Below are 71,408 nucleotides of genomic sequence, written 5' to 3'. Positions count from 1 at the left end.
TTATATTTGTTGTATATTCTCAATCATTCGGACTAATTCTCTTCCCGGAGTGTATCCTACATTAACCTTTCCACATGGTTGAAGAAGCAACCCTTTGGGTATGAACATCTTTTAATTGAAACTTGTGTTTCTGCTTTAGGCGATTTCAAGGGAGGCAAAGACTTACGAACTGGGAGAAGTAACATTCTACGTGGTGCTAGTTTGGACTGCCATAAGTTGGCAATGCTTTTTCTTAGGAGCTATTGGACTCATCTTCTCTGCATCATCTTTGCTATCCGGAATTATAATTGCAGTTATGCTTCCTCTGACAGAAATCTTGGCTGTTATTTTCTACCACGAAAGTTTTAAGGTAGAAAAGGCTTTAGCTCTTGTCCTCTCTCTTTGGGGCTTTGTTTCCTATTTCTATGGTGAGATCAAACACAACAAGAAGAAGAGCTCAGCTAAAGATCAAACAGATATTGCTGAATTTGTTGCTCCATAAATTCTGATCAGATCGCTTGAGTTCAGCAACAGACATTCATGCTGCAATATCAGTCCCAAGGGATGTAAAATGCGCAGTATAATGAGGTTGGATCGGCTGAATTGCTAGCATATGGTGCTTAATTGTGTGTCTGTTCTACATTTTTGTAAAGGACTAAAGGAGGATTTGCATGTCTTAGTTGTATAACCTTTCAGAAGATGTTTTCTTCAAAGAAGCATCAGAAGTTTTAGTTTCGTGTCTGTATACAAGTTATTATATGGATTTCTATCTTGTTTTTTGAAGAGAAAATTTTCCCAACTTGATTAAGTGATCAAATGGTGTATAATGAGAACTCTGTAAGACAGATTTGCCATCATTGTGTGATCATATAGTATAGTTTCTAGTTTCCAACTATGATTACAAGTTTAGTTTTCTAGCCTATTCCTGCTTTTCATTTGGCTGTTAAAACACGGCCTTCCAAATTGTCTTTCTTTCTTTTTTTTCTTATTAATATTATTATCATGGTACTTTTTCACTATTTTTTTTTTCTTTCGGTTAAGTTATCTTAACATTTTCCTGGTAATCATTTGGAAAAGATTAAGAACATTGTTCAGTAACCACCTTTGCAATTTTTTCAGAAACTTTTATTCCAAATGTTTCTACGGAAAAAAATTTATCAACAGGATCCCTTCATTTTCTTCCACAAATATGATTAATTAGTTTTGGTAAATCAAAAGGAATTGTAAGTAGGAGATTTGGGTTCAAGACCTTCCACTTATCCAGAAAAAAAAAAAAAAAAACTACTCACTTTAAAGTGTCAAGTTCGACTACTTTAAACGACATCCATTTCCCCTTGTATGAATGCAATACCTTAGGAAAATCAATTATATGTATGACAAACAACAATCAAGAGTTACTTAGTTTCTTCTTAAAAATAGTTCTCGTACACAAAGTAATTAGTAGTTGTATTATACTACATAACAATTAAGTGTAATTAGATCAATAATAGGAAATAGGAATGTCCGTAGTAATTTTGTGACCCCTAAATCCTACTTGGATGATTGGTAGTCAGAGAGTTCGACGATCGACTTTCTGGTGAATCGGCTCTATCGTAAAGAGCGGGGAAAAAAATTGGAGGTAAGGAATTTACAACTTCACCTTAAAAAAGAAGACGAATTACAAGTTGGCTTGTAGAACAGCCAATTACAAGTGACGAAAATCAACAAACTCTTTGTTTGGATTGTAATTTATCTGCCAATATTTATTTACTTGTATCTTCAACACATTTTTTAATCATTTTCTTTATCTTACGTTCATCATACTAAAAAAGTGTTACAGTATTTTTTTCAAAAAATTATTCTAAATAATTTGCTATCTAATTTATTCCAAACAAACCCTATATTCGCATCTAAGTTTGATTCCATCATTAACTTTTATATAATGTCAAACAAGAAAACTAAACAGCAACCTTTGAATTTTCTTGAAATCTTTGTTGGAATGGCTAGCTGGTAGGTGTCCCTGTCAAACAACCGAAGCCCAATGGCCATCTCAGATTAGTATGGATTTATGCGGAAGAGGACGGGTGGAAAAGTCTGAAATCAGAATCATATATTGATGGAGAAAATAATAGGTTCCTGTTTCAATCATTTGTTCGTAATACAGGAGTTCTTTTTTATAGGATTAATTTTTTTCCCAATCCCTTTTTTTAATATAAATTTAACTCAAAAAATAGGCAAAAACAACCAGTATAATACTTAATTTTCCGACTAAGCACGACCAATAGGGTCCTCAACTGCTGTTTTAAAATAGTTTCCACTTCCACTGACTTAACCGTTTTGGGATACATTTCATCTTATAGGCCCTCACCTCATATGGACACAGGACACAGGAATGAGGTCGAACTATTGAGGACTCCAAAACTGATGAGGCTTACATGTTAAGTACGCTGCTATAATAAGTAATCTTTTGTTAACATTAATTAACTAATTGAAGATTTTATGGGTCCCCTCTAAAGAAGTCTTGGGCTACATATCAAATGAGTTATGAGTCTGATGCTTAGAATAAGAACAGTTTTCTAGTAATAAATTTGGAAGAACACGAAGCAAGATACCAAAGAAGGTTAAGCCAAGTGCAAACTGACAAATGAAAGATTTTGTGCAGATATTATCGTAACAAAAGCAAAAGTCGAAGTTGATATAGCTGATAACTATGTGACAATATGATTCAAGTTTTTGAAAATTTACTGCACTGCCTAATGTGCATTATTATGCACTTTATTTACATCCCCAGGTTTCATTTTATGTTAAGATGGAAGTGGATGAAGTTTTGCAACGCACTATTCTATTTTTTTTTTTTTGAAATTATGAAGTTGTCCTTGCAGGACCATAAGGGCAAAACATAGAACGATGATAGATATCGCCTTTATATATATATATATATATATAAGCAATCCTTTTCAAATCACAATTATAATGATAATAATAAACTGAAAAGAAGAAATTCAATGCAGACCCTGATTTTTATTGGTTTTGCAGTAACATACTAGCTAATTAAGTATACAAACTTGTATTATTCTAAATCTAGAGTCTAAGAAATTAACCCTGAATACGCATTTCACAAATTTATCTTTAATTAGAATGGCCTAGATCAATCGGCTTATAAAGGTTGAGATTGCACATTTAGTTGGCACAGTTTATTTAAGATTAATCTGGTATATATTGATAGTGTATATACTATTATCAACATATGTATAATAACTAATATGAATCTGAAGTTGAAATTCAAATTTTGTAGATATATATCATATATCACTATAACATATACACCGTTAATATGTATAAAATTAACTTTTGAAATGGGCTGACGGTGTTGTAATCAGCAATATAAAACAAGCTAACCGTGTGATAGTTAGTCCTATGAACCAAATTAATTGATCAACTTAACAACTAGACCTCCAAAATTTATGGTTAATTTTATATCTTGAGTTCGTTTATGATTATAGATATTGAGATGCACTGTCTGTATTTGTATTTTATATGATGACCACATCTTTGTAAATTTATACATATGTATGAATAAAAGTTTGAAATGTGTTCTGTATATATAAATTGAGTAAATTTTATATACACTGTCAGTGTATACATTATCACGGTTGGATGAATGACACATGAGCAAATTTTGAATTTCAAATTCAAATTTTGCACATGTGTTTTATATCTAATGGTGATAGTATATACACTGACAGTGTATATAAAATTAATCTATATACATTACCGACGTACTCATACTAAATTATCGAATACAAGTATTTTACAGAGTTTGGCTTAATTTCTAGCTTGTCGAGACTTGATGTTGAATTCCGAATTCGTGGATCCATGTTTAAAATGATATCTTAACCAAATGGTGTGGATACAAAATTGCGCATTTATTTGTAGCTTATCATCTCGCAAAATATTTCCTTTGTCTCACTAATCATGTGCTTTTCAAGTTACTAAAATTTGCATGTCCAAGACAATTTTATAACGTAGCTGGCTCAGAGTTGTGTCTTACAAAAACAGTTGGACCATGTATGTTTGCAAGTTGATCAACGAATTTGATCGAAGAAAAAAAAATGTAAGAGATTTGATTTCATGAATTCATTAATCGTAGAAATTTCCTCGAATTTGAATTGTAAAATTGGCCGGAGAAGATTCTATGATCCCCTAGAGAGCAACGATAGTATTAGCAACCGTCCATGGCCTACCATATGACTTCATTTAGATGCCATTAATTGTTGATATGCCAATTTCCTAAAATAAATGAAGGATAACTAATGTCGTTTTTGTTATAGCTGAGCGCATATGCCAATCGTCCTTAGATTTGTTGGTACTCCATTTTTATACTACAAGCCAAGCCTCATCTCCTCCCCCAAAGGTAAATTTAGAAAACCATACCTAAGACGCAAAGATAACACCATCCATTTTTATTGCATGATTTTAATAATGCAGAATCGCAGACGGACATCTTGATTGCTTGTTGGTGTCATGAATAGGACGGATTCAATCAAACAGTTGCGTGTAGTAAAAAGTAAAAACAGATACTATCTCAATTATTTATGTAGCATACGTTTTTGTTTGTTGTTTAATGTCCAAAGTTTCGATTTTTCTTCCCAGGGATATCATTTCCAAACTTATTAGAAGAATTTACTTTTAAAAAATGCATAGACAAATTTTAGTATGACTTTCATGCATTTACCGTGTAAATTATTTGTTACAAATAGGTATAAATGCATTCAAGTGACATGTACATATTAAAAAAAAAAAAATTAAGCTTGTCAAATCATAATACCTTGTACTATGTTGCAAGAATCTGGGGCACTTACATAAAGCTTTTTCATTACTCATGCATGAAAGATTCATAAACGAAAAACTTTCGTGGCTATTTCCCATTCGATCAACTTCACCAGTTCAGTTATTTTACATGCAAACGACTGACTCTCATGGAGAGTTAACCGTTGTACCTTGAAATTTTTGAGCATTTTCTTGAGATAAACATGAAATTAAAAGGTAGTTGGATGAATAATTGAAATGGAAGAAATCTCCAAAGAGAGTAGGCCGCATTCTGTCATGCATGTACTTTGTCAATTTAACCAAAAAAAAAAAGAAGCTTGTTGTCAATTAACCAATTGACTTGGACGAATGTCATCATAATTGGTGACTGATCTCGTTGCTGCATAAATTATTGTGCAGGCAATGGCAAGGGACGCAAGAGCATATGAACTAGGAGAAGCTAAGTACTACCGTGTCATAACTTGGAGTGCCACAATTTGGCAGTTCTTCTTCTTGGGAGCAATTGGGGTCATCTTCTGTGCTTCATCTTTTTCTGATGGCCGTCTTGCTCCCAGTCACCCAAGTGTTAGCACTTATTGTCTTCGATGAGAAATTTCAAGCAGAAAAGGGGGTTGCTCTTGTCCTCTCTCTTTGGGGATTTGTTTCATACTTTTATGGCGAAATTAAGAATAAAAAGTCCGAGGAGGAGATAGAGGATCAGAAAAATGATTCCGGATCAAGAGAGATGACTCCAATTGCTGCCCCATGAATTAAGAATTCCTTCCTTTTGTTTACAAAAATTAGCCAAGTTGTAGCTGAAAAAATTGAGCACAATACACAAGTTACTTAACTCCTAGCTAGTGGTATGAACCTATGCAACCACCCAGACTCCCCCCCCCCCCTCCTCCTCCTCCTCCTCCTCCTCCCCCTCCTCTTTCTCCCAGGCCTCATTTCAAGGTATAGGAGTAATAAATTTCAATGTTTCCATTTTATCATTACTACAATTTGCTATGTCAAGAAACTATAAAATCGACCTTATTTAGCCCAGTAAAATGGTGTTTCATAAGCTTTTATATGAACTTGGATAGGTTTGCTTACTTGTAAATTGAATTCTCATTACTCCTGAAGAGTAAACTTTCGTAGAGCATACTTCTGATGAAAATAAAATTACAAAAAATTTATTAAAATTTGTTACTGCAGAAAAAGGTTGAAATAAAAAAGAAATAATTATTGATAATATTGTTGCATTGATATGTATTATGAAAGAAGATTTAGATCATGAACTTAGATCAGTTGGTGAATATCAATGCAGAAATGATTGGCTAAAATTGAAAGAAGCGATTAAATTTGAATTGGAATCACTAGCAAAATGAAAAGTTTTGGAACCTGTGATCCAAACACCAGAAGGTGTAAAACCAATAGGATATAAATAGATATTCATGTAGTGAAAAATGAGAAAATTAAAATTGTGAGATATAAAGTAGGCTTTGTAACCCAAGATTTTTCACAAAAACTTTTATTTGATTATGAAGAGATGTATTGACTTATATTAGATGCAATCACATTTAGATATCTTATGAGTTTTAATTGAATGAAAAACTAAATATGCGTCTTATGGATGTATTTGCTACTTATTTATACGGGAATCTTAATAATGATATTCATATAAACATCCCTGAAAAATTTAGAAGCAAATAAATCAAATTTTTGAGAAATTTATTCTATTAACTTATAAAAGTCTTTATATGAGTTCAAACAATCTAGATGTATGTCGTATAACCACTTTAATGAATCTAGATGTATGTGGTGTATATATATACACACACATACTTGTAATCGTCCGAAGCTAGCGTTGAGAAAACGGAAACCTATATATATTGTTCCATCGACTTCTTTTCTTTTATATTATGGAAAGATTGTATTTATGGGTCAAACATTTGGCGTATTTCCGTTTTCCTCAGCACAGCTTGATTTTAGCTTATGTTGGAGTTTCAACTCATAACTGACCTCATCGAGAGGTCCACCTAATCAAGCAAAAACTTCTCCTCCCAAAAATTGCTTGAAGACTATAGTATAAAAAGAATATAGAGCATCAAACAACTTGTTTAAAAAGATTATTTTTATTAAAGTTATACAGTTAAAGGCTGTATTTCTTAATCAAGTTTCAGAAACAGAAAAAAAAAAAAAAAATTTTTGCCTCAACCAATCATTCAAATTCAAGCATACATATATGTTTTCATTTGTAATGAGATTTCATTGCAAGATTCTAAAGCAATTAAGACCGGTATAAGTACTAGGGAGTTCTTGTATGAGTTTGCTAGATTGTGCGTAGTATTTTGCATTTCCAGTTTCCTCATGGGCTACTAAGCGGTGCGGAAGCAATCAAAAAGGAAAAAAGAAGAACAATCTTCTTTAATAGCTTTCAAAGAAACTGAAAAAAACTTCAGCGCACTTAAGTCGAAATTTTTATCGATAAAAGTCGGAATAAGATTTTCGTACTAACATGCGGCCAACAACACTTTTAATTTGGATATTCTTGGATTGTATAGCTGGCGGAAATATATATAACACAAAGTAATTTTTTTCCAAATTTCCAATATTTGTAGGAGTTAAAATATTTAAAGTAAGAATCTTGTTAAAAAAAAGAAAAAGAAAATTTTATGGAACAAAAAAAAATCTTGTTTAATATGCAAGGTTCGTCTCGCTAAGCATATACGCAATTTGCCAAGATTGAAGCTTGATGAAATGACCCAGTTATGATATGATATGAAAATTTTAGTACAGTAATAACGCTAACGCTAAACGAAGATAAATTTCCCCTGCACTCACGAAAACTACGAGCTTGCATATGTGTTTTACTTGTGTTAACAAGCGTTGGATGCCTAATTATGGTAGTACAAATAGTTTATCAATGTTAAATGATCTGAAGATCCAGTTTAATTGATAGATACATTAGTTAAATGAAATGACTGAGATCTTAGTTGCATTTTTAAGCCCTCTCCTTTCCCTTGTAAGGTTTGGAATATTTTCCTTGAACCAACTTAAAAAAAAAAAAAACAGATACAATACTTGTTTGCAGAAATTTCAATCTGTGACCAAAAAAATGTTGACCCACTTCACTTCAATGGTCAATAATCCACACAACATATAATGCCTGGACCCAATGTGTGTGTTGTTAAGACACAACAAGAATTTTTCTTGAATACCGCCATTTTTCTAGTTATTGTGAAATTAGATTGAAACACAATTTGTAATGTTTATCAAGCCTAAATTTTCGAGTATAGAGAGATGTGTACAGGTATTTTTCTTACTAATTTCTTTATTTTGCTTGAGGTATGGAGCTTGCTTTTTTTATTTGTTATAGAATAAAATTCACTGTTTTCAATTATAAAAGTGAGAATTTTTCTTTTGAAAGGTCAGAAAAGTAGTTAGCTTATTCTCAAGGAAATTTTGTTTCATATTATTGTTTAATTTCTAAAGTTTGTAGCAAGAAATTACCTTTTATAGTTGTTTTGTTTTCAAAAGCAATTGCATTTGAAATTTATTCCAAATCAATTTTTTCTATGAAAAATGTTTTATTGAAATTATATTTCTGAAATGTATCTCAAAGTATTTTTTTCAGCAAAATGTATCTCAAACTTGGTGTTACCTTACGTGGATAGATGAAGAAATCATTCCAAATATGCTCCCTCTTTGTGTATCTCAAGGAAGTTAACTTATACCCTTTTCTTTCCTATTCATCTTATATTTTGAGAGCAATTCAAAGGAATCTAGTGGTTTACAACAAACTATTTTACCTTACAAATAAGACAAAGACTGCAAATTTTGTCTTATCCTTATTGGATAAGGTTATGGATTCCATTGAAAAAGAAAATATCATACAACTTGTCATTGATAGCGAATCTAGTATGAAAGCAGTCGGGGAGCAACTGATGAAGAAAAGGAAGCATTTGTTTTGGTCACCATATGCTGTGCATTGCATTGATTTGATGCTGGAAGACATTGGTTAGATAAAATCAACAAAGGATGCCATTAAACAAGGTAGGAGAATTACTAATTTTATATATAGTGACAAAGTGGTTAATCTAATGAAGACATATACAAATAATAGAGAGTTACTGAGACCTGGCATAACAAGATTTGCTACCGAATTCATTGCAATAGAAAGTCTTCTTTGTTATGCTACCAAATTGAAATGAATGTGTACTTCAAATGAGTGGCAGGAGTATAATAGTAGTTCTAAAAGAAGGGAAGAAGCTGCTGAAGTGCCTGACTTGATTTTGTTAGGAAGATATCGGAAAAGGGTACGCCAGGTATGTGCAATCATGGAGCCGCTAGTGAAAGTTTTAAAAGTGATCGATTAGGATAAAAAACCCACACTATCCATTATATATGAGGCAATATATAGGGCTAAAATGGCAATAGAAATTGCAGTAAAAGACTATCAAAAGTACTAGGATATTATTAATGACGGATGGTATAAGCAATTACACCAAAACTTGCATGCAGCAAGTAATTATGTTTGACACTTATAAATAAATATTTTTTAAATAAATATTTTGTGTTAAAGATTTTCTCATTTGATTATTTTTTATGTCATTGGTCCAGCCTATTTCTTAAATCCCACTCTTTAATATTTCGGTACGTATGAATTTAATACATCTGAAGTTAGAAAAAGATTGAAATAAGTAATTAAAAGGCTTAAACTAGATTTAGAAGTGCAAGCAAAAGCAATGAATGAGGTAGACAAAATTACCATTATTTATTCACTTAAATTATATTATGTATTTTTTTAAATTACTAATATTCTAATTTTGTGATATCTTTAGATAAACACATTCGTGAACAAAATTGGAGAGTTTGAAAGTGCACTTGCAATAAAGGCAGTAGCTACATTTTTACCAGATTTATAACTATGATTTTGTCTTTAAATTATATTATTCATTATTACATTATTTTAATGATAATCATTACATATGCATCATTAAAATTACAATTTTTTTGCATTATCTGTTTTTAATAACTGAATGATAGAACATGTATGGTGAAAAAGCTCCTAATCTAAGAAAAATTGCAATTAAAGTTTTAAGTCAAACTTGTTCATCATCTGGCTGTGAAAGAAATTGGAGTACGTGGTTTTTGATACATACAAAACTTTGAAACCAATTGGCAATTGAAAATTTGCACAAGTTGGTATTTATGCACTACAACATACGACTCAGAGTGAAAAATTTGATGTACAAAAATGACACCGATGATTTTTATGACCTAATTGATTTAAATCACATTTTTTATGAAAATGATATATTAGATGAGTAGGTTCGAGAAAATGAGCCATCATTGATTCATGAAGACGATTTAAGTTAGTCGGATAAAACTATCAATGAAAGTGAAGAAAGAGAGCGGTCATCACAATGATCATGATAGTGATATGTCTTTGTCCCAATTCATAACTGGTATGGAAAAAAAAAACATAAAGAGCAAGTATCTACAAGCAAAGGCAAGAGTACTGGGAAGAAAAAGGTTATATCAAAACCTATTCCATTTTCTAGAACCAGCACCACTAGCAGTGGAAAAGATGACGGCAGTAATGATGATGATAATGGAGGGGCAAACATGAGACAATCTAAACAAAAGAAATGTCAATGATAGTCATGGTAACTATCATGATAGCCAATATACTGGTGGTATGTCATGGATTCAAGAAGATAATAACTATTATACTACTCAAGACACTGATCATGGATATCGTCCAGGCATAGAAGCATAGTAGCAACGTTTGAGTAGAATAACTGAATTTTCGAGTAAATGTGACTCTTTTTACCACTCAAATTCTAGGAGATATTTTGGATTTCATGAGCACATACAAGATTTGAATATAGGTCATTCATATGGAGCCTATGATTCTAGTAATGGTTTGGGTACTAGGTGGTTAAGACATGAGTTTGAATGATCACTTGCAAGTTCTACTTCTTATGAGTCCGAATATGGATTATATGGTGAATCTAACCATCTTCAAAGGTCCACTAGTGTTTTTACCAGTGGATATTATAATCGGTCAACTAGAATATTTCATGAGAGATCTGCATTTGATTCAAGTAGTATTAGTTATTATGGACACAATTATGATTCATCCAGAAGCACCATTGATATTTTACACTACTAAGGGTCTAGCTACTATCATAGAGATGAGGAATTTAGATCAAATCTACCACTTTTACCACATTTTATTCATGGTTCATCTAGTGTGTCATCAAGTTTAAGAGATAAACAATATGGTTCATATATTTCTCCCCATTCACATGAAGAAAATCAAGTGTAAATGTCATATTCTTACTATAATAGGTCAGAAGATGAACATGATTTTGAACCTCCTTATCATTCTACATAGTATTAATAGGCATGTAAACAAAGTAAAAATATGTTTTTACTATATTTGATAGAATTCAAGAGTTGTACATAATTCATTAATTTTAATATTTCATTGATATTGATTTTTTTTATTTTAGGAAATTGGGATCAATCACCTGGGCACTGCAGTTGATCAATGATGAAAATGCTTATTTCTTTATGTCTTTGTATTTCATAATATTATTTGATAGGTATTTGTTTGTTTTATTGTATTGAACTAAATACTGCTACTTCTTTTATGTAAGTATCATGATTTTATTCTTATATATAATTTCTGATCTCTTATAAAATAGAATTAGAAAGCACACTTGCTAAAATCATTTATTGCTAATGCCATAAGTTTATGGTAACAGTAGTATTATTTATTTAAATAATTAGTAATTATATATGATAATGTAGGTATTTAGTAAATATAGTTTGATAATTGTGCCTTTTATGGTATTCTCTATTTTAGTAATTTTTTCAAATTTTTAAAAAATTTTATGTGCTATAATATGCGTATCACCGGATATCCAATCAATATGCCGCGATGGATGATAGAGTGTTAATTGTTAGTAATTTCATTGATAATTTCTCTCTTTGTTCTTGCTAAATATTGCTTAATTGTTAACATATACTTATATTTGGTATTTGGATCTATCTACAGGAGGTGGAACTAAAAAAGGCTAAAAAGGAGGGACCTTCTAGAGAAAATTCCTCCACGCGTGGGGGACTTCAAATAATCCTCAAACCTGGCCCACATGGTGATACAGACGGATTGCATTTCCTTTTTGCTGATTAGGAGTGTCTTGAGTACTAGGAGTCCTAGGAGCAATCAAAGACGAAAAAGGAGGAAATTTGGCAGAGCCTCACCTTTTGTACTTCTTCTTCTCAATTCGGCAGGGACCACGTAGGAGGGCATTAGTCATTGTTTAGATACAGTTTAGTTTTCTTTTCTTCTCCTGTTCATGCGTACCGACTGTTGAGCTTTATTCCCCACTGGAGAAACATCGTTCACTTCTTGATTATTTAGTGAAAAATGTGATGCCTTGCGAATCAATTAAATTGCGTGAAGATTTTCTCATGAGTCGTGGCTAAACTTTTCACCTAGTCAAGAATCAACGCGACGGCGTAGTCTTGAATATCTGTGAGATCTAATTAGTTTTCATGCGTTTCTAATTTGTTAATATTTGCTAGTTTTCTATTTGAATTTCCATGGGATTGTTTTGTTAATTGGATGTCAAGGGCCCGATGTTCAATGTGACTTATTAATTTCCTGCCAAATTAGTCAATTAAATCCGTAATTATTTAATCGATTAATATTAGTGGCAACTAGCGTTTTTACACATTAGGGGAACGTGCAATCCAATCTAAATAACCATCGTAGCGTGTTATTGGTTGGGGTTAGGTTTTTCTAGTTTTTTATGCAATTGGGGAATTAATTCTAACGGTCGTATCTAGGAGTATTCTTTGGTTAGGGATAATCAGTGGTCGTACCTTGGTTATCAATAAATTAAGGAAAAATTGGTCGTCAGAGCCCGTTGGCGACTATAACTAACCTATTAATAAATTAAGTGAACCTCCCTTACATTAATGATCGGATGAATTGATTGTGTTTGAGTAGTTGTATTCTTGGTTAGAATTTACCTATTCTTGATTTAATTTCTATCTACATTCGTGCTAGTTAATTATTCGTTTTTAGTTGAATTGCTTCATTATTTTTAATTTTACTCCGATAAAACCCCCCATTGTCAATTGGAACTTCAAAGAGATAAATATCCCCAGTCCCTGAGGAGATGACCCTACTTGCCACTGTCTACTTGTTAGTAAAGTTTGTCAAATAATTAATTCTGGTATATCGGATTAAACAAACGCTTCGGGAACAGGGTGAATCAAGTAACCCATTGCACACCTAAAGTCCCTATTTTAGTACCTAGAATTGATTATTGACTGCTTTGGTGGTAGTTAGGTTTATTATTATTATTATTACACAGGTTCGGCACCTGTCAATTTTTGGCGCCGTTGCCGGGAACTGGTGCCTGATTAATTTGTTTCTTTTTTAGTTCATCTTGTTTTCTTTCTTTTTTTCTCTTATTTTTTTTTGTATATAGTTTATGACTGCTAACATTCCGTATTTTGGTGATAGACTGGATTTTATTTCTTGAAGGGGTTATGAGACTCATGCTTTTTCTAATGATCAATTGGCTGTTGCAAATTATGAAAGTTATTTTGCCTCAGATCGTTCAACTGACATATACCGTGCATTTCAAGATGGCCTAAGTGCTCCAATCGATACTTTTGGAGATTTTTCACCTCAATATCAAATGTGGTATGACCCTTATTCAAATGGGTATGATCAAGAATGGTGGGATGATTCCAATTTTAATTATGCGACCAGGCCAATGGATTTTCAACAGTAAGAGTTTCAACAGCCATCACCCATGTCAGGTATGTCTCTTGAAAAAATGATTGAATTACTAGCTGCTAATACATATCGATTTCATCAGGAGACACAAGCGATGACGGATCAAGTGCATCTATTGACATCCGAGATGGCGGATCAAGTGCATGTATTGATATCTAGGATAACGCAATTAGCTTCTAAGATGTGTGAAGAATTGCCCTCACAGACTAACATTGACTTTAAAGAAGATGAGAGTGCAATTATTCGGATAATGACATGAAACTGCAAGAGTTTCAAGAAAACGGATCTAAAAATGCAGTTAAAAAGGAAATTGATGTGCAAGAAATGAGAGCCCAATATCAACTCGTCCAAGTGAATGAATTCAGTGAACAATCTCCAAATGCGGTGACATCTTCTCCATTCCTTAATTAATATTTTCCTGACTCTTATTCTTCAATTCCTGTTAGTGAGATTGACTTTATTATACCAGAAAATTTTAAATTTCATGACAGGAATAAGTTAAGAGTGGCAATAGCAAAATATCTAACCAATAAATGTGCTTGATGGAGAAGTGAGTGGAGAAGTCAGATTATTGTTGACTTGTTTGGCGCCATCTATTAATCCATGGAAGACCGTAGCTCGTGTGCTCAAAAATTACTCTATTTACGAGAGTTATCAGGACTACATAGAAGATGAAGTACTGAAACGAGTTACACGATTTTATCCTCCGTAAATAAATATGGCAACGTCTTACCAAAGACGTTAAAGAAAGGCGCTCTTTGGGAGGCAATCCAAATATTGATTTTGTTATTTTTTGTTGTTCAATTCTTTCAATTTGTCGTTTCTCACTTAGATACTAGTCGATCTTGATATTTTTGTCTACTGTGACCGGGACAGGTAATCTTGGCATGTCCACGCGAGTAGGGCACACATTAATCATCTAAACCCCAACCTCATGGTCAGTGGACATTTTCCAATCTTGGCGTGCCCACACCATGTTGGTAAAATCTCAACATCTCATGACGTTAGCAGGAAGTGGAATCTTGACGTGCCCACGCCGTATCAGTGACTTCCAAGATCAGTGGACGTTTTATAATCTTGACGTGCCCACGCCGTGTTTGACGACCCAAAAATAAAAGAAAAAATTTTTTAATTAAAAAAAATTAGAAAGATAAAAAATAAAAATATTTTCTGTTTTAACCTTCAGTTTTGTTGTTCAAAATTAACATTTTTAAAAAAATTTTAATTCAAAAAAAACCTCCCCAAAAATTATTTTTTTCCTTTTTCTTCTTTTTCTTTCTTTCTTCCTCTTTTTTTTCTCTCTTCTTCCCCAATTCCCTTTCCCTCTTTTCTTTTTCGGTCGAACCCTTTTCACCGCTGCCACCATCGCCTCGTGCGCCACGCCACCCACGCCGCGCCACACCCTCTCTCTCTCTCTCTCCCTTCTGCAACTGCACCTGTCGTGCGCCACCACTGCACTTCCGCTCCGCCTCTTCCTACCCCAGGGGCTGACAAATGGAACCAGCTCCAGCTGCGAGTTGAGAGACTAGAGACTCGGATGACCCACATTGACGTCAACGTGCATAACATGGCGCAGAATTTGACAGCATTTATGCACCATGCGGGCCTTGCTCCTCAATTTCCACCTAACCCGCCACTGTTTTGACAACTTCAGGGAAGTCCCGTTGCCCTTCTTCTTGCTATTATTGTTTATTTGTCACATTGAGAACAATGTGTCATTTAGGTGTAGGGGGAGATCAGTTATGGTGCTAGTTTTTTCAGTTTTTAGTTTCTAGAGGTTTTTCTTTTATTTTTAACTTGTTTTCGTCTACCTTTCATTTATTATTATTTTTTTTTTTTAGTGATTAGTTCTTATATGAATACCAAGTTTTGATATTGGGTTGTTGTTTCTAATTCTGCTATTGCCGAGTTTTAGTAATAAAAGGGTATCAAATTAATGTGGTTGAGTTCAGGAACATCTCTTTGGTGAATATCAGTAATTGCTTGACTCTTCTACTTTCTGGTTAACTTTTCTAGGCATAGGGAATGATTGTTGGCATTTTCATGTGAATTGATCTGGTTATTAACTTTAGTTCTCCATGTTTGAAGAAATGAGGCTAGCTGCTGCTATTTTGCGTTTTTGCTGTATTATTTTGAGTTATTGTGTTATTTGGTTGTGAATAAAAGTTGACTTTGCTCCGCTAGTTGTTACTACTGAGTAACCGAGGATCTTTACCTAAAGTGTCGATTTTTCGAGTCAAAAAAATAGTAGTTGCTATGAATACGTGGTTATATAGCGATAGGAGTTGAGTAACCGGACTCCTTCATCTGACAAGTGTTAGAGTTCGCATCAAAATGCTCTATTGGCTAGAGACTAAGTCTTTTGTTACTATCGAAAAAAAAGAGAAAAATAGAAAACGTGATAAAAAAGGTAAAGATTGTGTTAGTATGTGAAAAAGTCAACTTGCCGATTTGTGAATTTAATGTTGAGATTCTGGTTAATAGTTGGACCATTTGCTGATGAATGTTGAGCAACCATTCCTTTTTCTAGATTAGTTTGCCTTAATTTGGAGGAGTTAGTGGTTTAAAACCTAACTGGGGTGACGTTTCTTGAATCTTGACCATTGATGCTTGATATATATTTTTCTTGGTATCTTGGCAATACGATAGTTGGAGCAATAACCATTGTCAAATTTTGGTATTTGATTGTTGTTCTCATGTTTGAGGGCAAGCATGATTTAGGTATGGGGGGAATTGATAGGGTGTTAATTGTTAGTAATTTTAATGTTAATTTTCTTCTTTGTCCTTGCCAAATATTGCTTAATTGTTAACATATACTTATATTTGGTATTTGGACCTATCTACAGGAGGTGAAACTGAAAAAGGCTAAAAAGGAGCGACCTTTTGAAGAAAATTCCTCCACGCGTGGGGGACTTCAAATAATCCACAAACCTGGCCCACATGATGATACAGACGGATTGCATTTCCTTTTTGCTGATTATGAGTGTCTTGAGTACTAGGAGTCCTTGGAGCAATCAAAGATGAAAAAGGAGGAAATTTGGCAAAGCCTCACTTTTTGTACTTTTTCTTCTCAATTCGGCAGGGACCACGTAGCAGGGCATTAGTCATTGTTTAGATACAGTTTAGTTTTCTTTTCTTCTCCTGTTCATGCGTGCCGACTGGTCGGCTTTATTCCCCACCGGAGAAACATCGTTCACTTCTTGATTATTTAGTGAAAAACGTGATGCCTTGCGAATCAATTAAATTGCGTGGAGATTTTCTCATGAGGCGTGGCTAAACTTTTCACCTAGTTAAGAATCAACGCGACGGCGTAGTCCCGAATATCTGTGAAATCTAATTAGTTTTCATGCGTTTCTAATTTGTTAATATTTGCACGTTTTCTACTTGAATTTCCATGGGATTGTTTTGTTAATTGGATGTCAAGGGCCCGATGTTCAATGTGACTTAATGATCTCCTGTCAAATTAATCAATTAAATCCGTAATTGTTTAATCGATTAATATTAATGGCAACTAGCGTTTTTACACACTAGGGGAACGTGCAATCCAATATAAATAACCCTCGTAGCGTGTTATTGGTTGGGGTTAGGTTTTTCTAGTTTTTTATGCAATTGAAAAATTAATTTCTACGGTCGTACCTAGGAGTATTCTTTAGTTAGGGGTAATCAGTGGTTGTACCTTGGTTATCAATAAATTAAGGAAAAATTAGTCGTCAGAGCCCGTTAGCGACTATAACTAACCTATTAATAAATTAAGTGAACCTCCCTTGCATCAATGATCGGATGAATGGACTGTGTTTGAGTAGTTGTATCCTTAGCTAGAATTTATCTATTCTTGATTTAATTTCTATCTACATTCGTGCTAGTTAATTATTCGTTTTTAGTTGAATTGCTTAATTATTTTTAGTTTTACTCCGATAAAACCTCCCATTGTCAATTGGAACTTCAAAGAGACAAATATCCCCAGTCCCTGAGGAGACGACCCTACTTGTCACTGTCTACTTGTTAGTAAAGTTTGTCAACTAATTAATTCTGGTATATCGGATTAAGCAAACTCTTCGGGAATAGGGTAAATCAAGTAACCCATTGCACACCTAGAGTCCCTACTCCAGTACCTAGAATTAATTATTGACTGCTTTGGTGGTAGTTAGGTTTATTATTATTATTATTACACAGGTTCGGCACCTGTCAATGGATGTGGAACAACCGCAACTACGATTCGCGACGGCGAACCATGATTGCAAAAACAGCAAAATTTAGTTCATTTATTATCATTCACAGTAATTTGTACCTATGTTTGGGTATGTCTACTAAAATGTAATGGTCCAAGCGGAGAACGTGCAGATGAAGAAGAAATGGAACATTTTATTTGCCTTGCTGATTGTCGAGGGCGTCCGGATCCACCTTTACCTGCCAACTACTTTGGAAATTGTCTAACATCATGCAGGACTAAAGAAAAAACTGCAAAGTTGATTGGAGAAGAAGGATTTGCTATTGCAGTGGAGTTAATTCGAGAGGCCATTCATCGGAGATTGAAGGACAAGGACGCACTCTTCAGTACTTCCGAAACAGAAACGAAAGAATTTGAGAGTTTAAACTGGGACAGAGTTGTAACGGTGTCTGGCTCACCAAGGTTCAATTATTACGATTTGGATTTTGGGTGGGGAAAGCCTATAAGGTTTGAGTTTGTTTCAAGTGATACAGATACGGGGGGCATTTCTCTTGCGGGTGGAGGAGAACCTGATGGAGGTGTTGAGGTTGGTCTATCCCTCCTCAAGCCCAAAATGAATGCTTTTACTTCTATATTTAATGATGGTCTCGATGCTTTGTAAAATTCGATGATAAAACTTTTTTTCCTGGGACACTTGTATCTCCTTTCTAGTTCTTTGTTTGTGTAAGAGCTTTGTTTGTTAATACTGACAATTATGGTAACTTTATTTCTTGAAGATTTTGTATACAGGGAAAGATGTCTTTTTTGATAATTCAGGGTATTCCAAGCAAGGAAGGGTAACTGGTCCGTCCAGAACAAAATGTTTCTATTACAATTTGATCTATCTAATAAGCCAAGCTAAATAGGAAAAAACATGGATATTGTGACAAGAATTGTGCTTCAATAATTCATATGCCACTCGATGCTTAAGTTAATGTTTATTTTATACGTAATCAAGATTGGTTAGCCTCTTGGCAGAGATGGTGGCATGCCTTCTTGTCAATCCGAATTTGAGTCTCTCCTGAGACATTTGTCCATCGTATGGCACATGCCTAGTACGTCTTATCCCTTTGTATGGTTAGCCGGCTATTATATGAGGTAGGATTTATCTAATGCACACTCTCGAGCAGCGGTTGCAGATTCCCTTGTCAACAAAAAAATTGGCTAGTCTCAATATTGCGAGTGAAATTCTTGTAAATCATCTATACAGCAGTTGCTTGATCATTTAGTGCAACATTATGAATTAATATTTGACAGATTATTGTTAGGGATATTACAAATGAAAATAGCTAAACAAAAGCAAGTTTAAGATACAATGATGGCTTCAAATCATGATTCTATATTACTTTCCTTTATGCTTTATTTGTCTAGAAGTTATGTGTAAAGAATTTGGACAAATATCTTTTAGGATAATTTAAAATTTGTTTGCTTTTCACTTTTGCACTAAACAGGATAAACTCTACTTGAACTGTGACTTGATTTTGTAGAGCATTCTAAGTAATAGGACGGTGATTTTCTACAGCAAACCACCTTCTACTTAACCTTTTATAGAGGAGATTGATAAAGTGATCTAGAGTTGCAATTTTTATCCACAAACTTATGACTGTCTCTTGAATTGTGTTGGTCAAAAGGTTTCTTAACACTAATGCAAGTATTCAGACAATCTTTTGGACGAATAGGTACCATTTAGTAGGTAATTCACTGCCAAAAAAGCGACGATTTGAATTAGGGGTGGGCAAAATTATCCACTAACCCGAAAACCCGTCACATCCGATCCGATCCGATCCGAAAATTAGGATATCCGATTTTTATTATTTGACGGATCAAAAGAGAGTCGGGTATCCGCTAAGATGCGGAGCGAGTTAGGATCACATAATTAAAAACCCGCGGGTACCCGATCCGCCCCACATATATATTTTTTATTTTTATTTTTATTTTTATACACACACTATAAAATAATAAATTAGAACTAAATAAGTAATTTTATTGAACAAATTGCATTACAAATATGAGGTACTATAGTTTATTTACAAGATTCATTTGTAGAGGTTATGATCTTTATAGAAAAAAGTTTAATTAATGCGGAACATATATATTAAAAATTGTGCTACTTATTTCAAACTTTTATTGATTTTGAATTCTTTTAATTTTTTTCCTTTATCTTATATTCTCTTTACATGCTTGTTTCTTGGTGGAAAACCTTTTTTTAGAAAAAAAAAAAGGTTATTAAATCTTAGATGAATGTGTAAAATATAAAATTAAATTGGTATAAATTATTTTTTTAAAAAAAATTAAATGATAAATGGGGCGGGACGGGTACCCGCTGACTCGACCCTATCTCAGCGGGTACCCGACCCGCTGATATGCGGGGCGGGTAAGGGTCAGAAAATGGCTGACCCGTAATGTGCGGGCCGGGTCAGCCAAATGGTGAATGGGACGGGTACCCGACCCGAGCCCACCCCTGATTTGAACCATTCTGACCGTTACAGAATCCACGGGTCGAACACGCAACGTCAGTCACGTAAGGGAAGATTAAAGAATCCACGGGTCGAACACGCAACGTCAGTCACGTAAGGGAAGATAAATTTCCTGCTCTCTGGAGAATTACAAGCTTGCTGATGAATGCGTAATAGAGCATACGTGTTTTACTTGTTCTTGTTCTATTTATTTTTTGTGACGAGATTAATGATTTCTTGCATGACCAGTACAGGTGGGTTGTTCTGACAGAGTGATATTTCATGTAGAAAAAATTATTCTTATTTGTTATCGGTTCTTTGATGATAATTACCCTTAATAATCAACACCACGATTTTGTATCAAGTTATTTTCAATTCCGCTATAAGAGATGGAAACGGACAAGTGATTGAAACAGGAACCTATTATAGTTATATTCCCCATCAATTTATGATTCTGATTTCAGACTTTTCCACCCATCCTCTTCCGCAAAAATCCATACTGATCTGAGATGGCTATTGGCCTTCGGTTATTTGGCAGGGAAGTGCAACAAACTTACCATTGTTAGCAAAGTATGGCCTTGATGCGGCAACAACTGCAGCCACTATAGGATAAAAGGAATTTTCTTCTCTCAATACCGAAGCAGGGGCCAGGGCACGGCATGGACAAAGAAAACCATGTGGAGTTTGTCTGGAGAATGCTCTGAAAAGTTTAATTCTATCATTGCACTTTTGTCAACACTTCAGCTTCCAGTGCAGTTGAAATTAGAAGCCATTTGCATTCTCAATCTCAAATCATTTCCATCAAGAATTTAAGACACAAGTATATTTCCCTTAGTTGTCAAATACAGGCTATTTTGTTTGTTTATCAATATAGTGATTAGAAGTGAGTTTTGAGGTTAATTATGCACGTGTGTTATCAATGTTAAGGGGTTTGGGGTTAACATTTATTGTCACTTCATGAATTTCTTCTTTTTGCCCTTATAAAAACTACTTTTATTTTAACTACTTATAATTATTCATGACTATTTTTACTTTTAGTTGTTTAAGTATATGTTTTCAACATAATTATCCCTAAATATTATAATTACTAATATAAAATTATTTTATGAAAAATATTTAAAAGATTAAAGTTGTTTCAGTAATAAAAATTTTATTTAAAATATCTGACCGTAAATATTGTGTATTTTTTTTGATTGCACACACATTGAGTGTGCATTGAGCACTAGTTCCAATAATTGAGATGGGATAAACATTTGAGAAAATTTGAATGCATGTTTTTTGTGCAATTTCATGCATAAATCAATGGTACGCACTCAAGAACAACTTCTGGTGTTGGTGGGGTTTATATAATTCAGCTTGTACCTGATATGTTTCAAGTACAGTTAGTAGAGTCCACCGTCCGAATGAACAAAAGGAAATTTCGTAAAGGATTTCCGTAACAAAACTGGGAAAAAAATTAATAAACAAAAGGAAATTTTGTAAAGGATTTCTTTAACATCTGTGCAACTCAAAATTGTTGCTATATAGCATTTTGATTGTACTAAGAAAATCAAAATTGATCCCCAAAAAGAGATAAATGTAGTCCTTTTTTATAGGATTAATTTTAATCACAATCCTTCTTTTCCAAACTCAAAAAAATCGACAAAAAATAAAACTAGTACAATAATATTCCGATTACGCACGATCAGTAGGGTCCTCAACTGCTATTGTATAATAGTTTCCAGTAACGTAAGATATTGGACTACATTTCAACTTAGGCCCTCCTCCCTCCCCCCTTCTCTCTTTCTATATATATATATATATATATATATATATATATTCAAAAACTCATAAGGCTTACAAATTTATTACGTACGCTACTATAATAAGTAATCTTTTGTATCATTAAATAATCTAAGATTTTGTGGGTTCCCTCTGAAGAAGTCTTGGGCTACGTATCAAATGAGTGTCATGTAATGGTTACTACTGCAGTTTTAAATAAGAAATTTTTTTAGTAATACATTAGGAAGAAGACGAATCAAGGCATCAAAGAAGGATAAGCTAAGTTAATTGCAAACTGACAAATGAAAGATTTTAAACATGCATTAGCAGATTTCATCGTAAACAAAAGCAAAACAGGTCTTGATTGAGTCCCCAAAAATTAATATCTTAGGTTCAAATATCCAGTCTACTTCTCGAATGCAACCTTCGAAGTTGAAACACCTAATAACACTTCTTTTACAACAGTTGTCGTCTCCGGAAAAAAAAAAAAAAAGACAACACTTCTTTTACCGCCCAGGCGTCATTTTAAATTAAGATGGAAGTGGATGAAGTAATCTGCAACGCACTACTGAAATTTTCCGAAATTACGAAGTTCTCCTTGCAGGACCATAACCAAAAGTGCAAAACATGGAACGATGATAAATATCACCCGTTAAATAGAACAAGCAGTTCTTTTCAAAACTCAATAATAATAATAAACATAGAAGGAAAAAAAAAGCAACTGAAAAGAAGAAATTCAATGCAGAGGCTGATTTTCATTGGTTTTTGCATTAATCTACTGACTAGTTAAGTATAAAAACTTGTATTATTCTAAATCTAATGTCTAGGAAATTAACCTTGAATATACTTTTTACAAATTTATCTTTAATTAGAATGGCCTTGATCAATCGGCTTGTAAAAGGTTGAGAACCACATTTGGTTGGCACGTTTTATTTTTGAATACATTCTACGCATATTTATTTCCATCAAGAAAGACACACCCACTTAGGAACTCACTTGACATTTTAGCCATCCAAAAAGAGTAAGAGGAAGAGTTCAGGAAGCTCCTTGAATGTTTCCAACTTTTGCTTAACGCTGAAGTAGATTTAAAGAATGGGTGGTGGGAGTTTTGTATCATTTTAGAGGAAAGCCACAAAAGGACTAGCTCAATTTTCATCCTCAAATGCCAGCGGAAACCAATCAAACAACATATAAATGGCCGAACAGACAACAGCTTTATCATACCTTGTTTGACGACTTTGGATGACGGTTTGTCAACAAAGATGGTCAGGGACCCTCAAGAAATGTGGTAAACGTTGTGATCTCCTGTACAAGTATCCTGCGGAGTCTCGTCTTTCTTGCTCGTCGACACTTGATGTTTAATTCCGAAAAGCAAATTGTGTGGGAGCCCACTAAACTTTTTCAACACTTAAAAACTTTTAAGAGTATGTATTTATTTACTAAATTATCAAAAGTATAAATAAATTTTGGGTCAGTATATCTATTTTCACGATTAGGTCTATTAAATCTAAGGACTTGCATGATTCACGAGACATAACTGAGGGGCACTTTAGAAAGCATAGAATGCATTTACCCACGAAACTATTGCACAAGTATGTATTTATCCACTAAACTATCGTGTCATTAATTATTTACCCACTACACTATCGTGTAAGTCCTTAAATCTGGTGCAGTCAAGGATGAAAACAAATGGAGTGCTTCAAAATTTATATTTTTGATAGTTTAGTAAATAAATACATACTCTTAACAGTTGAGTGGCCAAACCTCTACTATTCAAAAAGTTTAGTAGGCAGCCGGGTAATTTGCTCAATTTCCAAATCTATGGATCCACGGTGTATTATTGTTCGCTTGATTAATCAAATAAAAAAACAAATTATCAGGGAGAATATTAATTCTTTCGTCTGAATGTATTCATTTTTTGTAACTCACATTTTAGCACGCTATTTCTTTGTCTCACAAATTATGTGCTATTCAAGTTAATAAATTTGCATGTCTAAGACAAGAGAAAAATATAGTTTTGATATCTAAATTTTGACACGTGAGCAGTTTTAATCCCCAAACTTTGGATAAAAACAAATCTGGTACCCAAACTTTCAATATTTGAACACATTTAGTAACCTTAGTGATTTTTTTTTCCAACTTACTACTTGAGAGAGCAGCGTGATAGTCATATTTTTAGCAAATATTGTATAAAAAATACCACAAAAACGTAAAATACCTTTCTGACACTAAGGTAAAGATGAAATGAAGCAAAAGAAGGAGAAAAGGAATAAGATGAGTAGAGTTGGGCAAGTGATTAATGCTCCGTTTGGATTTAAGAGTTTTTCAAAAATTTGATTTTCATCTACAATGCTACAGTAAAAATTTTACAAAAATAACTTCAAAAACACCATATCCAAACAAATATTTTAAAAACAACTCCAAATATACAAAAAATATATTAATATATATATTTATATATAAATATTATATACAAAAAATATATTTTGTTTAATAAATATATAAATATTAATACAAAAATTAATATACAAAAATATTTATATATATAAATATTATATACAAAAAATATATTTTATTTAATAAATATATATTTATATATAAATATTAATACAAAATATAAATATGTATAATTAAATATATTTACATATATTTATATTTATTTATTTAAATATATAAATATATTTAATTATATATATTTATATATATTTATATAAATTAATAAATATTTTTATAATATATAAATTAATATATAAATTAATATATAAATTAATATGTATATTTTGATATTTATATTTCACTTATGAATATAAGATATATATAAATTATAGTAATATTAATATATTTCAATTATGTATATTAATATGTATAATATATATTATATCAATTGAAATAAATATTATATTTTTATATATAAATATAAATATTTTGTTTAAAATATATTTATATATATATTTATTTAAATATAAATATATCTATATCTATATATATTTATATTTATATAAATATATATCAATTTTTTTTATAATATGTATATTAATATATATATATATTTGTATATGTATATTAAATATATAATAATATACATATTAAAAAACAAAATTGAAATAAAAATATTATATATATAAATAAATAAACATTAATATATAGAAACAGAGCCAGTATATATTTAAAAAGAATCTCAACAAAATTCTAAATTATAAAAATATTCAAAAATATATTTTTTAAATACCTCTAAAAATAATCCAAAAACATCTACAGTAAAAGTTTTTCATATACAAAGCTACAGTAAAGTTTTTAAAAAATACCTCCGAAAACAGCTAATGCAAGCGGAGCCTAAAGTTTTTAAAATATCTTTCTTGGTACTTAGTATCAGAAGGATATTTTACATTTTTTTGGCAATTTTTTTTATGCAATAGTTGTCGGACATGCGACTATCACATGACTCTTTCAGATAGCATTTTGGAAAAAAATCGTCAAATGTACTAAATTTACTCAAATATTGAAAGTTTGGGTATCGGATTTGTTTTTGTCCAAAATTTGGAAATTAAAACTGCTCACGTGTCAAAATTTGGATATCAAAACTACATTTTCTCTCGATGACAATTTTATAAAGTAGCTGGCTCAGAAATATGTCTTCTGGACAACCAATTATGTAATTTTGCAAGTTGATCACCTGGAATTTAATTCATGAATTGCTCAATCTTATAAAATTTCCTGGAATTTGAATTATAAATTAGCGGACAAGATTCTGTGATCGCTAGATGCCGACGATGGCATCACCAACCGCCTGTGGCCTACCATGCATAGGACTTCTTTTTAGTTTTTACCGCTTGAACCTGACTTCCTTTTTACTGCTAGAGACCAATAATTGATGACATCTCAATCGCCTAAAATAAATGCAAGATAATTAATGTCATTTTCATCACAGAGTGCACATGCCATTCATCCTCAGATTTGCTGGTATTCCATTTTTATACTATATAAGCCAAGCCTCATCCCCTCCCCCAAAAGTTCTCACTTTTCAACAACGTGAAATTTATAAATAAAACCATATCCACGACACAAAGATGAAAATATCCGTTTGATTGCAGCACAATTATTTTTGTATTCTTGCGCAACAACCCTTTCAGGCATCCATCTTTTATGCTGTATAAATTCATATCCTTGGGGAGAAGCAGGACTCGAGGCAAAGGAAAGGAATCTAAACAAGTTTAGGTGGAGAAATGGACGCTCAAGTCAACAACGCTCTGAGCAAAGCTCTCCTAGTTGTCAACTGTTTGATTCTCGCCATAGGCAACTGCGGTGGCCCGATAATCATGCGTCTCTACTTCGTCAAAGGAGGCAAAAGAATCTGGCTTTCAAGCTGGTTACAAACCGTAGGATTTCCTATTATTGCCATCCCACTACTCATCTCCTATTTCCACCGCCGCAAAACTGAAGGGCCAAACACCAAGCTAGTATTGATGAAATATCCTCTATTCATTGCCGCCGCCGCCATCGGCCTCCTGACCGGCATAGACGACTACTTGTACGCCTACGGAATGGCTCGGCTCCCCGTTTCGACCTCTGCCATCATCATTGCTTCACAGCTTGCTTTCACTGCTGTCTTTGCTTTCCTTCTTGTCAAGCAGAAGTTTACTGCATATTCAGTAAACGCCGTCGTTTTGCTGACCGTGGGAGCCGGGGTTCTGGCTATGCACGCCAGCAGTGACCGGCCCAAGGGTGAGTCCACCAAGATGTATGTTTTGGGGTTCCTCATGACGGTTGCAGCCGCGGTTTTGTACGGCTTCATGTTGCCAGTGGTGGAGCTGATGTATCTCAAGGCAAAGCAGGCGATTACTTACACTTTGGTGCTGGAAATTCAGCTGGTCATGTGTCTTTTTGCCACTGTTTTCTGCACCGTTGGAATGGTCGCAAATAAGGATTTTCAGGTACGCTCTTCTTTCTTTTTTTTTTTCCCACACTATCAGATACTACTATATGATTAAATAAACAAAATTTAAAGTGAAAAAAAAAAAACACACACACACACACACACTCACAATTAATAATGCAGAATCGCTGACGGGCGGCTTCTTGAGTTGATAATTGCTTGTCTGCCGGCCTGGCCTTGGGCTGGTTGGTGTCATGAATACGACGGATTCAATCAAAACAGTTGGGTAGTAAAAACTAAAAACTAGAAGCGTCGGACCGGTGACGGCACAGATTTGAACAGATTATAATTGGATAATGAATATAATTTGATTTTTGTGGTTAGAAGATGAAATCTCTTAAAAAAATGCCTAGACACGTTTTAGGTATGACTTTTATGGATTCATCGTATAAATTAGGGATAGTTTTACAAACCTCCCTTGAGGTTTATGATGATTGCAGGAAGTACCCTTTAGGTTTAAAAAATTACATAAACCTCCCTTAGAAAATAGTTTGGAGCTCACTTTGCTAATGTAAGCAAAATATCTCCATTGATAATCCTATATTGCCATTAGGGGATTTTTCTCCATAGAAATAAAATTCCTTTCTAATTTTAAACTTAATATATTGCCACATACTTTAAGAAAACTATCTACCAAATTTATTTTTCTTCTCTTAGATAAAAGAAATTCACATGGACAATTTGTAAAAAAAAAAATGGATTCCAACTGAGTAAGTAACCTACTTTTATAGGAAACTAGAATTTTTTTCCACATTATTGCAATATTTAAGTAAGATTAGATTGAGGAGATTTGGGTGGATAGGACTAGAGAGAATCTATTACTCATGCTCTTTTTTTTTTTTTTTCAATGATTCTTTAAATTTGATTTTAAACACGCATTACTTCACTTCATGGAAATGTTAAATTGAATAATTCATGAAGGTTGCTTTTGTCATTTTGCACCATAAGGTAAAGGGGAGGTAGGTGTAATTCTTTAAACGTGGAGGGTACAATCTGCAATTGACATAAACCTTAGGAGAGGTTTGTGAAATCATCCCTATAAATTATACAAATATGTCTAGATGCAGTCAAGTAACACGTACGTGTACGAAGAGGTTGTCAAATCATAGTAACTTGTACCATGTTGCAAGAATTTTAGGGACTTACGTAAAGCTTTTTTCAGTGATAATGCATGAATTAAAGATTCATATATAATTGAAAAACATATGTGGCTATTTATTCGACTTCTCTGGTTCAGTTACTTTACACGCAAACGACTGGCTCTCATGGAAAGTTAAAATTTTTGAGCATTTTCTTGTGATAAACATGAAATTAATTAAGGGAGTAATTGAATTTTCTAACCTATATGGAAAGAAAACTCTAAAAAAAAAAAAAGTAGGCCGCATTCTATCAATGGAAAGATAGAAAACTCTAAAGAAAGTAGGCCGCATTTTGTCATGCCACATGCAACTTGTAGAATGAGTACTTTTTAAAAGGTTGAACTTTCAAAGGTTGAACGCCACTCATAAAATAAGTGGTCAAGTTGAAGTTGACAACATATTAGTGCCACCCTCTTATTTGGATCACTAGTATCTTTCTAAAGCCTCATTATGGATCCTAATGTCGGTCTTACTATCATGTTGTTAACCAAGAAAGCTGCATCTTCCAATCGGAAATTTCTTTATAATCTTGCTTGTTACTTGGTATAGAATAAAATGAATAAATAAATAAAAGGCCGACAATAATACTTCACCGAAAATTTTATAGTAAGTAAAATATGACTTGAGTGATAGAATCCACCTCCTTGATTTTATATAATTTCTATATTTATATCTATTACTCAGTAACGTCGTTATTTCTTTTATAAGTGGACGCATACAAGTGGCCCTGTTTGAAATGTGGGTTTTTTGAGAGTTTGTCTAAAACTTTACTGTAAAAGTTTTTAAAAAAATTTTTGAACTGTGTAGAGTTTTGAATATTTTGAAGTGTACAGTTTATAAGTTTTGAAAAAATTTTTGAGGTTACTGTAGCTAAAGTTTTTAAAAAACTTGTAGCAGGCAAACTGGACAAAAAACTTGGTTCCAAACAAGATGGATCAATGGGAACCTACATTAATATTTCGCTGTCACTAGATCAAGCCTCCTTCGAGTTTTTTCACTTTTCTAGATGTGCCAACCCATGCACGTATTGCCAGTTTGCCACTACCAAACATGGCAAGCTATCAATCAGGGGACAACAAATCATTGACTTATCCGTTGCTCCATATACAGGACAACATTTATTTATTTATTTTTAAAAAAAAGAGTCTGTTTCATACGAATATGATCAGGCTTCTCTAAATGATTATCAAAATACAACTTAGTCCTATCCAATTAATCGCCCATTGGACTACATGCCACCACGTTCATCTATTTTCAAGGGGGAAAGTATGAATCATTGGCTCCATACGCAATCATAGAATTCGACCTTTTCTGTGCAGTTATGATGCCATGTTTGCCTTGCGAAAAGAATTCGTGGTTTTGACCCTGTTTCTATATATATATATTAGAGATCCTTAGATTAAAAGTTTCGGGTTCTGTGAATTTTCCAAAAATATATAGCTTCTTTTCTTCTTTTTGTTTTCTTGCCAATTGACCAATTGACTTTGACGAATGTCATCACAATTGGTGACTGATGTCGTTGCTACATAAATTATTGTGCAGGCAATGGCAAGGGAGGCAAGGGCATATGCACTAGGAGAAGCTGAATACTACCTTGTCGTAACTTGGAGTGCCATAATTTGGCAGTTCTTCTTCTTGGGCGCAATTGGAGTCATCTTCTGTGCTTCATCTTTGCTCTCCGCCATTCTGATAGCCGTTTTGCTCCCAGTCACCGAAGTTATAGCAGTTATTGTCTTTCAAGAGAAATTTCAAGCAGAAAAGGGAGTTGCTCTTTTCCTCTCTCTTTGGGGATTTGTTTCATACTTTTATGGCGAAATTAAGAATAAAAAGTCCAAGGAGGAGATAGAGGGTCAGAAAAATGATTCTCAATCGACAGAGATGACTCCAATTCAGTGACGGAGATACAACGGAGGCAATTGTCCCCACTAATCCCCCATCAAAATATATGATTTACATATATGAATACATAGCTTTGCCCCCATAATTACATAATATTGCCCTCACCACTCTTTAATAAGATATTTAGTTTATTTTCCTTAGAAGTATCTAGTTAATATTATTTTTTGTTTATCACTTTGTCTGTACCAAGTAGATTGATTAAAAATAATAGACAATCCATGTCACTTCTCATAGCTAAATGGAAACTAACCAATAAAGACTCAACTTTACCTTTATTCTTCTTTTCATTCTTTTTCAATTTGCTCTCTATGCACAAACCCGCTCGAAAAGTTGCCATAATTTTTATTTCTCTGCATATCGAACTCGAACTTGAGTTAAACTTCTAAAAGCTCAACGAGCTTGAGTTCAGACTCATTTACCTTGAGTTGAATTCGAATAAGGTATTACTTGAGTTCAACTCGAATCGAATACCTCTACCTCCTTCTCTCTAGAGCCAATCAGTAAGGCTTTATCCAAAATATAGGCATGCAAGTTAAGGTATGGGAGCAATAAATTTCAATGTTGCCATTTTATCATCACACAATTTGCTATGTCAAGAATCGAGTTTATTATCAAAATAACTCTTCTTTCGAAACATATACCCAAAGTAACCTAATTTTAAAATTTATTACCTTTATAATTCTTTTTTTGTCACATAGGTTGCATATGTGGCAGGATAGAGATAGAGGCACATTCCATCTCTCTTTCTCAACTAATATTTTCCCCGATTCTCTCTTTGAACCTTCCCACCTTTTTTTTTGGGTTCGTTATTTTTCGTTCTTTCATTATTTTTCCTTGTCAAATGTAATTGCCAGAAGCCAATATTTATATTAACAACATCTAAAACTTCATTGTCATTCCTGATATTATATCTGTGGATGAAAATATTGTCCTCAATTTGATAATCTCAAGGTAAACGAAGATTATTCTCTTATCTTTTCTATTATGCAATTTTTGGAACATTCCTATGGCCTTCAAAAATTTGAATACTGATCGTTTTAACAAATGATTTCTCACACCGTGTGTTTGATAAAATGTTAATAGGAAAACTACGTAACAACATAGATTCACACTCAATATGTTTGATTTCCACCACATATATAAGCATGTTCATTTGTAGCGCCTCTCTATCACATGATCAAATAATCTCGTATTCTTGAAATATTTTTGCACATTTATTCAACATCAATTAATGGCTTGTGTTACTTTCAAGAAACTTTAGCATTATCTCAATTGCAATAATTTGATTACTTTTTGTAAAAGTTCTTTTCAAGGAGTCGGAAGCATAATATAAAACAAATATGATAGCCTTGAAGTTTTTGTAACTTTTTCTTGTTATTGCTTACAATTTTCATTGCAACTTTTGTATTTTGCAAATTTATTTTTGAAAAATATATGCAATAAGTTTGATACATTTAAAAAAATTACAGAGAGCAATAATAGCAAGGTCAATAATGGTAGAATTTATTTTAAATAATTATAAGAAAATTATTAAAGCTATGCAATCTTCTTGTGCCTCCATAATAAAAAAGTTTAAATTTTTAATTTTTGTTGGAAAGTATAGACTAGATTAAAGCTTTCCTTTATTGTTATATTGCATGGCAATCAGGGTAATTAGGTGGCAACAATAACATCGATTTGGGAATAAAATTTGAAAGTGAATCATATTGGGAATATTTTTTAGAAAGAGTGTTATTTTGACAAAAAAACTCGTCAAGAATCTATAAAGTGGAGCTTAGCCGAATGAAATGGTGGTTCACTCGCTTTTATACGAACTTGGATAGGTTTAGCTTACTCGCAAATTTAATTCTCATTAAGGATGGGCCGAGTTTTGGATACCCAGCAAAATTTAGAAAATATAGTCCCGCTCGAGTATGGCTTTACTTTAATCATTGGTTATACTTCTTCCACAGCTAATTTAGAGTCTATTTGAGAATGCGGTACTTTTTGAAGTACTCCTAATATTTTTGGGTAATAAAAGTACCTTTTTTCTAAAAGTATTATTTTTGGGTAATAAAATACTTTTGAGATGTTTGATCATCATTTTATAAATTTAGGAGTAAAGTTTATGGTATCAAAAGTACTTTTAACAAAATTTCAAAATTAGTGCTTTTACAGTAACTTTTATATTTTAAAAATAAAACATATATTTTGACCATTTTATCATAAATTATAAACTAAATGAGGAGATAAATACATTTGAAGGATTCAAAATCACACATTATCTAATAGAATAATTTGTGTTTGGATTGCATTTTCCATGATTTTTTATGAAAAAATTACTGTAGTGATTTGATGTATGTGAGGGAAAAAGGTAATAGAAAAATGTGATCACGGAAAACAATGTAATTTTTGACGGAAAATAGCAATCCAAACAAGGCATAAGAATTCGATTGGGGTTGCAGTAGTTTATCGAAAAGTACTTCTCCAGTAGAGGATTAAATAAAAGTACTTATTAAATGTTTAAGTTCTTTTAAATAGAGTGTTTGGAAGTATAGTTCTTAAGTTCAATAAGTTCAAATGTATTTATCTCTTTATTTAGTTTATAATATTGAATAAAATGATTAAATTTAAAGTTTTAGTTTTTAAAATCACAAAAGTTACTCTAAAAGCACCAAATTTGAGTTTTTGTTAAAAGTACTTTTCACACTGAAATCTCTACTTCTAATTTTATGAAATGATGTTCACCAAATGTATTAAAAGTACTTTAGTGTGCTTTTTCATTAAAAGCACTGCAACCCAAATAGGGCCTAAGCACTTATCATAGTAAATTGCATATGAAAGAGTCTGCAGCCTCCTAATAGCAATGTTTTTAAACTCGGACCGGTCAGTGAATCGGAGAGGTGGCCGGTTCGCGGTTCGATCCGGTCCAACCGGCCGGTTCAAAGGTTCACTGTTTTTTTTTTTTTTTTTTTTAGTGTTAAGTACTAAGCAGGTTTCATTCTACACTTGAACTTTACCAACATAACTTAATTTAAGTTATGATAATAATAAATTTTCTAAAAGTTATACACAAAAACATGAATGATAAATATAATTAAAATATCATAATTCACCACAAGTTTTCATAAATTCATTATAAACATAAATAGATACAATCCAAATGTGCACCAATTATCACAAATAAAAACACAAAAAATAATAAATTAAATATTGAAATTCTTTTACAACCCTTAAAAAAATTCATAAAGAGTTCAAGTTAAGACAAACATTTGAATAGCAAACTTTATCAGTGCATGATAAGAACCACACCACCTTTACAATTTCATCAACTTAAGCTGAAAAAGTTAAAATTTTATTATAATAAATATAAATCTAATTGCTCAAACTAAAAAAAACTAAAAATTTTTGAAAAACAAATATACAGTTAAACACATAAAAAATTAATTGCTACTAAACATTACTAATTAACATGTTATATTAAATTCAATGATCCTATACCATTAATTATTTTAAATTCAATTATCAAATAGCTTCAATTATGTGCCAAACTACCATATTTTTGACCAACCCAATGTTATTATTTGTAATTCCTACCCAATTCCTACACGGATGTGCACTACTTTTGCAAAAATTTCATCCTTAATTAATCGAATAAAAAAAACAAAAATGAGGGAAACATATGAAAATTGAGGGGAAAAAGAAGAAAATGCAAAAAATCAACTAAAGATAATAATATAGAAAAAAAACCTTGAAAAGAAAAAAATTAAACTTACTAAAATGTTGGAAAACAAGAAAAGTTGAAATTTTCAACTTGGTTACAATCTGCTAAAGATAATAACCTGATAATAATGGTGAAGACTTGAGAAAATCTTGTTGTGGATATTTGGGTTAAAAATGGTTAAGAAGAAAAAAATTGAAAAAAAAATAAGAGAGAAACTTGATTTTTAATATATTTTTTAGTCAAGTAGAATTCTCAACAAACTTAAGTACAGTCTAGCGGTAAGATTGTCATATTTAAACTTGGAGACCCAGGTTCAAATCTTAGCTACTCCATTCTTGATATTTTGTTGAAGAATTTAAAAAACCGCCGGTTCACGGTTCGTACGGTTCGTCCGGTTCGTCTGGGTTTCAACGGTTCTCCATGAACTTCCGGCTTTAACATTAGACCGGACCGGTGACATAGCCGGTTCGCGGTCCAACCGGTCGAACCGGCCGGTCCGGTCCGGTTCTGAAAACATTGCCTAATAGGAAAAGGTAGGTTTTTACTGTTAAACTAGGGCCTTGTTTGGAAGTCAAGTTTTTTTGTCAAATTTATCTGCTATAAGTTTTTTAAAAACTTTAGTTACAACAATCTCAAAAAAATTTTCAAAATATTAAAAAAAAAATACACTTCAAAAATTTTTTTAAAAACTTCTACAGTAAAGTTTTAGACGAACAATCAAAAAACTCACCTTTCAAATGGGGTATTTCGCTTCTGCAACAGTTTACACTTCGTCAAATGAGTAGAATTATGCATTTTTCTATGAACTACTTGGTCACGAATTAGGACTACATGATAAGACCACATTTGCAGCATCACAAGTATAGCTTATAAAACTAAAAGAAATTAAAAAACTTACAAATATTACCACATTCTCTTCTTCCACCCACTACCACCACTATCGCCTCATCCCTTCTCCCTCATTCTGTTCCACCTCCACTGTCACCACTACCACCAGCCCTACTACCATCATCGCTTCTCCCTTCTCTCCCTCTTCTTTTCTTCCCCTTCCTTCTCTCTTTTCCTTTCCCCTCTCTCTCTTCCCTACAACCCTTCCCTTTTCCTTTCCCTTGAGTCTGGTTGTGAGCCAAATTGCAGCCCGCGGCTAGACTAGATCTATCGTAGACCAAATTGCAACCCGCAACTAAATCAGACTAGATCTGGTAGGAGAGGGGAAGAAAAAAGAGGAAAAGGGAGGAGAAAAAGAGAGGGAAAGGATGAGAAAAGAGGAGGGGGGCGAAGAGGCGGTGACGATGGTGGGTAGTTTTTTAATTTTCAAAAAATACACCTAAACAATTTTTAATTCTAAAAATATCTTAAAATACAACCTTAAAAAATATCCCAAAAAACACCTAATAATATATGAGTAAATCTTTCCTACACTGACGGTGTATACACTATCAGCGTTAGATTTATGACATATGTGCAAAAGTTGAATTTCAAATTCAAATTTGCATAGTTGTCATTCATCCAACGCTGATAGTGTATACACTGTCAGTGTAGGAAAGATTAATCCATAATATATAGTAAAAATTTTTCACATATATTGTTACATAGCAAAATTTGCAAAAATACCCCCAAAAATATCTAATTCATAAAGATATCAAAATAAAATAAAAACATAGTTTAGGAAAATTACAAAAGTAGCGAGGTTGGGCTGCATCTGACTTCACAGCCCAAAGAGCTGCTCTAGACAGATAAAGCCCTGTCAAGAAAGCAAGACGAAACTTCCCATGCTTTTCAGCCCAGGTGACCCACATACATGATAAATCACAGTATTGAGTTTTCTCTTAACCAGAGCCCTTAATCTAATCGGCATGTGTTAATTAGCTTTCTTAGAAATGAATTAAATTGGAAAAAAATATGTCAGTTTAAGAGGATATAAATTAATTACGGGTGTGTTCACTATGAAATGGATAACTGTACTCCCAGTGCTCTAGGAACTAATTAGAATTTTTTTTCCCATTAACAAGAATTCCCATGAGGGTTATAGGGGTAGAAGTTTTGTAATGATTAAAGAGGGCAATCAATAATTCTTGAAAGGCTTTTTGTTTGGTAAACACAAAATCATTTTATTAATAACTGGACTGAAAAATCAGCTAGTGATAGATGATTCACATAATCATGTGGATTCTCCTTCATGTTTTGCTACAAAATTTGCTTTCTAAGCAAACTCAAGAGCTATTTTGTACACACTTTTTGTGGAATTTGAAACCTCTGCTTTCTTAATATAGGATTTTTGTCTTTATGTTTTTTGAAGGAACTACACGATACGATATATATAATATCATTAAATTTCTAAAAAATATTTTCTTAGCTAATTTTGGTTTATCAAATAAATAAAAAAAACGTATAAATAAACAGTTGTGTTGTAAGATATTTAGCTTGATCACAATATTCTTTCTTTTTTTTTTTTAAAGTATAAGATTACAAGCAACTCACTATGGTGAAAGTAATACAAAGCAATTACAACTCAACAAAATAATCTACAAATACCCTGAATTTCAATAATGTTACAAATTAAACTTAAATAGTAAAATGTAACCAAAAAAATCTTAGGACTATTGCCTCTAGTCAAAACTCTAGCATATATAATCCACTTATCCTTTTAACTCCCCATTCATTCTTGGTTCCAATTGGATTGTATTTTTGGGGAGTTTTTGTAAAAAAAAATTATTGTAACCGTTTTTTTTTTAGAAAATGATGTATGTGAGATAAAAAGATATCTCTAAAAATCTTTAAAAAATATTTTCCACAAATACAATACAAACAAGGTTGTACCCAAAAAATTAAAAATTAAAAAATAAAAGAAAAGTTATTAGGCTACACTTAACCAGTAACACTACTTCTTTGACTCCACCAAAAAAATGATAATTCACATATATTCAATTATATTCGTTACGTATAGGAATTTTAACTATTAGTAAATTAAGTCAAAATTCGGTCAGTAACAAGAATTGGTTTAGACCATGTAGCATTTTGTCTTGTTTAAATTGGTTTAAATTGTCTTGTTTGCTAGCCTCCACAGTCCACATTTTGGACCCCAAATTCCGTTAACCGCTGCTAAAGGATTAAAGGAAGCGGCAAAGCTGCTGTAACTGCGTCAGAAGTAGATGAGGATAAGCAGACATGCCACCACTCCTTCACTGCTGTGAGTATTTCTCCTTGGCTAATCCATCTTTACCTCTAAGATGTGCAGTTATTTTTAACTCTGCCACTCAAACCAGAGCTTTCTTCAGCTCCCCTAAAACCCCAGATAAATTCAACTCAAAATCTTTCAAGAACCTGTCATTTCGTGCGAAAGATTCAATTTTGGGAACAACCCGTGTTTTATTTTGCTCTAAAAATGAAGTCTTTGAGGATTTCAAGAGTGCCCATGTGAGGCCTGAAATTGAGAATTTTGATGAGCTTGAATTGCTTGATAAGCCTTTTCCAAAGCAAATGGATGATGGTTCTGTAACAGAAATTGAAGAGGAAGAATTGAAGAAGGATGATAAAGACGATGTCTTGGAGGAATTTTATAAGTTTTTTAAGCCCAGAGATGAGTTACGGCAAGAAATTGACGTAGAAGAGGGTGGAAAGGGGAGTCAAACTGGAGAAGGTTATCAGATTGAGAAAGTAAGTATTGAGTATTATGAGCCTAAACCAGGTGATTTGGTTGTTGGAGTTGTGGTTTCAGGCAATGAGAATAGGCTTGATGTGAATGTTGGTGCTGATATACTAGGGACAATGTTGACAAAAGAAGTGCTGCCACTGTATGATAAAGAGATTAATTATTTGTTATGTAATTTAGAGAACGATGCAGAGGAGTTTATGGTTAATGGGAAGGCGGGGATTGTGAAGAATGATGAGGCTGTGAGTCGGGAAGCAATGCCAGGTAGGCCAGTAGTAGCGCCTGGAACACTTCTTTATGCTGAGGTTCTGGGAAGAACACTCAGTGGCCGGCCATTATTGTCAACAAGACGACTCTTCAGACGTATTGCTTGGCATCGTGTGAGGCAGGTTCTTTTCTCACCTTCTCAAGCCTTTATTTGGCAGTTCTACAGCACTTCTGCTCATATTTGCAATATGATATGTGTGCCCCTGAATTGGTTCCATATTAGAGAAAAAGGAGATTTTGCAATCCTAAAAGCCAATTTTTAGATTTGGTTAATGTTCCTAGTATGGAAATGGAGAAAGTAGAGAGGTTTGGAGGGAGAAAGGACAAATATTTGAGCAATTTTTGTCAAGCACTTTTTGGAGTATACTCAACACATAGACTCTGTGGTTAACACAATATAACTATTTTGTGGATGAGAAGCATATACATAAACACGAGTGGATAACTCCTGCTCGGTGCCCTTTTCTTTTTAACTTTTTTTTTTCCCTTTGTTTTGTATTGAAAATGGAGTTATCTAGGAAAGGAATTTAGAGCTAACTAAGATTAGTTGAGATCATCTCTATGGTAATAATGCTTACTTAGACAAGAATTTAAAGGCATATCATTTGAAAATGCATTTGTAATTTGCAGAAAACTAGAGAAGTCGGGTTGAAGCATAATTCTGCATTCATGGGTATAATGCTCATTAGACTTGGCCAATGTCATTTTCCTTTGTTCTTGTACCTTTTTGTATTCCTTAGCCTAGCAAACAGAGTCATAGTAAGCCTAGCAAACAGAGTCATAGTATGCCATTCTCTGGCATCAAACTCCTTTTCATAGCAAAACCAACAGTCATATGTCCTCCATTTTTTTATTTTTTATTTTTTTGTGTAAAGTTCTGGTATTGTTTTTGACATGTCCAAGATTTAAAGAGTGCAGGATGTTGGTTTGAATGGACATATAAATACCTGAAGTTGGAGAAAGAAGCACCTTTGATGGTTCATATGAGCAGCCCCCCCCCAAAAAAAAAAAAGAACTAACTACTGTCTACTTCCTAGACAATTATGAATTGTTGACCAAACATCTAGCTTGGCTATCTTTGGCCATTAGAGTCATTGAGATTGAATAACATGTAAATTCTGGATTTAACAAGAAAGCCGTTAAATGTCTGCTAATGCTGCTTGGTATAGCTGTTTACATGTCCCGTTCTGTTTTGTTGCAAGTACCTAGAGCTAAAGGAGAATATAAAACATTTTTTAGCCCTTTTTCTTAAGTTGAAACCTAGAATTGATGTTTATTTTGAATTGTTTAATATTACTAGCTTCAATTGTAACTCCAGTAAAGCTAATTCTTTTAATTTCAATAATGTTTGGAGTTATGCTATACCTCATGCAGATAAAGCAACTCAATGAACCTATTCTCATCAAAATAACAGAGTGGAATACTGGTGGTCTTCTTACTAGAATAGAGGTGGTCTCTCTCTCTCTCTCTCGTAAACAGAAGCGCTATCTGAATTTTGACAACTATATACCTTAGTTATTGACTGTTTAAATGTGATTCTGCAGGGTTTACGTGCCTTTCTTCCGAAGATTGAGTTGATGAATAAGATCAGCAATTACACTCAGCTGAAAGAGAATGTGAGTTGAAAGCCTTCTTAAAATTCTTACAACTGGTTTATATTGGTTTTTCTTTTGGTTTTGGTTTGTACTTAATGGATGCATGTATCCACCTTAAAGATTATTTAGACCTCTTCCTGGACGATCTATAATGTGCCTGACAGATATTCATTTGGAATCTGGACTAAAAAGAGCCAGAAATGAGAAGAAGTTCTAGTCAGTAGTTTTAGCTAAAACCCAAACAAAATGAGTTTTATTGACTGAGGAGCCTTTCAGATTGGGTTTGCTGACACCAACCTTTTAATTGGCATATATGGTGATGGAAGGACAGAAATGCCCGTGATGGCTTCTTTTCTTTGTTGCTCTTGGTTGATAAAAATGCTTATGACTAATTCATTTATAGTTGGGATTAACTACATATTCTACATTCATTGTGCCTTTTTAGCTATTCGCAGGTTGGTTGCTGGCTCTATGTGTTTATTACGAGAATAAATGAAGATACAAATGATCTGATACTCAGTGAGAAGGATGCTTGGGTCAGTTTTTTGATTGACATTTTCTTTTCCACTTCATGTTATACCTTATGATCTTTGAGTCTTATATTACTTTTGTCTTTCTCCAGTTTTGTGTTTATTCATTGCTTCTTAGGTGTCTTTCCTCTCACCTTCTGAAGGTTCCTGCTTATTTTGTGTGACAGGAAGTCCTTAATCTTCAAGAGGGGACACTTCTTGAGGGAACGGTCAGGAAAATTTTTCCATACGGTGCTCAGATCAGGATTGGTGAGACTAACAGGAGGTGAGTTTAAGGTTCAATAATATCAGTCAAAATCAAATGCTTCAAGCTTTCTCGCTTTCTTTTTCCTTTTTCCTCCTCTTTTCTGGAGACGAGATAACTAAGTTACCTACTATATACTGAACGGGTTAAAAAAAATTATAGGTGGACCAAAGCAAAATCCAGCTTGTCTGAGAAACCCAGAAACCAAATAAAGTATTTAAATCTCAGAGCTTATTTTAATTACCATCAAGACTGCTGTCTGTGTTCTTTACCTTATGTTGATAAATGACTCAGCCTTGTATGCGTCAAGCCGGTCCATTTGATATATTGTCTGCACTGAAGTCCCTTTCTTTATTTTTCCTGGGTAAAGTCCTTTCAGTTAGTTTTTTGGCATCAAAATGCTTTTCATTTGAAGTGACTTATAAGTTTTTTGCACTCTGCTCATATTTTCTGGTCTGAATATGACTAGGATATTGTGGACTAATACTGCTACATCTAATGTTGATGTTCCTTGTAATGGAATTAACTTTACAGCTGACATCTATATAACATCCTAGTTTTCAAAGGTTGAGAGAGGAGAGAGGTGAAGCTTTCCTCTGTGTTGTGACTCTCCCAGCTCAGCTCAGCACCTACCAACACCCCCCCCAAAACAAGAGAGAGAGAGAGAGAGAGAGAAGAGAGAGAGAGAGAATAAGAAGAAGAACAAGACGGGAAAAAAAGAAAAGAAAAGAATGAGAAGAGGAGAAGGAGTCCCATCATGTTGAAGTTCATGTGACGCCAAGGAAGCATTCATTTACTTTGGAGTTTAAGTTTAAAAAATTACTCATATACCAAGTGAAGAGGCAATGAGTTCTCTTGTAGGCCAGGAATTTGGAGGAAATACAGATATATTCATGGTAAGGAGAGGAATGTATCTTGAATACGACAGGGTAGAATGGTGGTCAATTCATGGAACCAGAGTTTCTGTTTCTTCCTTGGAAGAGAGTAATGGGAATGGACTTCATCTCTTTCACCCTTTCCTTTCATCTAATCAGCGGAGAAGTTCCCTAAATATAACCTTTATCTCCAACTAGTTACAGACAATGAAACTCTTTCATCATGTTTAATTTCCTTCCAATGAAATTAGTAGTCATTTCTGTGTCCACCTTGCTTGACCAATCAGATGTCCCTTCTGTTTTACAATGCTGGTTTTTGTGCTTGTTTTATGGGAGACTTAGGTGGAAATTTTAAAATGCACAAGGCAGTGCTGTTTATGGCAAACTCAAAAAGGAAATTTAAAAAAAAAACATATTTCTTCCTATTGGGCAAAAATTGGCAGGGACAGGATTGGGTATTGATGACTTCATAGGGTAGCCTGCTATCTGCTGTCTATATTACACGATGCAGTCTTCATATCTGAAAACCTTGTGAAGCTTTCCTCTTGTGACGTTTAGAGGGCTTCTTATACTTATGGGAGTTCTATATTGATTCATGTGTAAGACTTTTCTAAATAACTAGTATTTACATATGTAAATGTAATGTAATATTTTTGAACATGTGCCTATATGTATACATTTGTTTGTGCATCTTTTACATACTTCCAGATAGAAACTGAAGGAGCCAGATGTATATAGCCCCACCAGGGTGGTGGTTGTTTGAAGTTAATCCTCAATTAATCCTTTCAAACTGTGGACTGATTTTCATTTTGTTCTGTTTCAGTGGATTATTGCATATCTCAAACATCACTCGGGGACGAATTGCTTCTGTCAGCAATTTGTTGGAAATTGATGAGAAGGTTAAAGTTCTAGTTGTTAAGTCGATGTTTCCTGACAAAATATCTCTGAGGTAGGTCATTTGGTTAACTGGTTCTTTGGTCTCATCATCGTATGTCTATTTGTTCTTGGGACAAATGTCAATATTTTACTTCATCAAGACAGTGCTGATGACTACCCAGATTGCTACATTCATATTAGCTATATAAATATATTGAGAAGGGAGAAGGGAACTTCTGATCTGGATAGATGAACTATTAAACATCTTTGGCATCTAGCGTAATCGTTCACATAGGAACAAATGTTTTATTTCTGTTGGCCTATACTTGTGAATTCGTGAAATATTAAAACTTGGACAGCTCAGAAGCCTATGCAAGCTGAAGTTTCCTTCTGTAGTTTGCATATTCAATTACATATCAACTAACTTGAAATGAGTCACCTGTTATTGCCAGGCCAAATACCCCTGTTTTGTTTTTTTTTTTCCTAAGCGTTCTAGACCTTTAATGTCTTTTCCCAGCCCATAGCTTTGGACAGAATGTGTGAGGAGGACCTACTAATCAAGAGAAATTCATACTAAATTCTGCCATCTTCAACTTCAAAGGCATACCATTTGTTTATTAGCTGACCACAGATCGTGATTTATGACTGCTTAGAGCAAGAATAAGTTGCAAGATAGTTTCTATCTTCTGGTGAATTAATTGTATCTTATAGCATGGATAGCCTTTGCTTGGGTTTATTCTGTGCCGAAGTTATATCACTTGAAAAAAAAAAAATGCCGCCTGTCTGGGTTAGTTTTTGAAGGCTTGATGTTTCACTTCACGGATTTGCCTGATGCTTAGGTCATGATTCTTTTGGCCACCAGATGCAATTTCCAGACAACTGTTATACTCGAAATAAGGCTATTTCCTCTTGGCTGGTCTATGAATTCTTTCAAAGATACATATTGAAGTTCTTTCTATGGGCTAATTTGCAATATAGCTTGCGAGAAATATATGATTGATCTCATATAATCATATTAAATGCATGCAGTGTGGTGAAGCAAATAGTTAAGTCTTTTTTTTAAATGTCGTCTAGCTGTCTAGCTCACTTTTTCTTAATCTTATCTCATGCAGTATAGCTGAACTTGAAAGTGAGCCAGGGTTGTTTCTGTCAAACAAGGAGGTACGACTATTTTGAAAGTGCATTTCAATTGTGTACTGTGCGTCCAAATGTATGGCAGACTGCATCTGTATTTAATGTTTCCGCTATTAGGTTGATGTTGGATTTTATTTTTTACCAGAAAGTATTTGCTGAAGCTGAAGAGATGGCAAAGAAGTACAGACAGAAGATGCCAGCCGTTTCAGCAGCCCAAAAATCAGCTCCGCTTCCGGCCAACTCAATACCTTTTGAAGATGAAGAAAATATTCTAGCAAATTGGAAATGGTTTATATTTGATAAAGATCGTGTACCAAACCCATAGTTTCACAGTTGGAAAGCAGAAGGAACCCAATTGGGAAAGGCCAACAGAAGCCTCCACAGATTGTACCACTTCCTCCCCTCAACCATGGTGCGCTTGAAAGCAAATTTCAACTTGGGCAGCTTCATTTATGGTCATGATCAAGGTAAATCATAAAGTTTATAACGGGGCACTACAAGATCTAAATCACCAGCCATCTGAAATTAGAGGAGCTAAGCAATTTAATTGTCAGGATATCCAGAGGATAGGCCCTAGTAAATTCTGCTTGATTATTTACGCAATCAATCAGGTGTTTGTATTCGTACTACGCAATCATCCGTTTCTCTTGCTTATAGCCGCTTCTTCATGGCTATTTATTTGTCCACAGAGTGACTTCTTGATGTGCTTTTACCTCAGGCTATCTTCTGTAAAGATTATTCCTTCATCTTAGGATGCCAAAATTTTTGTAGTCTGCACTAAGGCATGTGCTTCCAACTATGAGTCTTGTAGTTGTAAGGCATCATTGACATAGCCCCAGAAGGGTGGAAGTGGAAGAGAAAATAATGCATTAATTTCTTGTACCTTATCTGGCACAATTTTGCATTAGCCTTGTTGCAGACATCTCCATTCAAATGGCATGTTCAGCAGATAAATAAGTTATTATCCCTACTCTTTGAATAAGAGCTAATAAGTCGTATTCTCTTCATAAGAGCTAAATAACTTATTCATCTCCATTCAAATGGCATGTTCAGCAGATAAATAACTTATTATCCCTACTCTTTGAATAAGAGCTAATAAGTCGTATTCTCTTCATACAGAGTGATGACAGTATCAAATGGACATTTAATGATGCCTGAAAATAGGCATCCCTTTTTATTTGAACGCTTGAAGAATTTCGTAGTAATTAAGATGGAGTACAAGGAAAGCAGATTATTCGTTGGATACTTCAACTAGCTCAGTAGAAACTTCTTGCTGTCTTCTCTTTGTTTAATCTCTACGCTTATGTCTCACTTAGGAGGATTGAATTCACATGTTTTTGTTTATCAGTATCCATTGCTTGCATCCAACAAGAGCAATATTGACAACTTTGTTTGCTTCTACAAGTCATCTAACTTCTCTTGGCTCAAAGCAGGATTCCAGAAAGATGCCCCAAAGTCAGAAATGTTTGGCCACATTTTCTTTTAAATAACGCTACTAAGCATGGAAATATTGAGCATTGTTTAGTCTTTCCAGGTCCTCCTCGGAAGCTCTATTTCATTTTTGTCTTCTTCATGCTTGTTTTTGAATGGCTTACTTTTGCATTATTCTTCAGTTAATCAAAGCGAGATAGATTCTCAATGAGCTAATTTGAGTGACTACTGCCTATGCTAAGTATAGGTTTGGGGCTCCATAAAACAGAAACAAAACAAAGTTGATAAAAGAATAGTGAGCAAAGTCAGACCAAATGGAACATCATTAGCTGCACAAGGGGATGCCATGAGGCATAAGCTTTTTTTCTTTGCCCGCCAAAAGGGGTGCCAACTTATCACTTACTTGCATGTATTTTGGCTTAAAAAAATGACTTTTTGCTTAAGAAATCAAAGAAATCAGTCATAAATTGACAGAATAGCAACTGCACATAATATAGATAAAATACTTACATGCACGAGACAAAAATATTATGGTTTCAATTTAATGAAAAACAAAATTTTATTTTCAAAATTTTTGGCTCTCAAGGTTGTAATCTCAAAAAAAAAGAGGACTAAACTGTAGTTCAAAGCCAAAAATTCAAGAACGTTCCTAAATTTCATAGAACCTACCGATAATCTTGTGAGTTTACATCCGTTTGAAGCTTGATTTTATCAATTGTGAAGCGAGTTTGTCTCACAAATTTTAGCTAGTAGCTATACCTTGGTCTACAATGCAATGATTTTACATAGAGCACTAGATGTTTCACACTTCCACTCTGCAAGAGACAGCAAGAGAGTTTCCTGCTTACAACATAGCCGAAAACATGTTTAAATTGGTTCTTAGTGTAGGCATTCGGCTTCATGTTGGCATTTTAGTGGACTCACTGATGCCACCAGCATTTGAAGAATCTCTTTGCGTGGTCTTTAAAAAGTCATGAAAGTGCAAGTCTTCAATATACTACATGTCTATGATGAGGCTAAAAGTTGGGGTTTCTGCAAATTCAGATAAGCTGAACCACATGAATAATTGTTGGTCAAACCTCAGAACTGAAAGATTTTTCGATTGAACTTTGGAATATAGTATTAGAGTATGATCGGATAAAATCAGTTGATGCACATTTATAGTCCATTTCGGTGTATCTTGGAACCCTTTAGATCTGGTCTTGTGCCTTTGACAGGGGACTGACTGGACCACACTCGACAACATAATAATGGTTCAGTTGTTCTAATCTTTATTTACTTATTTTTCTCTCCAAAAGAAGATATTCACTTCTTCTTGCTTGCCAGTTAAACCCCAGAGGAGAATAATACTTATGATCTTATGCGAGGCAACACAAGATGAAAGAACGAGAACAATGAAAGACCAAGAACCCTTAAAAAAGAGAATTGCCAAAAAGTTCAAGCAGTCTCAAAAAGTAAAGACCATAATTGCTGCAGTCTTCAATGCCCTACACAAGAAATGGAAGAGAAAGCAAACTATGGTGGAAAACTAGAATGTAATACGATAAAACCTTCCTCGAAATGATACCAACAAATGGTCTTGGTGACTCTCTTCTGGCAATCCCTCCATTAAAGCTCTTAACAATCCCTTAAAAATTTTCCTTTTCTCTTTAAAGTTTTAAACATGGTTTGGTTTGCTGCATGTTCTTTCAAACATTAATGCATTTTGGCTGTAAGTCTCTAATTCTGCATACATGCACTCAGAATTGTAGAGACTAATAAAGAGCGGCTTAGAACAAGTAAACAGTGAAATCTTTAAAACCCTAACAACACACTAATCGTAAATTGTGCCCTACTATAATCTACTACACATGTCCTCTCTCTCTCTCTCATTCTTACTCATGTGACTGTACATTTTTCTTTAGCCCTACTCCCAAAACACAACCACTAATATCTCCTCGGAAATCAAGTCATCACCCTCTTTATAGTATTTCTTAATTTTACCACAACACAGTGATTAAATAACAGTTAAGAAGAAAATTATTTACAGCTGCTTTTCTAACTTTTAACCCTAAAAAAAACAGATGCTCCATTAATTAAATTTCCTCTACATGCACGCCCTGCCTTTATTATCCTAGTCCTGTGGTGTATATACTGTAAACTGTAAAGGACGAATAGACTTTGTTTATGTGCTTATTATATAGCCCAGCAAAAGGACATTTATTGTAGTTTGTTTAATCCAGTTCTATTTTAATCCTCTTTTAACTTTCACAATACCCCATAAGCTGCCTCTCTGCTGTATCATCAAAACTAATCTCCTCTTCCCTAGGCATTCTGCCAAGTACTCTCCTGTATATGCACATACATATATATATATATATATATGTACGTATATATCTCTCCTCCCAGTGGCAACGGACTCTGAAATCTTTGGTACTAATACCATCTAAGAATCTTTGCACAGTTCAACCTAAAATTAACAAGTATAGATGGGTTTAAAATGATTAATTTGCATGCTAAAAGCTCTTGGAACTTGACCCTTCACAGCATATTTATTCTATCCTTACCAAACCAAAAGCAATACTTTGTTAGAGAAAAAGATCAACTTCTTTGAGAACATTTTCGTAAATTGCTAATGCATTGGATGGTTGAAGAAGGGTACTTTTAGGAAAAAAAAAGTTATATTTGCATTCTCTATTTGGAATTCTTGTTAACTCTAATTTATAAGAAACAAAAACTTAGCTTAAGATAAGCGCTTTGACAAAATAAACTTAGGTCGTTTTCTGCACGCTCAACTCATATTTGTAGAATCTAAAGAACTTTAATTAGTATCAGGGGAAAAAAAAAAAACAAAATGGCCCTTTAAAGGAAAAATGTATGATTTGCAAGATGTTGTGCAAAATGAAAAGGAAAAATAGCTTGACAATAGTCTCTCTCTCTCACTTTTTTTTTTTTTTGGGGTTGGAATGACAATAGTCTCCTTACAGAACTTAATTAACTTAGGTACATCCATGCAACTTTGAAAGGGTAATTTTGGCTATCCGATGCATCTCAAGTTTTAATATAAACAACTAATCACTGGCGCCCTAATTAACTATCTTCATTTAAACCCAACGTTTGGTCTTCACTCATCTTGAAAGTTGAAACTCTCAATCAATTGTTACGCCGAGAAAGAAAGAAGAGAAGGATAAGCTTAGAACTCTGGCAGTCGCCTCCTTCCACCACCACTTCCAACCAGCCATCACGCAAAAGCTAGCCTAAATACTGCAGGAAAGCTAGCCTGGATACCGCCGGAAAAAGATAGAAGAAAACCCCAAATGGCCAACTTTAAAGCTACACCAGTACTACAATCTTCAGGAGCTGAGACATAAGTTTTTACTGTGCACCACCACCAGCGCTAGCACCTTAACCGGCTGTACCGCCAGAAACGGCCGACGTGGGAGGAGAGACTTATCTCCGGTAAGCATGCTACCTTCTGCATGAATAATCAAACAGTTGAAATAGTGCTGCTTCTTTATTAAGGACTACTTTTTGTTCACATGCATGGTTTTTGATCAGCACCACCTAGTGTGTGTTTGAAGCATACCTCATCACCCCATTCTACAGCAATAGAGGCTTTCACATGCATGCTGTTCCCTTGAGGAGTGGACTTTCACCACCATTTTTTGTCTGTTAGTCCCATTCTTGATTAATATTCTTGACTACTATCACTGCTAAACCAGTTTTTTCAGGGGCTCAAATGGAGAGAAGAGTTCATTTTTTGACCTCAAAAGCTTCATTTTTCTTCACCTTTTGCTTCTGTTATGGTTTCATTGTCAGTCCTAGAACACTAGTGACTTCTCTTTCACCTGATGGCCAGGCTCTAGTTTCTCTTCTCTCAGCTTCTGACCCTTTTACCAAGTCTAGATCATCTGTGCTTTCTTCTTGGAACCCCTCAAGCCCAACTCCATGTTCATGGGAAGGAATAACTTGTTCTCCTCAAGGAAGAGTCATTTCAGTCTCTCTTCCAAACACATTTCTCAACCTTTCTTCTTTGCCTACAGGGCTCTCTTCTTTGTCCTCGTTGCAGCTTTTGAATCTCTCCTCTACTAACATCTCAGGACTAATCCCTGCTTCCTATGGTGCATTTTCCCATCTTCGCCTTTTAGACCTCTCTTCCAACTCTCTTTCTGGGCCTATTCCTCCTGGACTAGGCAGCCTTACTTCACTTCAATTCCTTTTCTTGAACTCAAACAGATTAACAGGCAGAATCCCACCACACCTTGCTAATCTTTCTTCATTGCAAGTCCTCTGTCTCCAAGATAATCTCCTTAATGGGTCCATTCCGGCTCAATTAGGCTCCTTGTCATCCCTCCAACAGTTCAGAGTTGGGGGAAATCTGCATTTAACAGGGGAAATTCCTCCACAGTTAGGCCTACTTACTAATCTCACAACGTTTGGGGCTGCGGCTACTGGACTTTCGGGTGTTATACCGCCTACATTTGGGAACCTGATCAATCTTCAGACTTTAGCCCTTTATGATACTGAAGTGTTTGGTCCAGTGCCCCCTGAGCTCGGGTCATGCTCGGAGCTTAGAAACTTGTATTTACATATGAATAAGCTAACTGGTACAATCCCACCTCAATTGGGAAAGTTGCAGAAGGTTACTAGCTTGCTTCTTTGGGGTAATTCTTTGACAGGAACTATACCGGCGGAGCTTTCAAATTGTTCATCACTCGTTATACTTGATGTTTCTACAAATGAATTGTCTGGTGAAATTCCAGCTCATCTGGGGAAGTTGATGGTTCTTGAACAGCTTCACTTGTCTGATAATGCACTAACCGGTTCAATTCCATGGCAGTTGAGTAACTGCTCTAGTTTAACAGCTCTTCAGCTTGATAAGAACCAATTATCAGGTCCAATTCCCTGGCAAGTTGGTGAATTGAAATATTTGCAGAGCTTTTTCTTGTGGGGTAATTCAGTTTCAGGAACCATGCCGGCTTCCTTTGGGAACTGTACTGAGCTATATGCTCTTGACCTCTCGAGGAATAAGCTCACTGGAATAATACCAGAGGAGATTTTTGGGTTGAAGAAGCTGAGCAAAGTTTTGTTGCTAGGAAACTCATTAATCGGAGGAGTGCCTCGAAGTGTTGCAAGATGCCAGTCTCTAGTGCGGTTAAGGCTCGGAGAAAATCAGCTTTCTGGTCAGATTCCTAAAGAGATTGGACAGCTGCAAAATCTTGTGTTTCTTGACTTATATATGAACCATTTCTCTGGTGGTTTACCTCCTGAAATTGCTAACGTTACGGTTCTTGAGCTGTTGGATGTGCATAACAATTACCTCACTGGTGAAATACCATCTCAACTGGGTGAGCTTGTCAATTTGGAGCAGCTTGACCTCAGTAGAAACAGCTTCACTGGGCAGGTTCCTTCAAGTTTTGGTAACCTCAGTTATCTGAACAAACTTATACTGAATAACAATCTGCTTAGTGGACCAATCCCAAAGTCCGTTAGGAATCTGCAGAAATTAACACTTCTTGACTTGAGCTACAACAGCCTCTCTGGTTTAATCCCACCAGAAGTTGGTTATGTAACAAGCTTAACAATTAGTTTGGACTTGAGCTCGAATCATTTTTGTGGTGAACTCCCAGAAACAATGTCTGGTTTGAGACAGCTGCAATCACTTGATCTTTCTCGTAACATGCTTTATGGAAAGATTACAATTTTGGGTTCCCTGACCAGTCTCACTTCATTGAATGTGTCATATAACAATTTCTCAGGTCCTATACCAGTCTCACCATTCTTCAGAACTCTGACTTCAAACTCTTTTCTTGAGAACCCAAACCTTTGTGAATCTGATGATGGCTTCACTTGTTCTTCACGGCTAAGTGGACGAAACAGGTTGAAGTCTGCTAAAACCATAGCTTTAGTTGCGGTAGTTCTGACTACTGTAATGATGGCGCTTGTAGTTACTTGGATTCTTGTTATGAGGAATCAAAAATACATGTCGAGAAAGCACTCAGGCATGTTGACTCCATCAAGGGAAGAGGATTTTTCTTATCCATGGAATTTTATCCCATTTCAGAAGCTCAACTTTACCATCGACAGCATCTTGGAGTGTCTGAGAGATGAAAATATTATTGGTAAAGGTTGTTCAGGAGTTGTTTACAAGGCAGAAATGCCAAATGGTGAGTTGATTGCAGTGAAGAAGCTTTGGAAGACGAAGAAGGAAGAAGAACCACTAGATTCATTTGCTGCAGAGATTCAAATCCTGGGACACATTAGGCACAGAAATATAGTGAAGCTTCTTGGTTACTGTTCTAATAAGAGCGTTAAGCTGCTCTTATACAACTATATTTCGAATGGAAATTTACAACAGCTCTTGCAGACAAATAGGAATTTAGATTGGGAGACCAGATACAAAATTGCAGTCGGAGCAGCCCAAGGTCTGGCTTACCTTCATCATGATTGTGTGCCAGCAATTCTTCATAGGGATGTTAAATGCAATAACATTCTCCTGGATTCCAAGTATGATGCATATTTGGCAGACTTTGGACTCGCAAGGCTAATGAGCTCTCCAAATTACCAGCAAGCTATGTCCAGAATAGCAGGATCTTATGGATATATTGCACCAGGCAAGTCTCAGTGAGCTTTAGTTTATTCCTGTACTTAATAGCTTTCTGCTTAATTACCTGTCGCAATTGCTGAATTTAGATGTTTATGAATGTGTTCTATTTTGAGCATTTTATGAAGTTACATCAAAGTTTAGTGTTTTTCATCATTTGGTAAACTGGGTTCTACCAAATAACCATTCATCTTGTGCTATTGAACAAGATAATAGTCTCTGAATTGCTCTTTTAGTATCATCAATAAATATCAACAAAAATTTGTTCCATTATTGCAGAATATGGGTACACTGCCAACATAACAGAGAAGAGTGACGTGTATAGCTTTGGAGTTGTTCTGCTTGAAATTTTAAGTGGCCGGAGTGCCATTGAGCCTCAAGTTGGAGATGGAATGCACATTGTTGAGTGGGTAAAGAAGAAGATGGGAAGCTTTGAACCAGCTGCAACAATACTCGATTCAAAGCTCCAGGGATTACCGGACCAAATGGTGCAAGAAATGCTTCAGACATTGGGGATTGCAATGTTCTGTGTAAATTCATCGCCAGCTGAAAGGCCAACCATGAAGGAAGTTGTTGCACTTCTAATGGAAGTCAAGAGTACCCCTGAGGAGTGGGGAAAAACGTCACAACCTCTAATAAAGCAGTCCTCAACCCAAAGCTGATGCTTTTTGGCTTTCCTGACTTGCCTCTTCTAGGTGTCCGTGACTGATCTTCTTTGGTTCCCCAGCTTAGATAGAATGACATCTCCAAGCATTGAATGATATTTGGGGAACTTTTGTACAGATTTAGGCAACATTATATGGTTCAATTGCTTCTACTCTTTGCAATCCTCATTCTGGTTGAACCGTCCATCTCATGAATCAGAGTCATTGTGAGGCCTCAGATTTGTAGTATCTGACAGCTCAGGAATGAATGAATTCTCATGTATCTTAGTTGTTGAAACTTGTACTGGCGAAGAAGTGTGGAGCAAGAAAAAGTTAAATTGACCAAGGAAATTAACAATTGGAACAAAGTGTAATATCAGATCCATCATAATTAGAAAAGATTGCTTCACGTTCTCTGAGAAAACATTTGCCTGCTTCGTCGCGCTCAATGTCCTGAGCAAATCTCCATTGGTTCCGGAAAAGGATAAACAGGAAACGTTTTGGAGAGGTCATTTCTTCGCTACTCACTCCTTTTGTCTCTCAAAATTTTGCCTTCTGTGTTTCTCTCTAACGGAAGTGTTACCTTTTGCAAAGGAAGCCCCTTGCTTCTGCTCGAAGAAAAACCAAAGAATGGATTGGTTTCTTGATTCTTTAATCATTCGCGATGAAGTTGAAAAGACATTACGTTTTGAAGTTTCAGGAACCAAATTCAATCTTCCCACATCCCAATCCAGAACCATTCGCAAGCGAAATCTAGTGATATAAAACAGCAGCAATTATGGCCTCAATGATCTTGGATTGTACTTAACTGTCGGACAGTAACACTAGCCACACAAATTTACCCATTTACACCATTTAACTAGGCACCTAGATCTTTAATTGATCCAAGGCACAAGTTAGAGAGTGGAGCGTATATCTTACAATTACTTCGCCCATTTTCTGACACATCCATAACAATGGCTGAATACTGTTCCAAGATATGCTTGTTCACCGAACCATGCAGGGAAATGTGATTGACAGAAGACAGATCCATAAAGTCACATGCAACAAGAACACTTCGTCTTCCAGCAGGTGCACGAACTCGAGTTCTCGCCAAAACATTTAAGTGGAAACTCCAAGCGGTAGAAGGCAGGGTGTGGAGACTAAAGGCCCTAGACAGCCGAATAAAGATAGCAACTCTTCAACACACTCGTACATCCGTAGGCCCACTATTTCAGTGAAGCAGGGAACACATGGAAGCAAGCTATCCCTTCTTCCCATTCCTCACTAATGTCCAGCGAAACTTTTTTTTTTTTGGGTTTGACCAAAAATTTATGAAAGTGGAAGTCGAACACAATTATTTAGATCATGAATGATGAATCTACACAAAGACAGTTGTCTGCATTCTCCCATGTCATATATCATATAGTATCTTCTTTGTTACATACCTATCTGACGAAACTGTCTACATGCAACATGTTCTGTTTCCATTGAGAATAAATTGAAGCATGCTCCTAATAATTGAACAGAAGAATGAGAAACAAATATCAGACAGCAAATTCTAGAGAACTTTATGGTTTAACATTTGGAGCTTCTAAGCACAGTTATTGCCTATTGCGTAAGTTCATAACAGCTTTCAGCATTCCTTCACTTAAGTGGTATCATTGACAGAACAAAATCCTAACCTCAATGTATTTCCTAGATGTTGTCGAGCATATTGTTGTTCTGCAGGTAGGAGATTAGGTTTTTAAGGGAAGTCAAGTCAACAAACTGAATATCGGCTTCAACAGTACAGGAATTCATATTTAAACTATAGAAATTTACCAGGCTCGGGAATGCCTCAAGCCAAGTATTACAAGCTCAATTAACTCAAAATACTACTCAAATAGCTAAACTCAAGCTCGAGTTCAGGGGGAAAAAGGAAAGAGAGAAAAAATTAAGTCATTGAGCATGGTTGACACTCCTTGAAGATGTTATGGCCATAATTATATGTGGAATCTGGCACTATAAATTGACTTAGTCCAGAATCTGTTGCATGGGATGATCCAGGAAGGCAGACGTAGTCCGGTAATTCCAGATTGTCAGAAAATGAAATACATCAACTTCACGGATTTCAGCGCCGAATAGCTACTAATACACGGAATTCTAAATACAGTACATAAAAAGTAGCAGTAAACATCCAGCTAAATCTACATTACGATCTCTAGATGATGTAAGCTCAATAGCCGAATAAATTCAGAGTTATGTACTCGTTAGACATTTTTTCGTTTCACATTCTTATAGGGCTCTATTGCTTTTCTTCCTATGTTCAACGTTGCAATAGGAGCTGTGTTGTAGACTAATTTACTCTTTTGAGTTAAAACTAAAACTAGGAAGTCAATAAATATTTAGAACCAGACATCTTGGAGACACAGATAAAAGATGCCTTCCAAGGCTCAAACTCGGCAGAAGGAAAGCATGAACAATCTCTTCTCGCCAGCTTTATCATTAATAATAAAGACAGAAAATAATGTTCCATTCTCCACACGAAAGCCATTGTCGCAAGGCCCATGGCACATATTTGTATTAAGCATAAAAAATGTAAAATATAAGTTTTTCTCCTCGGAAGGACATGAATGAGTAACATTTCACCAGGAAAGCATTTTTCCAGCTTGGAGGTTGAGCGCAACCACAAATTTCAATTTTAAATCCCCATTTTAATGGAACAAACAACACAAGTTACCACAACAGGTAAGAAAAGGGATAACTAAGCTTGTATGTCTCACAGCATGCAGTTCCATTTAGAGCGTTCACAACATATCCAAGATAACCATAAATCCTCAATATCACAACAAGCATTAAAACAGCAACACCAATTTATTGATCACTCTGCTCGATTAAATTGCCATTGCTGGAAAAATTCGTCTAATTATTTCTTTTCAGCCATAACAGACTAGAATTAATTTCATTTCATCCATAACAGAATACAAAATTGAATTAATGATTCAAACAACAATCAGCACAAATTTCCAATTAAATCTACCTCACTACTCATTCAATTGTTCAAGTTCAGCTTTCAACTGCTCAATCTTGAGCCCCATGGACCTCTGAATTGCTGCCTTCTCATTCTCAGGCAACTTTCTCAGCAGCCCTTCATACAAGTCTAAGACTTCCTTAACAGCAGCACGTGCACACTCAGCTTCGTCATCAAAATACACAGTTTCTTTAGATTCCATAGCAGATTCTATCTCCTCCCTGGCCTCTGCAAACTTGATATTAATTGTATCAACTTCTTTGTCGGTTTCAGCACTGTAAAGTCTTAGACTTTGGAATTTCTTGAGCTGGGTCGATGAGCTTGAGCTCAATGACTGAAGAAAAAAGGGGTTTATCTTAGGGTTTAAGAGCGAAAATGAGTGTAAAGAGCATTGGTTTGCCGGAGACGTGAAGGGATTCTTGGAGAATGTAGACATGGGTTTTGAAGATGGCCGAAAAGGGTGTCTGAAAATCAATTTGCAGAGACGGATTGATGAACGCTGATGCATTTTCCGGGATATACAAAGAAGAAATCGGTGAGGAGTGCCCGAAATCTGGGAAACCCCTGTGAGGCTACTGATGATCAATCTGGCAAGGGCTCGTCAAATGGCCTGTACGTACGTCCATGTAGTGTTGGACTCCTATGGGCCTTTAGGTAAAGTAAGCCCAACTGCAAAAAAACCAGCTTCCTTTTCTGCCCTATTCACGTCCTAGTTATTGTTGCCAGAGATTTACATGTGTCATACATTAGTCTTTTGTCTATTCAATTAATCAAGCGAGGTAGAAAGTAGAAACTCTAGAAAGTGCAAATATTTACGTGTATCTTTTTTTTTTTTTTTTAGTTTTACATGTTGATAATTAGGGTTTCTAACATATTATAATTTCAAAAGTTTGAATGTTTGTGGTGATTCCATTATATCAAGTAGGTTTATCATTTAATTTATTTGTATCATCTGATTGTAAAATTGAATGTATGAATGAAATAACAACGTGATTATAAGTTCAAAAGTTAATCATATAACCATAACATTTTAACCACTAACTCATTAATTTTTCTTTTTTCCTGTCATTTCTTGCTGTGCTATAGATAACTAGGTAAGTTTAGGTGAGTCGACTGCTCTAACTAATACAATTGCCATGTAACTTGCTTTGCCTTAACCTTACGCTTGACACACCAAAACCACGAGATTCTGTTGTACTAGTGCCATTAGTCAACTGCGAAAGTCAGAAATTTAAACCAAATTGTCCAACAAATCCTCAAAACTTGACCCTCAACTGGCTTGCCTAAAACTATATAAACATATTTATATTTGCAGCAGTAGCACCATCAGATTTCTCATGGCTAGACATACACCCTTACACAATCATCTGAGTAGCAGCACCTCCCCGGTGGGCCTTGCCATTGGGTCTCTATTTTTGTGTGCTTTTGCATTATTCATGTGCGCTTCTCACTCCAGGAAATTGCGGAAATGGCGCAAATGGAGAGGGTGTTATGGTTTTGGTGATCCAGACCCTGTTATACAACTCAACCCTGAAAGGATTCAAGCATACCACTTTGGAGATGTTGATGGAAGCACTTATAGTGGTGAAGCATCACTCTGGAGGAAGAATGTGATGATGGGAGGAAAGTGCCAACTCCCAGATTTCTCTGGAGTCATTATATATGACACAGCAGGAAATTTGGTTTCACCTGCCAAGGCTCCTCCTGCTCTTCCATTGAAATGATGAAATCTAAGGCAAATTTCCAAAAGCAATAGGAGGAAATGGAATGCTGATAGCGTTTATAATTGTTTGATGAACTTCATTGGAATTGAATAATATGTCATTTAATTTTCTCGATGGAACAACATCGCGTTCAAATATCACTAGCCAATGCATAATCATTCATAAGCTAAACAGATCAGGCAGCCTGCAAAAATCTGTTTAGCAAGCTTTACTCTAATTCAAGTAATTTGTTAGCGCATTAGCTTTCGACCCTGTCCTGAAAATATGGCCTCTATCATCTCAATTAAGATCAAATGGTCATCCCAACAGAACTAATAGCTGTTGGTGGGTAGTGAAATCTCCACTCGCGCATCTCAAGCCTTCTGTCGCAATCTTTCAAAAAACACAAGGACCTAGAGATCACGAAGAAGGAATCGAAACTCACTATGCATATAAACTACAATTGAGGAATGGCTCAATGAACTCTTATATACTGATTATAAATCAACTGAGCTTCAAACCTTCAGGCTGACTTGAAGAGGAACTTCTGCCCCTGAATCCCACTACATTTAGTTTTGATCTAGAACTTGATACATCAGGTTTGCGGCCCTGAAATTCTTTATGGCTAACCTTGGCTTTTAAGCTGTTTGCCCCAGAAAAATTTTTACAAACTTTAGCAGTTGCCGTCACAGATTTGCTACCAGGACTTGTTCTGGATGTCCTTTTTGTAAGATCTACCTTGCCCCCAGCACCATTTTTGGACAACCCTTTTTTGGGTTTTGCTTTGCTATCAGCACCGGATGATTTAGCTGAAGCAACTGTAGCAGTCTTCTTATGTTTTGAAGCTTTTAACAACTTTACACTCTTTCCCTTCTGCTCATTTATGCGTGCCCTGGCAATGTCTCTTTGAACACTACCTACAGAAAGAGACTCCAAGCTCTCATTTTTTAATATGGCCTCTTCAATACGAGTGGCCAAAATCTGGTCTTTCTTTGCAACCAAACTTGTTACTTTCCCTGTTAGAGTGAGACCAGTGAAGAGGTTTTAGTGCTTATACAGAAAAATTACATTTGGTGTATGCATAACTGCATAAGTAGACATAGGATAATTCTGATTTTTGCTCAAAACTTCTAGTTAGTTGAGTCCCCATGCCATGTACATTGAACAATAAACAGTATTCATAATTGATGCCATCCGGGATCTCAATTCAACTTTTGACAATGGAAAAAATACTGAAGCCTACATACCTTTTGCACCCATACGAGCAGTTCTTCCAGTGCGATGGAGGTAATCAATCTGAAATTTTAACGGAAAGGAAGCACCACTTTCAGGTGGAGGGAAGGAAATGCACAAGGGCAAGTGCAAATGACAAACACACAGCAAATTCTTACAGAGGTCAGTGGAAAATCAAACATGATAACATGATCAACATCCAAGTCCAGTCCCCTAGCAGCCAAGTCAGTGCAGACCAATGTGGGGCAATCACCATCTTCGCTCTTGAACTTTTCCAGGTTTTCAACCCTATATAGAGAAAATACCAGTAAAGAAAGGAGTATGAAGAGCTACTACAGGCCATATTTTACGAGATTCTTAGATATAAAAATCTTCACAGAGGCTAATCAGAAACATGACCGCCATAACTTCCCAAAATGAAATACAGATTTATAGAAATCTATATTCATCAAAGAAATCTCAATTTTGTACCACTACTTAAAAAAGCTTCTTCTCAGAAATTTGTTTGATAACTCATTATAACCTAGAGAGTTAGTTATCGACATAACAGAACATTTAAGATCTGTCAATGATCTCAACATGCTGAACCACCCTTTCAGTGCATAGGAACAAAAATTCTCCATTTTTACCACTATTTCTTTCAGGAAGAAAATCAGATATGTTTCGAGTGAAAGCAAGGGTTTCAAATTAATTCTGACTCCAACTGTAATTGCTTGAACAGATGCTAACAGTTTGTAGTTCTTTATCTTCTTCCTACTGTTGAAAACAGTGCAGAAATTGACAGATGATAGAACCTTCTTCCATCTCACCTTTCCTCTGCTGGCACCTCTCCATGGTAATTGACAGTAGAGATTCCATTTTCATGCAGAAAGTGATCCACAGCACGGCTAGAGTTCAAAGTATTGCAGAATACCATCACTCGATTTCCCTTAGATAAACTTGGCTCAAGAACCTGTATTAAGCAACATTTTATCAGACTCAAGCTGATTTGGGAGCTTCGAGAGGAAAGTGGTATGGCAACATTTAACATATGCTTCAGTGCAGAAATTATTACTTTTATAAGAAAAACACACCTCATACCTGCAACAAGAGATATTTCTTTATCAGATATACCTTTGTAAACATGATTACTTTATGTCATTTTTATCCATGACAAAGAATGTCATTCTTTATCCGTTACTTAGGCATATTACCAAACGACAGGAACATCTTTCCATTGCATTTCACCTACCCTTGGAATAAAAGTCATTGCATTTTTAAATGCAATAAAAGAAGTGCTTTGTTTAATATTCTGAACATGTTGACTTCAATATATGCAAAGATACCCATCAGCATTGTTCCTACTTCTGAAAGGTATCCTGTCCCTAATACTACAGTACCTTTGTTAGTCCCATTCATCTCAAAATGAAACATCCTTGTGCATTCTCTTCTCTTGTTTCTCCTAGCCATAATTGACCAACAGGAGTTCCAATCTTAAGTCAATTTCCTTACGGCAATAGTTCGGGGTTTGTGCTCTCCGTCAAAAACAGCAAAGAAAAATTTAAGAAAAATCAACACCAATAGAACACATAACTAACTCAACCTTATTGCAATTCAATCTGTAAGGGGTAGCTGATGAGAACAACATATGATCAGTCAGTGCCACTACTGTAAGGTTTTGCATTCATATTCATGAAGTTCTACTCAGGTCAATTATCACACAACGGTCAAGTTACAATAAAACATGAAGAAAGTATACCTGTAGCAGTGCCTCCAGCTTATTTTCTGAACCAGAGAGTTTGATGAAATCATGACGAGCAGAAGCAATCTTCTTATGCAGTGTTGAAGTATGCAGATGTACGATCCCCTGAAACTCCTCATCAACCAGTTTTTGCACTGCCTGCAGAACCATACCCATATTATTTCCAAAAAAAAAAAAAAAACTTGGTAAGAAATGTGATCGAACTGACAAAATCATCATGGAGAACTGTTTGACCAAGGCACTTTCTGCTCAAGACACAATCATTTTTTTAACAGAAACATTTTTCTCTGGGGAAAAAAAAGAAACAAGGGTAACATGACTCTCCATGTTCAATGAACAGCCAATTTCTAGGAAACAAGAAGTTACTAAAATATCTATCACCTCATCTAAAAAATTACCGCTGATAAGTATCTACAGCAAGCATCTTTAACCCAGCACTCCTCAGGATATAAGATATGTTGTTAATGTGTACCAATATCATCCATCTATCAATTAAATTTTCCAAGATGCCTTTTCCCCCCCTTTCGGTGACACTTAATTCAGTAAAGACAGTTTGAACTGTACCTTTGTCATTGTTGCAGAGACCAAAACAGTTTGAAATCCTAGACCATCATGTTTTGATGCACGATTCTTAAGTGGCCCAAGAAACTTGCGTATATCAGGACCAAAGCCTCGATCAAACATAGTATCTGCTTCATCCAACACCTAACAAGAACTAGCTTGTTAACAACTACTTATGATTAGATAACAAGTACTTATGAAATCATTAAAAGATTTATCACAGAAAAAAATTACCAGGTATCTGATATCACCATAAACCATGTTACCCTCCTCAATATGCTGAAGAACCCTGCCAGGGGTTCCCACTACCAAGTCCATTGGGGTGTTCAAGGAATCTTCTTGGGGTCTTAAACGTCCACCCCCACTTACCATGGTAGACCTGAACCTGGCATGGTGACTAATGGACTTCGCAACCCGATATACCTGCATCACCCATCTTGCTTTAATCAACTAGAAACATGTTCTCTCATCAAGGTTAGCCAAATAATTAAACTGCATATAAGTCATACAAACCTGCTCGCAAAGCTCCCTAGTGGGGCAAAGCACCACGGCACGGGGACGCCTGGGCCTCATAAGAATACCATTTAATGCCTCATCTCGTCTCAACAACTGGGAGAAAAACAAAAAAAAATTCATAAGTTTCTTATTTTTGTGATGCAAAATACCATTACAGAATCCAAAAGGAACAATGGCCCATTCTGCGTACTAAGGAGTGCAAGCACATCAGCACTCAGATTTTGGTACCAAAATTTCCTGATATTCCAACAAGGAGCTGGAAGCATCTAAGAGCATGATATTAAGCCTTAGAAATGTAATTCAGCCCAATATCTCTCCTTAGCCAAAAACAAACAAAGAAATAAAAGAAAGTACCTTTCTAACATGAAAATGCATTCTTTGACTCTTAACCTGAGGTGAATTGAACCATTCACAGCTAATCCAAAAGAGATTGAAGAAATTAAGGGGGATGGATGGAGGAACACAGATATCTGGCCAGTTCTTTGTACCCTTCTAATTATGCAGTTTTTTCCACAGTCCAGTATAAAATCACCCCTCCCCCCAAACAAGCACCCTTCACCAAAACATCCGCTTGCAAGTTACAAATGGCAATAATTCCCAAGTAACATATATTCAGTTCAGTCTTTTCTGAAATTCCTAACACACAAGTTAATAATATACAATGATTTTTTCGATGTGTTAAAAGTAAAGAACTAAGTTTCAATGTGTTAAGGATTAGGAGAGCTCCTCAGTTTCCACATCAAGCCGAAGCGCATTAGCGAGAAAAAAAAGCCATAGTAACTTTTGATTTTACTTAAATTAGGAAGAAAGTTACTCGATTAATTATATTACCGTACAAGTATCAAATCTTCTGCATTTACACATGTTGGTAGAAAATGATTAGGTATCCAGAACTGAAAAAGCTTGGACCATCAAATTAAAGACATTTTTTCTTCATTCCTCCTTTTATAATTATGTCATCAAGTGTTGATTTTTTTTCTTCTTCTTCATTATCTGCTTATAGAATGCTTATAGCTGCGACATTCTATGAGATTCCTAAGTTAAATTTCATCTGTAAAGTCCTGAATGTTGTTTCTTTGGCTTGAACTACGTGTTCGGCATGCTTTCGTCCCCTTCTTTTCTTTCTGTTCCTTCTAAGATTTCGTACTGGAAGACAAGTACCGTATAGTGAAATTTTCCATAAACAAAAAACAGAAAAATACACCATATAAGAGTCGCAATTTATCAATGCATAAACTAGTAAGCAGGCTATGAAGTCATTTCATCAAGTAATCAAAATCAAAGAATGGAACAACATGAATTCTAATTACCAATACGATAAAAATCAAAACTTCCAACCTGAACAAGAGGCAACATATAAGCAAGAGTCTTCCCAGAGCCAGTATGAGAACCCAAAACCACACTTTTCCCTGCAAGAACGGCAGGTATCCCAATACACTGAATCTCAGTGGGAACTGAAATACTCAACTCTTCCAAGGCCCCCATAACCTCTTCACTCAATCCCAACTCCTCAAAATTAGAAGCCAATGCCTCGTTCTTCCTCTTATTCCTCTTTGATATCCCTTCATTTACACCACTTCCAGTTTTAGCCCCCAAAGACTCTGCCTTTAATTTCTTGGATTGAACTTCTGGGCTGGCTAGTTTTGCAGAATCTTTGAGGTGTCTGACTCTTAACCTTTCTAACAGAACCGAATGCTTAATGGGTTGCAGAGAATCTTCTGATTTAGGCGCTGTAATGGTGGTGGCGGAGCAAAGGGGTCTAAACCCCACAAAAACCCTGTTAGCTGATGATTGTAGAAGGGGGAAAAGGGGCTTATAAAGAGAAAATCGTTTGGTTGAAGAAAGAAGAGAGAAAGAGAAGCGGGTTGTTGAAGGAGAAGCCAGGGAGAGGCTTAAGAGTACTTTTCCAGTTCCACTCATATCTTTGCAGTAGCCTGGTACGGGATTTTGGCTTCTGGAGGTGGCCTTCAGTTCTACTGTCTATGGATTTTGTAAAATATTTGTAGATGATAACCACTTGGTCCATTTCTTTGCTTTGGGCCAGAGTTTTTTCACATATTTGCTCTCGTAGGCCTCTTTTTTTTTATGTTTCGATTTCCCGTTATACCTTGACAAAATTTTGAGAATAACTTGAATCTAGTGTTTAAACTCAGCTCAAAAAATCTAGTATTTAAGTTGTCATTAAACGAAAAAGGAGCAGAATAATTCATTTAATTTGGTTTAATAATTAGTTATGTGTGATTTAATGTTAGTTTTTCAAATCACGTCTTGGGAAAAGGAAAATGGTGAATTTTATTAAACTTTTATAAAATCTCATACAATTGCTTGTTTTAATAATAATTTTCGCAACATGCTACGAGGTTGCTTGATCATTTTTCTTCTACCTAAAAACTAATGTTGAGGAATTAATATGATGATGTGCTTGTATATTTTTATCAATGATAAAGCTCAAACAAATCATTCAAGGATACAAAAAAGAGAAAAAGGTTTGGTAAAGGAAAGACCGATTATCTCCTTTATGAGTTTGTATTTGGTATTGAACAGAAATCATACAACTTCATAACTTCACTAGTGTAAGGAAATTTTTTTTATTATATCTGTAATTGGCTTAATGAAATTCTTAAATCTAATGAAAAGTTACTACTTGTAATATAAAAACATTTACATAATTTTGAGAATCAAATGAATATGAAGGTTTTTAAATGTTTTAGGAGCAAATAACACAATTTGCATTTGCTTTTAGAAATGCTTATGAGATTTGTGGCAATTGTCAACACTTTTTTTTCTTTGTGTTTAGTATATCACAAAAAATATATATAATTTCCATTGTCAATTAGTACACCTTTCTCGTACCTTTTTTTTTTTATCTCTATATTTGTATACAGTGATGCAGTAACTTATGTACTCATATACCGTGATGTGAAACTTTGGAGGAGGTTTTCAGAATAATGATAAATTTTGGGGGGTGGCTGCAATTTGCAAGTGTACTTAAGGTCTGTAGCCCAACAAGCAAATTACTTGATCCATTTCCAATTTTGAACCGGAAACCTCAGAAGCTTCGATATCTTTGACATATCTGTGACTCCTGCTTCTTGGCGGCACGAAACTAAACCATCTCATGCCCTTAAACCCCACGAACAAAATCCTCGTCTTCTCCAAACTCAAACCTCATAATATCAGCAATGGACTTGAATTCTCACATTGAGAAAATCTTGTGGACTGACCAAGAAATTTCTCAAAGAGTTTCTGAACTTGCTTCTCAAATAACGCAAGATTTTAGTACCAACTCTGACAGTTCGTCATCTTCCTCTGCTCCCATTATAGTTGGAGTTGCCACCGGCGCGTTTCTTTTCTTAGCCGATCTTGTTCGGAAGATTCAACTGCCAATCAGCATTGACTTTGTCCGGATTGAATCCTATGGTTCTGGGACTGTCTCCTGTGGTAAACCGAAAATTACATGCGATTTAAAGATTGATGCCCGAGATAAGCACGTAATTGTGGTGAGTGGATTGGATTAACGCTTATTTTTGCTTTTAATTTTTGTTTATTTTAGTTTGCTCGTTTTTAATGCTAGCACTAAACAGGTTGTAGCGTGCTATGATTGGGGATTTACTACTCCTTTTGGCTGTTTATGATGGATGCTTTTTCTGGGGTTTGTGATTAATGGGATGTCGAGCGAAAGCTTTTAAGATACAGGATTACACGTGGAGAGAAAGCTTATGTTTGCTAATAATATTCTAATATGTTGAAGCTATTTGCAGACTGATAAAGGCTCTTGTTTTTATTTATTACTGATAAAAGGTTCTTGGTATTGATCTGGTACTGATGAAGTTGCCCATCAATAGACCTGCAATCGTTACCATGTTACACATGATTTCATTGGATTCCTTGTAGTTTGTTTATACGAGTTAGTACTTGGGGAGAATTCAGGGCAGCAATGGCCTTAGCGACCTGAAATCTCATTGCTTGATAATCTACAACTCTGACTGATGAAATTAGAGTACAAGAACAGGTTAGATGAATTAGATAACTTTGAGTATTCAATGATGTTGGTAGTCAATAGCGCAAGTATGATCCCTAAAGTGTTCATGAGTCCTTCTTATAGAGTTTTTTAAGGTATCAGTTTGCTAAAACTTTAAAAGCTAACAATTAAAGGTGTCTTGTGAACAAAATTCAAGGCAAAGTGGGTTACCATTAAGTTTGACAAGCATTTGGACCAAAGTACCTTTAATTTAGTGCTGCAACAGCTATGCACATTTGTGCCTAGTATGCTGATATTTTTTAGGCATCCTACGGATTTACTTGGATGGCTCATACTTTTCTTTGTTATGTTGGATGTCACTGACTTCTTAAACGTATATTTGGTTTCTTGCCATGGTTTTAGGTGGAAGACATTGTAGATACAGGAAGCACTTTGTCGTTTCTCATTGAATACTTGAAATCAAAAGGATCATTGTCCGTATCCGTGTGTACTCTTCTTAACAAACCAGAAAGGCGCAAAGTCAATTTTGAACTTGTGGGAAGCGGAAAGTTTTACTGTGGCTTTGAGGTTCTCTCTCTCTCTCTCTCTCTCTCTCTCCAAGTATGTACGTCTGAGTACTGGTTCCTCAGGCCCTCCCCCCTCTTTTCCCAGAACAAAGGAAAAAAGGGGGCATAAATTATTTTCCAGTTCATGGCTACCTGCAGATTCAATAGGCTGTTGTTGATCTTATATTAATGTTTGCTGCTTACCCCTATGAAGTTATTATCTGTTTTGTATGTCTCCTGATTTAAATAGTAGCCATGCTACACATGCTTGAGACTTGAGAGGCTTCCATGATTGAATGAGTCAAACTACAACAGGCATTTCATTGACTTAGAAGCAAAAAATGGAATGGACAAGTCATGCCACCCAATCATTATGTAGAAAGAACTAGTGTTTTTGAAGGAATTGGAACCTGTAAAAATTTCCATCGCTTTGTTACTCCAATCTTGATGATCTTTTGGCAAAATTAGAAGCATACTTCTGCTTAATAGTTTAAAAAGCTTTAGTATAGGGTAGTGGGTGGGTTCAAGTTCATACTAGTACTAGGCATCATCTACTATCATGGGCACACTTTAGATCACTTGGTTTTTATTTTCTCTTATGAAAAGGCTCGTCCATTTGATAAGAAAACTAACTCTCAGAATCACTTGGCAATTAGCTCCTGAAGAGCACATATGACTGTGAAGGATCAAATAGCATGAGTCACAATTTTATGCTGAATTTGAAGCTAGTAATCTTGTCTACGAACTGTTATTTGTTTATACATTTTCACACTGTCACAGTTTGATGCTTCCATTCTTTTGTTCTGTACCTTGCAAAATGGCTTCTGCCTTTGTTGACCATTCTACAATTTCATTTTGACAGTGCCCAGATTATTTCGTGGTCGGTTATGGACTGGACTTTGCAGAGCTGTACAGGAACTTGCCCTATGTTGGGGTGTTGAAGCCTGAATTGTACCAATGACTACGGTCTCACTGATGCGTAAAACTATCCATTGATTTTTGGCTTAATAGACTAAGTAAACGGGGATAATGTTCTCTACCTCAGCAACTGTACAAACTTCAGTAGAGCGGCGTTTTCTTACTTCCCCTAAGTTTCCTGCAGTGAAATTGATATCCGGATAGTATGCATGCTTTGGACATATATTATTTGGCCATTTCTTAGTCTGCATTTGACTGTTGCTGGCTGGTATGCAATATATTGCTCTTTACATTATTGGATCCTCTTTTCCTTGTTCATTAAAGGCTCAAAGCTTCGAAAGATAGACTCCCAAAATGGAGATCAAAAGAGCAAGTTGTGCTCAAATAGCATGATATTTCGTTTTTGGTTCAAAGGGGAGAGAAAGAAAAGGAAGGAATTAAGAGTCGAACTGGGCATTTCGTGGTTGTCTAGTCAATGTCTACTACTTTAATAGAAGTTTTGTAATAGCATGATGTTCAAAAACTTTTTGTTCTCATTTAATTAAAATCAGCAAATGCTACTCTTTGATTAGTAGATTATGCTAGCTTTTTTGCTATTAAAAAATTTGTAATTTAAATACAAAAATAAATGAGAATATCAAAATTACTAATTATTCAAAATGAGAACCTGTAATCAGTTGGAGTACAAATAATGGAACAACCTCTACTTTTGTTTTAACCCCTAGTACAATAGAGGCAAGAAACACCAACCTTACTCTCTCTCTCTCCTATGAGAGCTCTTTATCTCCCTAGGAGAGCTTTTCCCCCCAATAGTGGGAGCCAAAAACCTTCCAACTCTGCAAACTTTTTCAAACTTTCAAAAACCCAAAAACAGAGTCTCTGACAAAAAGCAAACAATTAGATACTTTGCAACCAATCAAGGTGAATCTGTCCGCATTTCCAAACAAGAACAATAGTAAGTGCTGATTGCTGTCGGAACAGGAGTTTGCCCAGGTTCCAGGAGCTTCGGACATCTTAAAAACAAGCTGGTCGGAACTAAGAAAATGGAACGTCACAATACGGAAATTTGCAGCCATAAATACATGCTTACTTAAAGCCAGGGTTTCACTTAGGTTTTCTTTCTTAACCTATTTCTCTGCATTAATTACATTTATTGCTCTCCTTTATTTCTTCCTTTTTCTTTGTCTATTTTATTTCTGGTCTCCCAGAAAGGCATTTACCTAGTAGAAGTACGTAGATTTGAGTGCTCATCTGTATAAATTTGGTTAGATCCTGTTCACACCTACAGAGAAGTGGGATTCCACCTAAATATCATATTACTACTATGGCGGAAGAGTTGACTGAAATTATGCAAAAGTTGGCCTTAAATAGCCATGAATACAGTGTGACTGACCTAGATGCAGGAGATGTTTGCATAGACAGGCAGGAATACCAGACCAGTCTGTTGGGGAGAATCAGGGGAGATTAGATAGCTAATTTTACTGGGGTTAAAAATTTTGTGGCAAATGTTTTAGGTTATCCGAAAGATCTCAAGATGACTGAGCTAGGGCCAAACTTCTTCCAGTTCGGAATTAAGGGGGAGGAAACTAGAGAAAGCATAGTCAATGGAGGGCCTTGGATTTTAGATAACCAGATACTTGTACTGAGTAAGTGGTACGAAGGGATTGAGGATGATCCTAATGCCTTCAGAATAGCACCACTATGGGTTCAAATGTGGAACATTCCTTTACATTGCATCTCTAAAGAGGTAGGGAAGAAAGTAGGTACAGTGTTTAAAGAAGTCAGGGAAGTAGTTATTCCGCAAAGTGGAGGTAAAGAAGGAAAGCATCTAAAGGCACAGGTCATGGCTGACATTTTCATCCATTGCTTCGTGGAATAGCAATCAAAATGAATGGACTATCAAAATGAATGGACTAATGAGATGGATTAAATTCAAATATGAAAGGTGTCCTGACTTTTGCTACACATGGGGGATTATAGGCCATAATGTAAAGGCTTGTAAGTCAAAGATATCAGTAGAAAATGGTCAGCAAGAGAACCAGTATGGTCCATGGTTGAGAGTAAATTTTGAGAAATTTTCACCCCAAAAGGAGAATAACAACTACAAATCTCCTTCCAAAAGGCAATACTGGGGGGTGAAAAATGGGAACTGGTGAGGAAAAACTCAAAGAGGCAAGAAAAGGAACATGAATCCACAGCTCCAATGGGAAAGGAAAATCTGAAAGGAAACGATAAGGAAATAAATAAACCAAAGGAGAAAGTGGACTATATACCAAGGAAGTTGAATGAGGAACTACAGGTACAGATTCTGGTTAGCAAGGAAGAGAGAGGAGGAAGTCATACAAGTATTGGAAGTGTGGAGGAAATAATAAATGAGGAAGTCCAGGCAGGAGCTCAACCATCCAGCAGTAGCAAGATGATGGAGCTTTTGCAAGAAATGGAAAGATGCAAAAAAACCAGAATTTCAAGGAAATAATGAAGGTGATGAAGTAATGGTGGACAAGGAGCTGCAAGAACCAAAGCAAAAATCTGGTCTAACTATCCAAGAGGACAGCAGTAACATGATTATGCCAAGTAAGGTACAAGATAAACCTGTGAGTCAAAACAGCAAAAGCACTCAAGTAGAACATCCTCAGAGACAGGAAAGGAAAATAAGGAAAACAACAAGGATATCATTGGGAAGGGAAAAGAAGGTTTTGCAACAGATTGATGGCAATTGTCTGAGCCAAGTAGGAACGACCAAAAGGAAATTGGCATTGGAGGATGAAAATATGACAGACACTGAGACCATTGAACATATTCAGAAAAAAAGCAGAGGGGGAGACCAAGAAATAGAAATAGAACGATCAGGGGAAGGGGTAGGTGCCAGCCTTCACTAGACCCCAAGTGATCAATGAAGGTTATGGTGTGGAACTGCCAAGGTGCAGGGAGCCCCTTGACAGTTCCCCACTTGAAGGAGTACAAGAGACTTCTCTCCCCAGAATTGATGTTTCTATGTGAAACTAAGAATAGGAAACAATATATGGAAAAGATTCAAAGGATCCTAAACTATGAACACAACTATATAGTGGAATCAATGGAAAGAACAGGTGGTATGGTACTATACTGGAGTGCACACACCAAAGTACTGCAGGTGCAACACACGGCCTTCACTTTAGAGGCTTATATAGAGGACCAAAGCAACAACAATGACTGGTGGATGGTTGGGATCTATGCTTTTTGTGATAACTCAATAAGAAGACAATAGTGGTCAGTCATACAAAGAAGGAAACATCTATGGGGTAATAGATGGATAATAGTAGGGGATTTCAATGACATTTGTTCCAATGAGGAGAAATGGAGAGGAAAGATAAGAGAAGAGTGGACTTTCAATGACTTCAAGAACTTTATCAATGAGAATCAGTTGGTTGACATTGGTTACAAAGGACAGCCTTGGACCTGGAGTAATAACTGGGAGGGGGATGGTGAGATTAAACAAAGGCTTGATAGGATACTGAGCAATGTACAATGGAATCTGAACTTTGAAAAGGCAAAATGCACTCACATTAAGTCCCATGCGTCTAATCACAGTGCTCTACTATTGGATACTGACCCCTTGGAAAGGAACAGGAAAAAAAGATTCTTCATTGACAAAAGATGGCTTCAAAAGGAAGGAATATCTGAGGTAATCAAGAAAGCTTGGGACAAGAATGTAGAAGGGTCCAGACTGTTTCAGATTAAGACAAAAGTAAGGAATTGCAGAATAGTTCTACTTAGATGGAGCAACAAAAGCAACAAGAACTCTAGGAAAAGGATTGAGAGTATAAAGGAGAAATTGGATCAGATCCAAGGAACATCACTGGCAAGTATCAGGAAGGAAAAGGCTTCTCTCAAAATGCAGTTGAAAGAAACTTACAGGGATGAGAAAATGTTTTGGAGCCATAAAGCGAGACTCAGATGGCTACAAGAAGGAGACAGGAATACTCAGTTCTTCCATGCATAGGTTAACGGTAGAAGGAAGATGAATAGAATGCAGAAACTACAAAAGAAAAATGGGACATGGGCAGAAAATGAGGCTGAACTGGGAGATAAAATTGGTAACTACTACAGGCAACTCTTTACCAAATCAATCGAGAGTAGTAATCATGAGATTCTAGTTGAAATCCCAAAATCCATATCTGAGGCTATGAACCAGGATCTAACTAAAGTTGTAACAGAAAAGAAAATCAAATCTGCAATCTTCTCTATGGATAGCAATAAGGCTCCTGGTATAGATGGGATGTCCCACCCTTTTTTTTCAAAAATTCTAGGATATAATCAAAGGAGACCTGGTAAATGCCATAAAAAGCTTTTTTCATTCTGGTAATATGCTAAAAGCTATCAACCATACCATCATTTCCTTGATCCCAAAGGTCCCTTGCCCCACTAACATCAAGCAATACAGACCCATTAGCCTTTATAGTGTGATTTACAAAGTTATTGCCAAAATTCTAGTCAATAGACTCAAACCAATTTTGCATCATTGCATCAGCATTAATCAATCTGCTTTCATCCCTGGGAGACATATTCTTGATAACGTCATTATCTCTCACGAGTACTTGCATCATCTTAAAAATAAAAGACATGGTAAGGATGTATTTATCAATGTGAAGATTGACATGTCTAAGGCCTATAATAGATTAGAATGGCATTTTTTGCAAGTTATGATGGAAAAAATAGGGTTCTGTGACAAATAGATAACATGGATTATGAAGTGCATAAGTACAATCTCCTTCTTCTTTAACATCAATAAAGAGCGTACGGAATACATTGTACCAGAAAGAGGGATAAGACAAGGTGACCCACTGTCACCTTATCTATTCCTCATATGTTTAGAAGGCTTCTCTAGCCTACTGAAGAGAGCAACATAAACAAGGAATATGGCTGGCATGAAGATAAGCAGACATGGTCCCTCAATAACCCATCTTTTTTTCGCTGATAACTCCCTGATTTTCTGCAAAGCCAACTCTCAAGAAGCAAAGGAGCTGAAGAGGATACTAGAGATGTATGAACAAGAATCTGGTCAGATGGTTAGCTTAGACAAATCTAGTGTGTTTTTTAGCAAAAATGTGAATTTGACAACAAAGGAGGAAGTGTGTGAGGAACTAGAAGGTATTCAACCAGTATTGCAAGGGAAATACCTAGGGCTGCCCATGGTGATATCAAGGTCTAAAGGACAGCTGTTTAACTACATAAAGGATAACATCAAAAGAAGAATGCTAAGCTGGAAAAATAAGCTTCTAAGTTCAGCTGGGAAAGAAATTCTGATCAAAGCCGTGTCTATGGCAATGCCTACTTACACAATGTCTTGTTTCAAATTACCTTGTAGGTTATGCAAAGAGATCAGCTCTATGCTTTCTAATTTCTGGTGGGGAGAAAAAAACAACAAGAATAAGGTGCACTGGGTAGCTTGGAAACAGTTGACAAGGGAGAAAAAACGAGGTGGCATGGGATTCCAGGAGATTCAAAGCTTCAATAGAGCTTTGCTGGCTAAACAGATTTGGAGAATCATAAAAAATCCAAATCTGTTATCCAACAAAATTCTGAAAAGCAAGTACTTCCCAAATTGTAGTGTGCTGGATTGCAAAACTCCCTACAATGCCTCATGGTTTTGGCAAAGCATTATGAGTACAAGAGAAGAGCTTCAATGGGGGATACGGAAAAGGATAGGGAATGGATTTTCAACAA

General features: G+C 35.2%; 7 protein-coding genes across 7 annotated transcripts in view; 5 read left to right on the top strand and 2 right to left on the bottom strand.

The window, feature by feature from the left end:
* LOC113750272 (purine permease 3-like) overlaps positions 1 to 481 on the top strand; it is a 2,466-nt gene extending 1,985 nt beyond the window's left edge. The window contains exon 2 of the mRNA XM_027294271.1: positions 140 to 481. Coding sequence (XP_027150072.1) covers positions 140 to 481 — 342 coding nt within the window. The remainder of the gene's footprint in view (positions 1 to 139) is intronic.
* A 25,542-nt stretch (positions 482 to 26,023) lies between these two features.
* Positions 26,024 to 30,222, top strand: LOC113749510 (purine permease 3-like). Its single transcript, XM_027293266.1, has 2 exons — positions 26,024 to 26,937; positions 29,621 to 30,222. The coding sequence occupies exons 1-2, from the start codon at positions 26,230 to 26,232 to the stop codon at positions 29,972 to 29,974; spliced, it is 1,062 nt and encodes a 353-aa protein (XP_027149067.1). The 5' UTR covers positions 26,024 to 26,229; the 3' UTR covers positions 29,975 to 30,222.
* A 6,546-nt stretch (positions 30,223 to 36,768) lies between these two features.
* Positions 36,769 to 43,741, top strand: LOC113749885 (30S ribosomal protein S1). Its single transcript, XM_027293760.1, has 8 exons — positions 36,769 to 37,721; positions 38,974 to 39,048; positions 39,144 to 39,215; positions 39,650 to 39,730; positions 39,892 to 39,989; positions 41,667 to 41,792; positions 42,832 to 42,880; positions 42,999 to 43,741. The coding sequence occupies exons 1-8, from the start codon at positions 36,849 to 36,851 to the stop codon at positions 43,176 to 43,178; spliced, it is 1,554 nt and encodes a 517-aa protein (XP_027149561.1). The 5' UTR covers positions 36,769 to 36,848; the 3' UTR covers positions 43,179 to 43,741.
* A 4,261-nt stretch (positions 43,742 to 48,002) lies between these two features.
* On the top strand, positions 48,003 to 51,644 carry LOC113750271 (probable LRR receptor-like serine/threonine-protein kinase At1g34110). Its single transcript, XM_027294270.1, has 2 exons — positions 48,003 to 50,877; positions 51,147 to 51,644. Exons 1-2 carry the CDS (start codon positions 48,003 to 48,005, stop codon positions 51,527 to 51,529), a joined length of 3,258 nt encoding a protein of 1,085 aa, XP_027150071.1. The 3' UTR covers positions 51,530 to 51,644.
* Positions 51,645 to 54,420: 2,776 nt separating this feature from the next.
* On the bottom strand, positions 54,421 to 55,110 carry LOC113749566. Its single transcript, XM_027293348.1, has one exon. It carries the CDS (start codon positions 55,009 to 55,011, stop codon positions 54,517 to 54,519), a length of 495 nt encoding a protein of 164 aa, XP_027149149.1. The 5' UTR covers positions 55,012 to 55,110; the 3' UTR covers positions 54,421 to 54,516.
* A 1,196-nt stretch (positions 55,111 to 56,306) lies between these two features.
* LOC113750151 (DEAD-box ATP-dependent RNA helicase 39) lies at positions 56,307 to 62,227 on the bottom strand. Its single transcript, XM_027294096.1, has 10 exons — positions 61,596 to 62,227; positions 60,255 to 60,350; positions 59,976 to 60,164; positions 59,745 to 59,885; positions 59,178 to 59,318; positions 58,249 to 58,391; positions 57,598 to 57,727; positions 57,454 to 57,502; positions 56,728 to 57,222; positions 56,307 to 56,619 (listed from the first exon to the last, which is right to left on the bottom strand). Exons 1-10 carry the CDS (start codon positions 62,175 to 62,177, stop codon positions 56,603 to 56,605), a joined length of 1,983 nt encoding a protein of 660 aa, XP_027149897.1. The 5' UTR covers positions 62,178 to 62,227; the 3' UTR covers positions 56,307 to 56,602.
* A 1,065-nt stretch (positions 62,228 to 63,292) lies between these two features.
* LOC113749350 (hypoxanthine-guanine phosphoribosyltransferase) lies at positions 63,293 to 66,005 on the top strand. Its single transcript, XM_027293049.1, has 3 exons — positions 63,293 to 63,757; positions 64,642 to 64,806; positions 65,647 to 66,005. Exons 1-3 carry the CDS (start codon positions 63,440 to 63,442, stop codon positions 65,743 to 65,745), a joined length of 582 nt encoding a protein of 193 aa, XP_027148850.1. The 5' UTR covers positions 63,293 to 63,439; the 3' UTR covers positions 65,746 to 66,005.
* The last annotated feature ends 5,403 nt before the right edge of the window (positions 66,006 to 71,408 follow it).

The sequence above is a fragment of the Coffea eugenioides genome, chromosome 10 (assembly GCF_003713205.1).
Source record: "Coffea eugenioides isolate CCC68of chromosome 10, Ceug_1.0, whole genome shotgun sequence".
NCBI lineage: Eukaryota > Viridiplantae > Streptophyta > Magnoliopsida > Gentianales > Rubiaceae > Coffea > Coffea eugenioides.
Note: the sequence above shows the minus strand (reverse complement) of the source record. Positions and strands in the feature narration are given on the sequence as shown.

Excerpts from the sequence above, each read along its gene's own strand:
- LOC113749510 (XM_027293266.1), top strand. The coding sequence starts at position 26,230 with ATGGACGCTCAAGTCAACAACGCTCTGAGCAAAGCTCTCCTAGTTGTC. Across the intron at positions 26,938-29,620 it reads TCGCAAATAAGGATTTTCAG|GCAATGGCAAGGGAGGCAAG; the intron begins GTACGCTCTTCT and ends ATTATTGTGCAG.
- LOC113749885 (XM_027293760.1), top strand. The coding sequence starts at position 36,849 with ATGCCACCACTCCTTCACTGCTGTGAGTATTTCTCCTTGGCTAATCCA. Across the intron at positions 39,990-41,666 it reads ATTGGTGAGACTAACAGGAG|TGGATTATTGCATATCTCAA; the intron begins GTGAGTTTAAGG and ends GTTCTGTTTCAG. Across the intron at positions 42,881-42,998 it reads TGTTTCTGTCAAACAAGGAG|AAAGTATTTGCTGAAGCTGA; the intron begins GTACGACTATTT and ends ATTTTTTACCAG.
- LOC113750271 (XM_027294270.1), top strand. The coding sequence starts at position 48,003 with ATGGAGAGAAGAGTTCATTTTTTGACCTCAAAAGCTTCATTTTTCTTC. Across the intron at positions 50,878-51,146 it reads TTATGGATATATTGCACCAG|AATATGGGTACACTGCCAAC; the intron begins GCAAGTCTCAGT and ends CCATTATTGCAG.
- LOC113749566 (XM_027293348.1), bottom strand. The coding sequence starts at position 55,011 with ATGCATCAGCGTTCATCAATCCGTCTCTGCAAATTGATTTTCAGACAC.
- LOC113750151 (XM_027294096.1), bottom strand. The coding sequence starts at position 62,177 with ATGAGTGGAACTGGAAAAGTACTCTTAAGCCTCTCCCTGGCTTCTCCT. Across the intron at positions 60,351-61,595 it reads ATATGTTGCCTCTTGTTCAG|TTGTTGAGACGAGATGAGGC; the intron begins GTTGGAAGTTTT and ends TTTTTCTCCCAG. Across the intron at positions 59,886-59,975 it reads ATGGTGATATCAGATACCTG|GTGTTGGATGAAGCAGATAC; the intron begins GTAATTTTTTTC and ends AGTTCTTGTTAG.
- LOC113749350 (XM_027293049.1), top strand. The coding sequence starts at position 63,440 with ATGGACTTGAATTCTCACATTGAGAAAATCTTGTGGACTGACCAAGAA. Across the intron at positions 63,758-64,641 it reads GAGATAAGCACGTAATTGTG|GTGGAAGACATTGTAGATAC; the intron begins GTGAGTGGATTG and ends CCATGGTTTTAG. Across the intron at positions 64,807-65,646 it reads AGTTTTACTGTGGCTTTGAG|TGCCCAGATTATTTCGTGGT; the intron begins GTTCTCTCTCTC and ends TCATTTTGACAG.